Below are 72,089 nucleotides of genomic sequence, written 5' to 3'. Positions count from 1 at the left end.
CAGTGTGTGAGCGTGCAGGATTAACAGTGTGTGAGCGTGCAGGGTGAACATTGTGTGAGTGTGCAGGGTGAGCAGTGTGTGAGCGTGTAGGGTGAGCAGTGTGTGAGCGTGTAGGGTGAGCAGTGTGTGAGTGTGCAGGGTGAGCAGTGTGTGAGTGTGCAGGGTGAGCAGTGTGTGAGTGTTCAGGGTGAGCAGTGTGTGAGCGTGTAGGGTGAGCAGTGTGAGTGAGCAGGGTTAACAGTGTGTGAGTGTGCAGGGTGAACAGTGTGTGAGTGTGCAGGGTGAACAGTGTGTGAGTGTGTAGGGTGAACAGTGTGAGTGTGCAGGGTTAACAGTGTGTTCACCCTGAGTGTGCAGGGTGAACAGTATGTGAGTGTGCAGGGTGAACAGTGTGTGAGTGTGCAGGGTGAACAATTCCAATCCAAACCACATAATTCCATTACACACCACATGCATACACTCCATAACACATGGCTAAAAGACATTGCCATTTACAATGCCATTAGCTCTAACTCAAATAAATCCGAGACCTATTGCATTTCCAATGCTTGTTGGATGTAGCAACTTTACACTCGTAGACAGTGAATAGCCAAAAGCAGTTGTCATGCACTCAAATGGTCTCAACCACAGGGACAACACTGGAGCAGATGCTGTACCTCCTATCCCTCGCAGAGCCACACAAGATCAATGGACCAAGGGCCAGATGTAGGAGAGGAAATACCGGTCGGTAACGGCCGAATTCGGCCGTTACCGACTGGTATTTAGGATTCGGCATGTAGGGGCCAGCATTTTACAGAATCGGTAAAATTACCGATTCTGTAAATTTACCGATTCTGTAAAATACCGAATCGGTAATTTTACCGATTCGGTAATTCCACATGTAGGTGACACTCCTGAGAGTGCCACATGCCCTTAGGAGTCGGTATTTTACCACCCAATCCTATTGGGTGGTAAATGTAGAACTTGACAGTTAGAATTTGGATAACCTTTTGATTAGTAAAAGTAAGAGTTAAGTATAAGTGGGTCGCTCCCAGTCCTTTGTTCTTTGGTTCTTTGAGTCCTTAGTTTTTGGTTCTTTTGTCCTTAGTTTGATTGGTTCTTGGTCCTTAGTTTGGTTCTTAGTTTGTTTGGTTCTTAGTTTTTATTTGAAGATTGCAATTTTCAAAAACCGAGGGTCTTGTATATTTACGAGTGTATCGATAGAGATAGCCCCTTGAAGTTTGAAGCTAGATTAGTGAGCTATAAGATGCCTGATCTTAGCAAATTTGGAGCTTTGCGTTGGCCAACTTTGTATATGTTTGGATTTCCCTAAAGGGAAAATCTAAATAGGTTTAGATTTACAAACATATTTCTTCCTTGGTGATTTTGTATCCCCAGGGAATTAAAATATGTCATAATACAAAACAAGGATCCTTTGTTCTGCGCAGTTTTATGAATGAAGATATGCAGAACGATTTTGTTTGGTGTTCTGCTAGCCAAAGCTAGTGAATTGAGTTTATTTTCGCTTCTTGGACATACATCAGTCTGTTGGGCTGTTTTTGCAGTCTTTTAAAACACAATTGAGAAGCGTTTTTCGTAAATATGACTTACAACTAGTATTTACAAATGGTTTGGTTTAAGTACAGTCTGTGGGCTGTCCTTGGTTTTTGTTCTGAGTATTGGTTTGTGGGTTAAATGTGTGTTTAAATGTCTATGTGGTTTTCCCATTAGTGCAATTTCTGTAAGTGAATAGCGTTGGCGCTATTCATGAAATGCATGGCTAAAAGCGCGCCGTATTGTGTCTCCTGAGTGTTTCACCCCTTTCTGTTTATGTCTGAAATGAGCTCAATGTCTGTTCGTGGTTTTTCTTGATGTTTTCAATCTATTAAGCAACATTTTGTAAGCATATTCTTGGGTCTCTTGCTAAATAAAATTGTCCTTTTTAGAAAGAAAAAATGGCGCAAACATTTTTTCATGTTTCAAGTTAGGCGTCTGTGCTTGGGCTTATAAATGAATGCGTCTAAAAATGAAAGGCAAGGGATGCAGCTTGCTCTTATATGTGAAATTATCAAAAATAATTGGGTTTATTAAAAAAAAGTATTAATTATGAAAAATAATTATTAAAAATAAGTGCTACAAAATTCGTTTTTTACTATTCATGAAGCTTAATGCTCATACTATGACATCCTAGCATTAAAATTTAATTTAAGTTGTGCTATACCGCATGATGAGAACATTAGCATATAGAATTTCACTTAGCGCAGGCGTAAAAAACTCATTTTTCTAAAGATTTACATGGGATATGTCTGGTTAAAAATCTCTGTAATTTGTAAAGAACATTCTGAGGATGATTAATATGTATCACAAGTATAGGATATTTATTTTTAAGTGCCCCAAACATCAAAGTCGAATTTGGGTATTTTTGCCATTTAAAATAGCTTTAAAGTGCTTTAGGCTTCAGTAAATGCATACATTTAGGTATAAAACACAAATTTGCAGGTTGTTCCCATTTGGGGTTGCGTTTAATTGCTCAGTGAGCCAATGTGCCTGGTGCAGAGGTTTGAGTTTAATATCAGGGTTGAAGGTTTTTAACTTTGGCTGGACCTAACTGAGACCTTCATCTATTTAAGGTTAATGAAATGAGTACCATTGCAAACAAGCATTTGTTCTAAAAACTGGTATGTGTGTTTATGTTCTGCGAATTATTCACAGTAAATGTTTTAATAATATAAGTATAGAAATAAATTATAGCCCCTTACAGGAGTAATATATATAACATGTGTTTTAAATAGAGTGAATTATTGCAGGTTAGGAGGAATCCCGAACAGGCTGCTCAAGTTGCGCTAAGATGCTATCTTTAGTTTTCCTGTAAACAATGGAAGGAGGCTGTCATGTTGACATTTGTGACCTTTTAAATTAGGACTTGTCTCTGTGAAATGCAGAATGACCTTGCTAAACAGGCCTCTAAAAGGAAGGGTTTCTGGTTTCTCTACAAAATTAAGGAACTTAATTCCAAAGGGAAAAATATGAAAAAGGTTTCTTTGAAAGTCCCAACACATGCTAAATGCTCTGCAGAAATGATACATTTGTATTTCTGCTCTAAAAAATGATGTCTGCTAGTTGCTTTTATTTGACAGAAAATGAGGCATTGCAGTAAGTTTTAGACAGAAAATAAGAGGAAGCTCTTTATTCAAATGTTGAGGGCTACATGCCCAAGTGAGAACGAATTGTGGGGCAAGGCTAACATGGAGTGTCAGTGAAAGAATTGTACTTTAGGAAAGTTAAAAGGGCTTCATGTTGCAAGGTGACTGACTAGATGATAACAGTTAAGTAATGGAAATTTATTTTTGTGTCTGTTAATGTGTATTATGTTTTGTCTTCTGATTAAAAGTTATAATTGATATTTGTTTGCTATGAAAAATGTCTCTCTTTTGTGTGTTGTGTTTTTTTTCCTGCTTCTGCCCGCAGATCATTCATGGATTGTTCTGGGTGATTTTAAGGCTGACAAGACATGTGAGTTTGGTTGGTTGAAATTAGATGTGTTTTTTGCGTAACTCCTTTGGAAAGAAATGTCCATGCGTTTTTCATGTTTGTGTATTTGGTTCTATCATGAATTGTTCTTGCTGGTTCTGTGTGTCTGAAAGTTGTATTTGACAGCAGATATCCACTAATTGGTGATCTACTGTCAAAAAGGAGGGTAAGGATTTTAAACCTGACACGGTATTATGCGTCACCGCTCATTTATATATGCTATTGTTTTGTCTATGCTTTTTGTTGTGCTCAATATACAGCGAGTATATCTGATGGCTTGACATGTCCGTTTTGTGCGTTTTTTTGCATGTTTTATGTTTTATGTTGCTGCTTATGATACTATTACAAGTTTACCTGTGTTGTGAAGGGATACACATGACAATGTGTATCCTGCAAACAGTTGGGTAGAATTGCTTTGACACTAAATTTCACAGAAAGACAGACAACACTTCATCAGTGTATGTCAAATTTGGCTTTAATGGTATTTGAAGGAAAATAAAAAAAGATATACAGGAAACAAGGTTTCACCTACACTCACATTACTGCCCCCTTTCCTGTAAGGAACAGGCAGCCCTAAAATTATGTATCCTGAATTGGACGTAAGGATAAATTATAGATCTGTGACTTTTGTGCATGGTGACCTAATTTTTATATTACATTAGTCAGTTTTGTTCTGCTTCCTGAATAGTGTATGGCTTTGTACCATAAAGGAAACAAGGCTTAATTTTTCCCCTGATTGATGTTGCATCGTCCCTAGTAATTGGGGATGTTAGCTGTTCCTAGTCCCATTTTCCCTTTTCCATATTCCTTTCACCAGTTAGCCTTCTTTTTGTTATTATTGAATTAGGTTCACACTTCCAGATTGCAGTAATGTACCAGAGACCCCCATATTATGTATAAATCCCTTTTGTATAACAAGACTGGTTCATTGATAGAAAAAATGTGTTTACCCCATTAGACGATGTCACTATGTGTGAGGACATCCATTTAGATAAAATTCTCATATAGTTATCTACCCTTAGATGGTAGGGGATATGCTCTCACATGGAAACCCAATTGAAGAAATTAGAGGCACTGTTTTGCTTATTGCCTTTGTCTTTGTATTCTATGAGAATGACCGTGTATTTTAGATCACAATAGTTCCATGGCGTATAGCCACTCCTTTGAAGATTGCAGGCCACCTGTTTGCAGTCCCTTTGTTAAATGAACTGTTTTTGTACTGAATTGAAGGAAAATAACAACTATGTTGTTTCCTACGTCACTAGGTTCTGCGGGATTAAGTCATTATAACCTGCGGAACTCACCCACAATCCCATTAGCGACAGCTAACAGATGAAAAGTCCCAGCACCCAGACAGTGATCGCCAGCGTGTCATCAGTGATATCTCCAAAGAATCATACTTGCTCCATCAGACGGCATTGGACATCACAGAACCAGTTTTCAGTGCAAAAGAGCAAAAGAGAAGGATCCTTGTTGCTTTGAGGCTTTAGTTTTTCACCTGTCATGTGCTGGTAACCTCTGACAGTAGGCAGTCCATTGAGCCCCTTGGCCTGAGTTATAGCCCCCCCCCCTTTCTCCTTTGCTCCAATGGAAGTGCAGTGCACCGGAGGATCCAAGATTGGCAAAAGGCACTCCATTCTGGTGCCCATGAAAGAGCAGCCCGAGTACCCTCTGACACTGAAAAGCGAGTGTTGGAGTCTGAAAGTGTTGCTGAGTATGAAAGCCTGTTGCTCTTTCCTGATTAATAGTACTTGGGTCTGCATGAGATGATCTGTGCCCTTGATCAATGGAGAGCACACTATCTGTAGTGCCTGCCGCAGAGAAGAGATATTGGTGCACTGCCTTGAGACATTGGGACTTTCAAATAAGCTGCGAGTGTTTGCCAGGAGGGCACTCCAGCGGATACTGAGAAGGACCATTTTTATGAAAGGCCTGAACGAAGAGGCCCATGGGGAAGAAAACAACAGAAGAGGATTTTGATGAACAATAGAAGCCTGCCGGAGAGGCTTGGACGGACTCTGGGTATTTCCCGTGCAATTGCATAAAATGGGTGTTAGAGGAGACTAATTTTTGCTGTTTTGCTGGCATTGTTTTAGGGTGGTATTCTGTTTGGTAAAAGCGGAATAAAGTCCATTCTCTGTGGAAGAGTATCCCTTTTCATCTGAGAGCATTGGTGAGGATCGCCACTGTTTCACCTGAACATGTAGTGAGTTGCTGAGATGCATAGGAACCATAAAAAAGTGTTGCTAGATAGTTTTGGGATTTGCTTTCTGCTTAGAGTTGTGAAAAATGATGCTTTTGTTTGTAATAGTGGTCATTACTTTCTCCTGTTGTCTATATATTCTTAAAATGTGTTTTCTAGTGTTTTTAAGCATGATGTTGTCTCTGATGGGTGGGATTGTTTTTTGCTGCCCATTGACATCTGTACCCACCTCCCAACCTATGTCTCTTCCTACTACTACTTCTTCGCATTCTTTCCATATTTTATCTGAACATGAACTGGTTAGGTGGTCAGAGTTTATTAGGAATTCCCTTTGTACAGCTTCTGCATCAACACCAGTTAGTAGTGAACATCACTAATTGTTGGGTGTGTGGTCTTATGCCACATACTACAGATAGAGGTATTCCCTATTTTGTCCTGCCATATGCGGCCTTTGTGCTACTACATGTGTAAGGAGACCTGTCCCGAAGAGAGTTGCAAGTAATTGGATTATGCTCCAGCAACATCTTGATGATCTGATGAATATAGACCTGGATTCAGATTGACGTGAGTTTAGGTTATTGCCTATGTAAGGGCAAAAGGAGGGTCTGAGGTTCCGTGAATTCTGAACCTGGGTCATAAAGGTCGTAGTTCTGTTACGATTTTGGTAACAGCGAACCGTAAACAGTGAGCTCAGCAAGTATGAGTGTTTTCGTCATGTTACACCGATGGATTCACTGTGTATTTAAAGATTTCGTTCTGAACCCTTGGGTTCCATTTTGTGCATGGCAGCCATTTTGTGGTTGCCCTCACATAGGCCGATGACTTTAGCTGACTTTTAGATGACCTGAGTGAACTGACCCTGTTGCTTGAAGCTGACCTTGTTAGGCCAGTTCCTTGCCCAATAGCTGATCAAGATTAAGGATCAGAGCACAGGAGATTGTAAAGTTTGGTATGCACATACACACCCCTTATCCTACTTCTCATCTGTTTCTGTTCCTTCTTTTATGACCTGTTTACGATATGGGTTGTGGTCTTTTATTATGGGTTTGGCCGGCTTGTGTAAGAAGGAATGTTAGGCATTTTGCATGCTTGCAAAGGCAAGGACTGCCCCTTTCTTTTATGCTGAGTTTTGTATTCCTAAACATATATAAGGACTCTGTTCTCTGTATTCCTCAGACTACCTCATTCAGTGGCTACGGCTTCTGTGTGACGTGGGCTTACTTAATTAAGTTTAATAAAGATGTCTTTTCATATTTCAGCTTCTGTGCCAAGTTCTTTGTTATATTAGTAAGTATTCCCTGAGAATGAAGATTACAGTTCTTCACATGGACCCAGGAGGGAAGGTGGTTGGGAAAAAATAAGAAAATAGAGACTTGCGGAATTGGATCTCCTCAGTGGCTATGCGGCTCTGAACACACCCCATCAGGTTATGGAATAATATCATTATTTAGAGAGCTTTAAGACTTTAGTGAAATACTGATACCATTATTATCCGACTGACATAGTCAATGTTTCCAAGGAAAATGTTTTATTAACACTTAGGGCCCGTATCCGATCTTCTTCGGAAAGCATCCTGACCGAATCAGATCCGGGATGATTTCTGTACCATTCGAGTTGTGGGAGTCTGAACGGTTGAGTGCGATGCATCCATATAGTGAGTGACTCCGTACGCTCAGACTGCCATTGAACTCTATGCCTGTATACCGAATGCGTACACAGGTTCCGATGGCAAAAAGGGGTGGTTGGGGAAAAGCCTGTACCCCATGGCGCACCCCACACTGTGCATGCATGGAAAGGGGGGACCCATGGGTACCCCCACAAGACCGATTTGGAGGGTCCCAGGTGCAGGGGGGCCTGCTACAGGCCCCAAAAGACCGATTCCGGCAGCCTTTCATATCCAGGCAAACCGAATCGTAAAGGCTGTCTGAATCGGTCATCGTACTTGCTAGTTCAGAAAGCGAGTCCATACAGCTGCACGAATCGTTCGGGACGATTCAGTCAGCACAAACTCATTGCAGGTATCCTACTCAGGCGTTCGGAACTGTGTACGATTAGGTCGGAAACAAGGGCTACGAATTTCATTTGCGATGCCCGAATCCGATTCGGAGCCCTTCCTAACGACATCGAAATCAGGCCCTTAGGGATGTCCTGGAGTTGTGGGTGGAAGGACTTGCCATGGTCTTTCTAGTCTTAAACTCCTGGCCCTTCTGGTGGTTCAGCAACCTTACTCCGGAGGTCCTGGTCTTCCTAGTGGTCCTCCTACTCCTTATTCTGGCCTTCTTGGTCCTTATCTTTATCTTTTTTATCCTGGTCATCCTTGTCTTGGTTATGTGTGCCCCCAGATATGTCTGGTCTCTCTGGCTCTCCAGGACCTGGTCCTTGTGGTCATGCGCCTCATGATCCTCTGGTCCTGCTCTTGTGGCCCTTTTCCAGGTCTTCTTCTTTCCCCTGGTCCTCCCCTCCTCTAGTTCCTTTTCTTCTTTCTCAGCTTTAACTTCTAGGGTTTCATTTTTTTGCCTCTGGTCATCTACTTCATCTTCCTTCCCTTCAACGGATGTTAGTCATGTTTGATGTCCAAGTAGGGGCTCACTAGGACACCTCAATTCGAAAGAGGGATACATTGACTGGCTGGCAGAACGTTCTTCTTGTAGCCCTGCTCACTATTAACATGAGAGGTAAAGAGAAGCCTGTGAGTTGCCTATGTTGGTATGCAAAGTTAAAGAGAGGGAGGAGCTGTAGCACAGCACAATTTTAAAAACTCTTTTCACCTTCCAGAGCTACTTTAGAGAAATATAAGCACCTACACACTTCTCAGACAGAGAGGGCACATTTCAGTAAGTGCTAAACCTGAGATTATGCCTCACATGAGCAACAATTCTAAACAGGAAGCAAATGGAAGCCTAGTGGCAGAAGATTCAGTAAGAAGAAAACAACATATTTTTTGTCGAGTAGTATAAGGGCCAGCTATATACTATGAACAAAATCACCATGCCTTCAATCAAACAGGGCAAGATCTGGACCTTGGCCAATGAGTATAACTGCATCGTTATTGCTAAAGTACCTAAAAGAAGGGAGAAATAACCCTCAGCCCCTTACTGTGTAAAAACATTCACTTCCGTAAGGAGATTGTGAGCCACACTTGTATCTGGGCCAGAACCTTATTTTTACAACAAGTATAAGTATTCCTGAATGGGGCAGGGAAACATTGTGTTGGGGTGTTGCAATGTTAACCTGCCTGACTGTAGATGTCAGCTGACAATGCCCTCTTTATTGATAATGAAATTACTTGTGTGATGAAAATTATGGCCCACCACCTCAAAAACTTTAAAATGTCTTTCAGAACCTAAAGGTTAAAGTCAATCTGCAAAATCCCCAACCCTCTTGACCGCCACCTTCCCTTCCTCCGCTTCTCTTGGCTCACCACCTCACAAACTTCAAAATGTCTGCCACGACATAAAGGTTAAAGTCAATTTGCAAATCTCCCCAGGACTGGATTACGTTGTTGCATATTCCATAGGTTTCATGTTGCAAAAGAGTGAATAGAAGTGATGAGAAGCAGCAAAGAGGTAGCACTTGTAACCACTTAGCTACTTTTAAATAATACCTCTGCAGTTTAAGAAACATGTGGCTGGCGGATCATAATTATAAATGCATTCGCTGCTCACAGTTTTTATTTATTTATTTGTGTTTTTATATATGGTGGGAACATCACCCAAGGGCATCAGTGTGTCTTGCAAGAGTATAGTTACTATCAATCATTGTGAGAATATTTTGAGATACAGCAGAGGAGAAGTGAAAGTCAGACATTCAAGAGTGTGTGGGAGATCATAGATTTAGCCTGTGTCTTCCAAAGAGAAGCGACTTAAGTTTCTTTCTAAAACTAGCATGTTGCAATTCATACTAGGGGCATCACTGCAGGTTAGAGTGTAGCAGCATGTACAGGTAGATATACCTAGCAATCTATTGAGGGTTGGAATGAGACACAAAATAGGTCCGTGCACCAAAATAAAAGGGATCCCCAATTAGTGAATTAGATACCTAAAACAGTGGCTCATGTTTGTAAATTGATTTGCAAGGTATGGAAGACTGTATGGATTTATGCTTGCAGCATGCAATGTTTGTTTTAATATCAGGTGTTATACTTGGCCCCTTCTGCAGGACCATCTCCAAACCATTTGCCTTCACCCTACTTTTATCTGAACCTGTTTTTGTTTTCCTTTAGGGCTCTGCACACTTTACCACTGGACACCAGTGCGAAAGTGCTCTCTCATATAAACGTGGTAGAATTGGCTTACACCCAACTGGCATTTTTCATTTACTTGAAAGTCCCTAATAAAGTGGTACTAAATGTACCCTGGGTCTGTAAATTAAATACTAATAGTAGGCCTGCAGCAATGATTGTGCCACCCACTTAATTAGTCCTTTAAGCATGTCTCATGCCTGACATTGCAGCATGGGTGCTTTAAACTGCCATTTTGACCTGGAAAAATAAACCTTTGCAATGCTCAAACCTTCCTTTTTAATACGCATAAGACACCCCAAGGAAAGGCCATGAGCAGCCCAGAGGGCAGGGTGCAATGTATTTAAAAAGTACGACATGTACTTTTAAGTTTTACATGTCCTTGTAGTGAAAAACTCCTACAATCGTTTTTCACTACTGCAAGTCCTACCTCTCCCATATGATAACATTAGCAATACCTTATTTACATTTAGTAAGCTGTTACTTCCAATTGGAAGCAGACAGACAGGATGAATTTGGTGTATAAAGAATTTTAATCAAATGCCCTCTTTTTTGGTAAAATCAGATTTTTAATCACAATTCTGAAAATGCCACTTTTAGAAAGTTGGCATTTTCTTGCCAAAACCATTTTGTGCATGCAGCCTGATCCTGGTCATATGGCTAGGTGTAGCTTGCAGTTGGTCTTTGTGTAATGCTCTCAGACAGTGAGACAAAGTGAAGATAGGTGTTGGCAGGATGGGCCACTCTGAGTTATCGAGGGGGAGGAACTGTAATTTACCACACTTGCAGTGGCGGCTGCTTTGGAACAAGGTTGGCGAGGCGGGGGAATTGGATAAAAATGTTCTTTAAACTTACCTTCATCGCCACCGCCGCATGCCTCTCCTCTGTCCTCACTCTGCAGCACCGAAAGCACCCAGGCTCCCAGCCTCACCTAGCCAATCGTGATTGGTCTGAGCGGCCTGTTTGGCTGCTCAGGCAGTACCTGGGAGCCTGGGCATGTTCTCCATGGGGCTGTGCAACATAGCCTGGTGGAGAACATGCTAAGTGCGCATGATTGTTTGGCCAGTCCAAGAGGGCCGGCCAAACAACCATGCGCACTTTGGGAGTGCAAAAAACACTCTTCACTGTGCTCAGCCCTGCCCTGGTTCTGATCCCTGGCAGAAAAATGAAATTATAATGAAAGCTTGTTATTATTATTTTATTTTTATTTTTTGCACTACTCAAATAGCAGTGAGGCGAAGCTCCTTTGCCTTAGCGGAGGGGCCCGCCACTGCACACTTGCATGCCACACATTCTCTTCCTGAGCACTGTCACAAAGGGGGTGTTCTTAGTCTTTTGTGACCCCAGACAAGCTTGAGTCAGGGTCTGGGGTGGACCTCTGTAAGCTTCCTCTTCTTCAAAGTGGGTACCAGGTATAAATGTTGGACTTCAGACCATCACTCTTCCGTACACTTCTGGACTCTGCCAGGGAGAAGAACTGCGGTGCTTAAGAAAGGACTTCCAATTTGCTAGACAGTTGCTCTGAAGGATTGCTGGCGTGCTGCTCTGTTACCCTCTTGCCTGGGTGAGATAGACTAGGCCTGCTTATCTAAACCCAAGACCCCTGATAGACAACAAGGGCTAGTTAACTGGCTCCTTATAATAAGCCTCAGGGACATAACAGTATTCCAACAACCTTGAACCCAGCACCTGGAGGCTGCCATCTGCGAGTCTTGCCCTCCCAAGTGGTGCCACTGCAGTCCTGTACCCTTGGAAGTGGACCAGAAGGTGTTCTACCAGCCCATCTGTAGATCAGCGGAACCGATGCATCTCTTCCATAGTGCAGTGCATCTGCCATAGAACTGGTGCATCACCTTTGCTGCTTGATGCATTGCCCACAGAACCGAGGCATCACCTGCTGCTCAGACTTCCCTGAAGCAAAGGCTTCCATCCTATCAGAACCACCACTGCGCAACACATCTCCTGACCCCGGCCTCGCATCGCCTCTGCTGCTTGACGAATCCTCAACACAGGGTTCCTCATCTCTTCACAATCAGAATCAAGGTACTGTGTTCAGTGGTCCTAAGTGGGTCCTTGTAGCCGTCCCACACTCCATCGTGGTTGGCCTGAACTTGTGACTTTGTGCCAGTCTGGTGCGACCAGATATCCACAGTTGGCGCTTTGTGCTTTTTGGGGCTATTTTCACTGAAATTTCTAAAGTTGCATATCTCTGGTTCTACTGATTGGATTTTTGTCAATTTGGTCTTGCTTTATTTATTAAAATCTACTCATTTACTATATTTTCCTAATTTAGGGGCCGATTAGGATGGCGGTTTTTCCGCATCCTCCGGGCCGGCGGAAGTGTCCGCCGGCCTGGAGGATGCGGAAAAACCGCTGCGGAGCCTCCAAAGACCCACCGCCAAATTAGGATGGCTGGTGGGTCTGGAATTCCGTCCGCCGCTTTTCCGCCGCGGTCGGCTTCCGACCGCGGCGGAAAAGCTATAACATGGCAGGCGGTGTCTATGAGACACCGTCCGCCATATTAGGATGTTCGTAAATACATGCTTTTCCACGGCGGCTTTTCCGCCATGGAAAAGCATACGGACATTCACTTTGGGGGCCCGTTGCGGGCCCCCTGGGTGAATGGGGGGTGGGGGGTGCACATGGGGGGTACCTATGGTACCCCCCTGCATTTGCGTGCACAAAGCAGCAGGCACCGTGCGGTGCCGGCCGCTTTGTGCATGTAAATGTAAAACATGCTTTTTTAACATTGCGGCGGGTGCAGCTTGAAGCTGCACCCGCCGCAATGTTAAATATAGAGGATGTGACCGCCACCCTGGCGGTCACATCCTAATCAGCACGGAGGGAACGCCGCAGCCCCTGCGGACGTTCCCTCCTCCTCAAGGGTGGCGGACGGACGCAAGTCCGTCCGCCATCCTAATCGGCCCCTTAGTGTGGAATTCTACTTTTGTGGTGTTTTCATGTTATTACTGTTTGAAGTGTTGCACAAATACTTTACACATTGCCTCTAAGTTAAGCCTGAATGCTCTGAGCCAATCTACCAGAATGGTGAGCACAGGGTAATTTGGGGTATGGTTGTAACTTCACCCTGACAAGGACTGTGGTTGCTATTGGAATAGGGTTTCAACCCACTCAACCTGTAACCCAATTGCTAACATCAGGGAAATCAACAATAAAAACAGCCTAGCAGACCATAAAACAGGCCCACAAACAACCCAACACAGGCCCACATATTGACCTATCAGACCAGCCCATAAGGCACTGCCTGATTGCCCTATAGTCCAGTGCGACCCTGAATCTATTGATTCTTCAAGGAGTAAGTTTTCTGTTTGTAGTCAATGGAGGGGAACACAAGTTTAAGAGTTAAATCAGCTATTGCTGTTTAACCCAAGATAACCTATTAATATTAAAATGCCAAAATGAAAGTACATCCCCGGAAGGATAGACACAGTCTTTGGAGGATTTTGTGCCCAAAGTACTGAACTATTCTTTATTGTTTTTAAATTAACTACTGAAGGAAAAACATTTGCATAAATGGGCAGTTTGACTGATTCTTTTGACAGCTGCTCGTATTTTTCTTCCATGACTTGCAAATGAAGTGTGAGTGAACAACAAAGTGACCCAGACAATCCTTTTGTGGTTTTATGAAATGAAATATGACTTTTCCCAGACTGTACAGGCAACATTTATCTTTTGAAAGTAGATAATGTTCGCTTCTTTAGAATCTGAAATACAGGCTTTAGCAGTTGACCAGCAGTGGTAAGTTCTATTGTATGGGATGATAATGATTGACATTTTGCGCCATTATTGGATGCAGACTGTCCCTTTGCACTGAGTGCTGCTAGTGCTGCCATAGTGAAAGCAGTGTGTGTAAGGCAGGCATCTGATGCATGTATGGCCTCATTTGAAAAACTCTATCAAAAACATCTTATTGACTATAAATGCGTCCATTTATTTCATCACCAATCCTTGCTCTATCCTTATCCACACATGTACCCTGTGTCTGGTTTTATTCAGGCGACAACACACTGCACATGGTGCAAAGTAAGTGCATGTGACCACAAAGCAGGACCACCATTCCACCATCATGTGCACAGTTCTGTTTGTTCTGACATTCCTCACACATGCGCAACTTTGTTGGCATCTTACAGGTTGAACAATCTTCCCCAGTCCTAGAGCAGGCAAATGAAATATGCTACACGGGATCCGCAGTCCAAAGCTTCTTTATTCCTCAGCATACACTCACACACTGTGCATTATCACATACTCAACGTTAACCACACCCTAACACCTGCCCGCATATGACGCAGCTCCTGTTCAGAGTGCGCCCCAGAGTCACAAGAGTCCTACTGCATATAACATCAATATGCTACATCTCCCACTTTGTTAAATAAAAAGTGGTGAACATCAAGAAAATCTAATTTCTTCAATCAATCGTTGAGGTGTTTGCACTTGTTGGCAGGACCGGGTGATCCAAGGCGAACGATGACCACTTAAATCAGAAAATGGTGACAAAGGCTCAGTCTCTTGAGCCGGGCCTGCGGGTTAAGCCTCTTCACACATGGTTTCAGGACTCAACAAGTGTTGTGGTAGGTGTCTGAAATGTAACATGTCCCAAGAGATGGACTGTCCAGGTCGATGTGCTGTCATCATATGTCCCTTGCATGCTACTATCTGTAGATGATCAGTGGCAAAGGGAGAGTCTGTTATCTGTTTTTGTCTCTGCATCGTCAGTACCCAGTCTCCTTTGTCAAAGGCTGTCTCTTGGGCGTGAGGACGCCGATCTCAGGCCTCGAAAAATCCACTTGCCTGCTCACAACTGCGAGTGAGATTTTATCAGGTCGAGCTATTTTTAGCACTTACTCGACCTTGCTGGTTTGTAAACCTAAGCTGGAAGAAACATGTGAATGAGCCATTAAGACGCCTTTAAATCTTGTTTTTATCTTGACACATTTGCTGACTGCTCAAGGGCAAAGGTCAAATGTCAGTTTGACTTTTTTACGAATTGTTACCTATCTGTTTCTGGAAAATGGTTTTAACTTTTCTTTCACTTAGGACAGGTAATGGTCTCTGTCAAGTGAGCTGACAAGAATTGTGAAACAAAAAGATGTCAAATGTCAGGTTTTTTCCTCCAACATGTTAACTGCTTGTAAATAAATAGTACAAGTATTTAAAAATATAACAGGAATTATGAAAGAACATTTTTTTTATAATTCAGAAGAGTGATGCAAACAAAGATTTAAATAGGAGCAAAGTAAATCAGAATACTTTAGTTGGTGATGTACAAATGACAGATGTTTGCATATTTGCAGACACTTTATTTCCAAACTTTGTACACTATATAGTTTTAAAACCACATGTCAGTGACACATTCTGTGGTAATTTCATTGTAAAGTCTGCTGATTGCAAATGACAATGTACTGCTACTTTATTCTTTAGGTATATATTTATTAAAAGTGATGGTTTTTAAACAAGATTTGAGAAACATCCCTGCCCCCGCCCTGATGACAATGCAGTTAAAGAACTTGGAGGCAAGTCAGCCATCATGTGTATCCTTTATGCGGCTAGATTTGTATTCTATATGGAGTTAATGTTTAGTTTATTAAATCAAACAAAATAGTTTTCTGTACAGCAGCCATGCTGAACTTGTGTATTTGAAGGTGCTCACATATGTGATAAAGAAGTAAATGCCAACTCAGTGAATTAAAATTCTTGCCCAGGATCAAATAATTTGAAACCAGTTTAGGGGTCAAGAGCATTATAATTAGGTCGAGTAGATTATTTAAGTCACTAGACTTGCAGGTCTAGTAACATTTTAAGTATTTTTCAAGGCTTGCAAGCTGCATAAGTTTTCATATTTCTTTTCTGAGTCACATCGGCGTCTTGAACCTTGTCATCGTTCACTTGTTGATCCGGCGTCCATTTGGCTTGTTTTGTTTTGATAGCTCTCCCAAATAGCATGGTGGCTGAACTCTTACAAGTTGTGGAGTGAAGGGGTTGATTGATAGGCCAGGAGGGCCTGGCACAGGGTTTACTTTAAATAGATTCCCTCTATGGATGCTCATTAAATGACCCTCTTGAGGGTGCCCACAAATTGTTCAACTACAGCATTTGCCTAGAGGGTTACAGTCTTTGGATGTTTGACATTGAGTTGGACTAGAAATTCTTTGAACTCTTTGCTGTTAAAGGGCGGGCTGTTATCATATTTGAGGATTTTGCAAATGCCCCACGTTGCAAAGATGTCATCAAGCCGTTCTTTGACTTTGTCATGGGTTGACGAAGATAGGTCTTCCACCAAAGGAAAACGTGAATACTCATCTATGACTACCATGAGATGATGTCCATTGTCTAAAGGCCCAAAAATGTCAACTCCAACCATCTCCCAGAGATGGGCAGGAAAGGCAGACATTGTCACTGGGTGCTGTGTCACCTTGGGATGCAAACAAATCTCCAAAGGTGATGATTGCAAATGTGGCTTGGTTTCAGTTCCTTTTCAACTTGCCATGGGACCACACTCTCTTAGAGCTCTTTTGGTGGCCAAAATACCACGGCTTCCTTCATGGGCCAGATAGATGACCCACTGTCTTAAACTTCGAGGTATGACGATTCTTGCTCCTCATAGTATTACACCTTCTTGGGTGATTGCTAACTAATCCAGTATATTTTGTAACTTTTGGAATTGAACATATTCGGCAAGTGATTTACTTTTCAGGCAGCTAACCCGACATGTGCATGCCGTTCTTTGGTAGACATCATCAGGGCACACCCATCTTCTTCGCTGATCCCCGATAGTGACATCAAAGAGCCTTTGTACGGTGAGCTTGACAACGCTTGATCTTGCCTGGTTTCTACTTGTTGTAGATGATGTTGCATTTTGGTTCTGTTGGTGTGGCCAGGGTGCTTCCGGAACATTCTCACATCCATCTTTCCCTTCCATTGTGACACACTTAATTTTCTTTAGCTCGGCACACAGTTATGAAATGATTCTTTTTTCCACAACTTTTGCAGACCTGCCTGACGGCTAGACATTCACCTTCATGGGAAAAAGAAAATCCTCATGGGAAGAATAGCTTTGATTTCTTTGATGGCGTCAAATAATGTGCATCTTGATTTTGCTTGTGCTTGCTTTTCACAGCCAAGGCCAATTAATTGTGGTCTGTTCCTGCTTCCATTTCAGCAACTTGTCGGTCTGCTCAGTCGCTGCTCTCGCATCCATCAGTATTTTCTCCAAGCTGTGGGTTTCTCTCAACATGCACCTTCTAAACAAATTTGAAAGTCACCCCCTTTTGTACCACTTTAATGGATCTGAGGCTTATCGCTTCATCATAGGTGATATCACAGAATTTGCAATGTTTAAGGACAAATTTGTCCATTGTCCCATCAACCTCTTGTGGTGCTTAGTTGAAGATATACCTTTCATAGTCAATGTTCGGCATTGGATTGAACTTGGCCTCCAATGCTTTCTTTACTTTAAGGTATGATTTTGCATCAGTCTTTGAATCTTTCTTTGGCACTTCTTTCACTCCATCGTCTGCAAGGTTTTAGAAGTATTTGATGATCTTCTTTTATCTCTTTTGGGTCAAGCCTAGGGACAGCGCGCATGTGCTGCTCGCTCTGCGAGGCATGCTTTATTTGTGTATGGACTGGAAGCCCCGACCACTCTCCGCCCATATTTGTCACTGGCTTGTATCAGTGTCCTTCGAAAATGCTGGCTTCTGATTCGTAGATAGGCTTGTGAGTCCCGCCTTGGTATCGCCTTGTCTGCATTTGTTAACGCCCATAATGACTGAACCTTTTACTTGGCTCCTTAGACGGTCTCCGTAATTTAGTGGGTGAGCACTATTTTCTTTAATGGTCTTTCCTTATTCCAGCATGGTCCGCTTTCTCTTTAGAGGCTGTGCTGCTTTATTTAATTACTTTGCAGCGCGGTCCGCATCAGTTCAGTGTAGCACAGGCAAACAAGCATTTGCAATACAACAGGTCTCACATTTACGTGAGTTTGAGCTATTGGCATTGTAAATAACAATGCCTTTTATTTATGTTTTGGTATTTGAAACATAAATAAAATGCATTGTCATTTACAATGCCAATTGCTTAAACTTGCATAAATGTGAGACTTATTGCATTTCAAATGCTTGTCTTCTAGTGCATATATGAAGTCATCAAATGTTTCAATCCATGCAGCCCACCTGGCAAAATGTTCTACTTTTTAGACGTGTCGAAAGGTGGAGATGGCTTTAGGAATAAGGCTACATTGTATTTCATACTCTCTTTTTCTGCCATGGAGTGCACATGCTGTTTGGACAGCTTTTGCTGTACCCTGCGATTCCTGCTACTTCTGCAAGCACAATCCTGGTGCTTGAGCTTGGGTCACCACGCCTGATCTGAGATTGTGGAATGTTTCACTAGTCTTTGACGGTGAGTAAGTTCCATTTCTCATACCTGGCTGTCGCTGCTGTTATCTTTCTGCTTCATTTGAATAAGTGCTCCGCATTCGGGGCATAATGCAGTGTTTCCATCGACCACTTCACCAGCAGTTTTGGCGGGTGTTTTCAATGTGGTCCTCTGTAGGGCCTTCACTTTCTTCTTTGGCTGTGCATCGATTTGAGGCACACGTCACGTGCACAAGCAGTTTGCCATACTGTTGCAGGTTTATTTTCCTCAGGGCATGCAGCCCGTACTCATCGCCAGATGTAGCATCTTCCCCAACGCTGGAGCATGCAAATCAAGTATGCCACATGGAAGCTGCAGTCAAATGCCTCTATATTACTCAGCATACACTCACACAATGCACATTATCTCATACCTAAACATTAAGTACACCCCAACAGCTCCCACATATGACATAGTTCATGTTCAGAGTCTGCCCCAGAACCACAAGGGTCCTAGTGCATATAATGTCAATATGCTGCACAAGTCACTGTAATGACAGCCCCTCCACAAAAAAAACAGGCTTTGTAATGAAGAAAAAAGTATATCACAGCCGATACTCAGCCGCACAGATTGGTGTGTAATTTCAAGGTCACAACCGTGAAAGTAAATCCATACTAACTTGTGGAGATCTTTGTGCATCCTCAAGCTCATAACTGAATGTGTAGACCCACTATGCCACCGCAAAATCTCAAGCAGGGCTGGATTGGGAACAGCAACCAGCCCTTGCTGCTTGACCGGCCCTGGGAGTGAGAGGGGGGTTAGGGTCTACTAGCAAGAAGCACCGCTCCGCTTATGTTACAGGGTGCCGATATTGCAGCCCTGCGGCAATACCGGCCCCCAGTGACAAAACTGCCCCAATGGGCACAAAATCACCCACCACCCCTCCGGCCTACCGGGGAAATACCCGGTGCCCGCTACGGCCAGTCCCGAGCTGATCTCAAGGTCATAGCTTTAGATTAAGACATGCTACTTAATTGTAGCGATCTGTGTGTAAACCCAAAGTCACAAGTGTAAATGATGATCCGCTACTTAGCTGCAGAGATTAATGTGTAGCCTAAAGTTGATAGATTTACTTGGAGGGCCACTACCAATTGAGTTTGTAGATTTATATAGTGCTGCTTTCACCCATGAGGGTATCCAGATGTGGTCCATGGGCACGGGGAAGTTAAGTGATTTGTCCAGAATCACAGGATGTTGTGCAACGCCGAGACTCCAGCCTGGATCTCCAGCTCCCGAGATGGCACCTCCTGCCGCTGCACCACATCCTCACCCATCTGCTGAGATCTAGGTGTGGCAGCTTTGAATTCAGATCCCCTAATCAGCTAAAGAGCTATGTGCATCATTGCAGCGCCACAGCTTTACATGCACACCCTTTACTCAACTGCAGAGATCCTCAAGTCACCTCAAGGTAATACCTTCATACCTGGGATATTCACTCAATCTTTTCTCATCGGAGGTTTATTACAGGGAAAATATTTACATGTGGGTCATGTTGTCAATACTAGCCATTGAACACGTATGACTGGAAAGTGATGTGATTGCCTTGGTGCCTATAAAAGAAAATGCCTTTCGTTGTGCCGCTGGCACGAGGTCTCTTACATGCTGGAGAACGTGCACATGCTGCCCATCTGTCCTGGAGCTCAATGTGTTACAAGGCGGGAGAACCGTTTTCTGCTGTTCAACAGAAGTTCCTCTGGTGGTTAATACAGAGCATTGTAAAAATCAGTTTTTTGTTAAAAGAGGTTTGAAATTAGACACACAATTAATAGATATCATCCTTAGCGGTGCATTACACGGTAGTATTTGAACATGAATGGCAGCCAGATGGATTTGGCTGTGACACTTGCAGTTTTCATAGAAAATAAGCGTCACATATTGCTTCTCTTTTAATTACAAGTGCACATGGTCATGCAATAGTAGGCACCAAAATATGTCTGGTTTGCCTGGGACCTGCAGCCTTTTTGTACCTGAGCTCCACATATCTATTGAGGTTAGGGAAGACCCTCACTGCTTTCTGAGGTCGAGGGCCCCTGTGATGCTTGTGAAACTAAACAATAATAGCCATGTTTGACAAAATGATACTAAAAAACACGAGTCTCAAAAGGGGCAAATTTACAAGCCCCTTGCGCTGCCAGTACACCACTTTTTGTGATGCACTGGCAGCGCATTTCTCTGCCCCATATTTACAAGGGCAGGAAAAGCCATCCTGCATGGCTTTTCCTGTCCTTGAAAATACTGCCCCTTTACACGCAGCACTTTGCGTGAAAGGGGCATTCCATGGGTATTGCTGTGGGTGTTACCACGCAACACCCATGGAACCAGACACATTTCAAAATGTACGCAAAATTGTAAACCTGGAAATGCATCCGTATGCGACGCACAACGAGGAGAAATGTTTAATTTCTCCTCTTTTATTTCCTCTTTCGATGCGTGCTGCATTCTACAGCACGGATTGATAGAGGAAAATGCCTGTAGTGACTGTTTTTGTGCAGGAAGGTGCCCCTTCCTGCACAGAAACAATCTCCCTTTGATGATGGCATCCTTGCACAATGGTGCCAGGGTGCCTGCGCCGGCGCATGGCAGCCCATTGTGCGCCAGCGCAGGGGGAGCACAGGAATGTCGTATTCATGTGCTCTGAATGTGCCGCAGCATGGCGCAGCCAAAGCGCTGCAGCACTTTATTGTAAATCTGCCCAAAAAAATGTCTTAAATTCTTTGACGCAATGACAGCAGAACAATCACACATCACACAAAAGAATAGATGATGTGTGTGTTTGTCCCTAACAAAGGAAACCCAAAGAACATTTTTTATCACGGCCCTGAAGAGATGTGAACATCGACGAAGGAAGTCAGATACGGACAGGCCCTATGTATTCAACAGGCTTGTCCATCAACCCATAGTTGGCATCTCCAAAGATAACGCACCAGAGATGTTCAGTGATTAGTAAATGTTTGGTTAAAACACTGCTTAATTTTACGAAGTGGGTGTGTCAATAATTTTGTCAATGGGAAGCTTGTGATAGAAGCTACCACCCAGGTGCACGCTCTCTTCCTTTCTACCAATAAATATGGCATGAAGGCTGCCGAAATACCATGGGTCCAGAGGCTGCTAAGCATAGTTTGTGGTCTATGCTGTACCCCAGCTAGGAGTTACTACATCTAACTGGGAGTGTAATTGGTCAGCAAATCTAAGAAATGTCACCACTCTGTGTGTGAAAGTTGCTTAACACTTGATGTACTTGGCTCATTTCTGCCTATTTTATTCTGTAATTACCTGTACGTGTTACTATTGTTGGGTGTGTGGCTTCTGTCTATCTATGTTTGTCGCAAAAATAAAGAAATTATATGCACGGTTCCTAGTATAGATTTCCATATGCTTACAATCCAGTTCAAAAGAAAAGTTTTATTGATAAAAGTAAAGGTGTCAATACAGAGTTCACAACGTTAAATTCATGCCTTTACAATAGAACTTGCTGCATTAAAAATAAATGAATCAGACTTATGAATACAAAATAGAAAGATTAAAACGATAAAAGTGGATCATAAAAAACAGTGGAATAACAAATATTCTAGGAACATATAGGGGATTCAAGGGGGTTTTAAAACTTCTTGCTGAGATGGTTGCAGCTGGGAACACCGTCTGGCACACACATCAAGATATAATGTAACAGTTAACCATAAATCTAAACGTCCTTTTGCCATATGTATGGGATATATAAAGGAGGTGTCCAACCTATGATTATGGCAAACAGCATACCACCATGCCTTATAAGAGATTTTTGTGAAGTCCTTCCAATGTACTGTAATTTTCTAAAATGCAACCGCTAATAACAAATCAATAATTTTAACATTAAGTGTAACATTCTCCCAGCAAGATGAGAGACTTCCCAAGAAAGTATGAGTTCAAGTTCAAGTTCAAGTTAGAGCATTTATATAGCGCACTACTCACCCAGAGGGTCTCAAGGCGCTTGGGGAGGGGGTTCATTATTTGTCGAATAGCCAGGTTTTAAGTTCTTTTCTGAATGAGATGTGGTTTTGAGTAAGGCGGAGGTGAGAGGGGAGTGAGTTCCAGGTCTTGGCAGCCAGGAAGGAGAAGGATCTGCCACCCATGGTGGATTTTCGGATGCGCGGGACTGTGGCGAGGGCTTGATTAGACGATCTTAGTTGGCGGGTGGGTTTGTAGAAGGATAGTCGAGTGTTGAGGCATTCGGGTCCTAGGTTGTAGAGGGCCTTGTGTGCGTGGGTGAGAAGAGGGAACGTAATTCTTTTGTTGACGGGAAGCCAGTGGAGGTCCTTTAGGTGTCCGGTGATGTGATCTCGGCGGGGGATGTCCAATATGAGTCTCGCTGATGAGTTTTGGATGCGTTGGAGTTTTTTCTGTAGTTTTGCTGTGATTCCGGCGTATAGTGTGTTACCATAATCCAGCCGACTCGTGACCAGTGCGTGGGTCACAGTCTTTCTTGTTTCGAGGGGGATCCAGTGGAAGATCTTTTTGAGGATGCGAAGTACGTTGAAGCAGGAGGATGAGACTGCGTTAATTTGTCTGGACATCGAGAGAGAGGAGTCTAGGATGAAGCCAAGGTTACGTGCGTGGTCTGTGGGAGTGGGTGCTGTGCCCAGAGCGGAAGGCCACCAGGAGTCGTCCCAGGCAGAGGGTGAGGATCCTAGGATGAGCACTTCAGTTTTGTCTGAATTGAGTTTTAGGCGACTCTGTTTCATCCATTCGGCTACTTCTTTCATGCCTTCGTGAAGATTTGTTTTGGCGGTGTTCGGGTCTTTGGTGAGGGAAAGGATTAATTGGGTGTCGTCGGCGTAAGAGATGATGTTGAGGTTGTGTTGGCGTGCGATGGATGCGAGTGGGCTCATGTAAACGTTAAAGAGGGTGGGACTGAGTGACGATCCTTGTGGTACTCCGCATATGACTTCTGTGGCTTCTGAGTTGAATGGAGGAAGTCGAACTCTTTGAGTTCTCCCGGCTAGGAACGAGATGATCCAGTCCAAGGCTTTTCCTTGTATGCCGATGTTGTTGAGACGTTGTATAAGGGTACTGTGGCAGACCGTGTCGAAAGCGGCGGAAAGGTCGAGTAGAATGAGGGCCGCAGTTTCTCCGTTATCCAGTAGTGTTCGGATGTCGTCTGTCGCTGCAATGAGGGCCGTTTCGGTGCTGTGTTTGGCTCAAAATCCGGATTGAGATGGATCGAGGGAGTTGTTGGATTCAAGGAAGGCGGCGAGCTGGCTGTTGACGGCTTTCTCAATGACTTTGGCAGGGAATGGGAGGAGGGATATGGGTCGGTAGTTTTTAAGTTCAGAGGGGTCTGCTGTGGGTTTCTTCAAGAGGGCGCTGAGTTCGGCGTGTTTCCAGCTTTCTGGAAAGGTGGCAGTGTTGAACGAGCAGTTGATGACATCACGAAGATGGGGTGCGATGATGGAGTCAGCTTTGTTGAAGATGTGGTGGGGGCAGGGGTCGGTTGGCGAGCCAGAGTGGATTGAGTTCATTAGGCGGATGGTGTCTTCAGTGGTGATTGTGTTCCAGGCGCTAAGGTAGTTAGTTGGCGGAGTGGTATCTGAGGAGTGTGGGGAGGGTTGATCGTTGGGAGTGTTCTCGAAGCTGTTGTGGATGTCGGCGATTTTGTTGTAGAAGAAGGAGGATAACGTGTCGCAGAGGTCTTGGGAGGGGGTGATGTCCTTAGATGCTGTGGTGGGGTTGGTGAATTCTTTGACGATGTTGAAAAGTTCCTTGCTGTTGTGGGTGTTGGTGTCGAGACGATCCTTGAATGCTGATTTCTTGGCGGATCGAATCAGTTGGTGGTGGTTGCGGGTGGCTGCCTTGAGGGTGGCCATGTTGTCGGTGGTTGGGTTTTTTCTCCATGTTTTCTCCAGGGTGCGGCATAGTTTCTTGGATTTTTTGAGATCATCATTGAACCACGAAGCCTTTTTGCTGGCTGATTTGATCTGGAGCTTTTTCAGGGGTGCTAATTCGTCAGCACTGTGGGTGATCCATTGCTTGAGATCGGTGGCCGCTTGGTTAGGGTCCAGTGAGAGGGTGGGAAGATTTTGGTTGAGTGATGATTGGAGTTGGTCGGGGGTGATTTTGTTCCAGTTTCTCCGAGGAATGGGTTGTGGTCTGTTGTGGTTCAGGGTGGTTTGTAGCTGAAGTGAACACAGCTGTGGTCCGTCCAATGGAGAACTGTGGTGCGATCGAAGGAAATGTGCTTGCTGGAGGTGAAGATAGGGTCGAGCGTGTGTCCGGCTACATGAGTGGGGGTGTCAACAAGTTGTTTGAGTCCGAGAAGGTGGAAGTTGAAGTGAAGGAGTGAAGGAAAAAGAAAGTTTAGTTCCAAAAATTAGGTTAATTTGAGACCATACTTGTTTCCAAAAATGATATACAATTGGACAAGAGAATAACATATGAAATAAATCAGTATTGGGAGAGGAACATGTCCAACAAGCATCCAGTAGAGTCACAAATGATTTGCTTAAAGCATTCGGTGTATATAAGAGTCTGTTATAAACAAAAAACAGTGTTTGTATTATGTTAGCTGCTCCAGATGATTTACGTATTTTGGTCCATAAATTATTCCATAAAGCCACTGGCCAGGATAACATAAGATCTCGTTCCCAGGCCTCTTCGATTTTGGATTTCTGCCTAACAGTATCTATACCTTGTAAATATCTGTATATAGTGGACGCTTTGAGTGTAGTTTTTAACAAAGTGTGGAGTTTTGAGGGAGGGTCTAAGATATTGGAAGCAGTGGGTGTGGCAGATAATTGGGTGTATTTATCCATCACAGCTTTCTTAAGTAGATTGTATTTATGAATAAATGAGGCAGGCAGATTAAATAATTGAACAAGTGAGGAAAAAGGTAGAAAATCGAATTGTGAGAATAATTGGTGAATCCATATTAAACCTTTTTGTCGCCATCTTCCAATAGAATGGTTTATTACAAATAGTCAAGTTTTTGTTGTGCCAAATTGTTGAGTTGAGGAAGTAATCAATAGTACTATGTGTAGGGAGGAATGCAGGTTCCAGGAGTTTAGAGGTGAATTTGATTATGGGAGTGGACAGGGCCTGTGGTTCGCATGAGAAGGAAAGATATTCGTAAAAGGAGAAAGGGGATAAAAAGAGACACTCAGTTGTAGTCCATAAAGGACAGTCTTCTGTAGGATCAAGCAAGCAAAGTGATGCTTGACGTAAAAGGAATGCTTTCTGATACGCCTGAAAGTCAGTAAAGTTAACCCCACCTTCTGTTTTAGGGCGAGTTAATTTAAGTAGAGACATTTAGTACTTTTTATTATTCCATAAGAAGGAAGAGAGAGTGGAATTAATCTTCTTAAAAAACTTAGTAGAAATAGGGACTGGGTTGTTGGAAATGGTATATAGAATTATAGGCGACAGCATTATCTTTATAGTATTCAGGCGGCCCCATCAGGATAAATAGAGAGGATGCCACTTAGTGGCAAGGTCCGAAATTCTTTGTATGCATTTATTCATGCATAATGTCACTATGTCTGGTATTGAAGAAGTAACATGTAATCCTAGATATTTAATGTGGTTTGGGCTCCAAGTAAAGTTGGAAGCACTGAAATCCGACTTAAAAGTGTACTTAGTTAAGGGCAAAATCTCACACTTATCGTTATTTAATTTGTAACCAGGAATATTAGAATAAGCTTGTACTTCCGCTGAAAAGGCTGGAATTGAGTCACTGGATTTGACATAAAAAGCAAAATATCATCAGCATAGGCTGCAAGTTAGATGTGGGAGTGTAATGTTTGAAAACCATATACATTTGGGGTTTGACGTAATTTAGAGAGAAAAGGTTCCAAAGCTAAATCAAAAAGGAACGGGGAAAGAGGGCATCCTTGGCGAACTCCCCTCCCCAAATCAAAGAATGGGGAAACCAAACCATTGGCGCAGACAGCCGCACGAGAGTTGGAATAGAGAAGAGAAATTAAGGATGTAAATTTAGGGCCAAAACCAAACCATTTGAGGGTGTAAAACAAGTAAGTCCACTCAACTCTATCAAACGCCTTTTCGGCATCTAATGCTATCGCAGCAAGCGATTGTTTTAGATGAGAAGATTTAGATAAAACATTAAAAAGGAGTCGTGTGTTATCAGTTATGAATCTACCCTTGACGAATCCAGATTGTTCTTTTCCCAACAGATTAGGTCAGTAGGAATCTAATCTTATAGCTAATGCTTTGGAGAATATTTTGTAGTCGATGTTAACCAAGGATATAGGCCTATAATTTTTACAATATTTAGAATCTTTACCTTCTTTGGGGATGAGGCAGATATGTGCTTCTGAAAAAGCACCCGAGGAGCCACCTAACGTGTTAAAGGAATTTATTAGGGAATGTAATTTGGGCATTACGAGTTTAGAGAAGTGCTGATAAAATTCTACAGTAAAACCATCCGTTCCCGGTGCTTTGTCTTTTTTAAGGTTTTGAAGAGCTTTTAATAGTTCTTAGTTATGTTATGTTATGTTAATATATATTTATTAAGCGCTCGTACGCCCTGGGGCTTCATGGCGCTATAGAAAGGAACACAACACAACAGTTAAAAATGAAAGCAATAATGATCTCAGCAATAGGCCTGCGAAAATAACCAGGTTTTAAGGGAGTGTCTAAAATTGAGAAGGTTGTCACTCAATTTCAGCTGCAAGGGAAGGGAGTTCCAGAAGGTGGCCGCCAGATGGTCAAAGCAGCAACCACCTAAGCGCTTCCTTTTATAGGAGGGAACCGTCAGTAGAGATTTTTGAGCGGAACGTAGGTTACGCGAGGGAACATATCTGAGAAACATATCTTTTATAAATTTAGGGCCAGAGTCTTGTAAAGATTTAAAAAGGATACAGCCTGTTTTAAATGCCACACGCAGCGCAACAGGAAGCCAGTGTAAGTGCTTCAACCCAGGTCTAATGGATTGTCTGTTTGAGAGTCCCAGAATCAGTCTAGCAGCTTGATTCTGGACCCTCTGAAGACGTTTTAACTCTCCAATTTGAAGCCCCAAGTAGAGACTATTGGAGAAATCCAACCGGGATAGGACCAGAGCAATTATGACTTGAATAAGGGCAGCCTGTGAAAGAAAGCAGGCAATTTTTCTTATCTTTTTTAACTGAAAAAAACTAGAAGACACCACCGCGCCAACCTGTCTTTTCAAAGAAAGATCTTCGCTAATTAGTACACCCAGACTTTTAACTGAGGACGATCTAACCGGTGGGGCCCCCATGCTGGATGGCCAAAAGCATGGGCTCCAGCTTAACACACTCTGTCCAGGCAAGACCAGTTCGGTCTTGCCTGGATTAAGTTTCAGGTGGTTACAGCTCATCCAAACCTGAATGTGTGCCATGGTGTTTTGGAATTCCACCACCGAATCCCTGGTGTTCAAAGGAAAGATAAGTTGCAGATCGTCCGCATAATTAAAGATGGTAACTTTCGCCTTTCTTAGGGAGTACAATAGCGGGCGGAGATACAAATTAAAAAGTAGAGGTGACAAAGATGAGCCCTGAGGTACTCCACAAGTGGTGGGAGTAGTGGGAGCAGTAAAAGGGCCCAGCCTTACAGATTGGGTGCGGCCCGTAATGAATGAACGGATCCAGCTCAGAGCAGGTCCCCTAAGGCCAGCCTGTTCGACACGGTTGACGAAGATGGTATAGTCAACCGTGTCGAACGCTGCCGAAAGGTCCAGTAAGACCAGGGCCTGATGAGTCCCGTTATCCGCATTCCGCCTCAGGGTATTTTGTACCGCCAGGATAACTGCTTCAGTCGAATGGCAAGAACGGAAGCCAGCTTGATTAAATTCAAGATAATCTGTTTCCTCAATGAATTTGGACATGTTAGCACAGACATGTGCCTCCAATAGCTTCGAACAATACGGCAGCAATGAAATGGGCCTGTAATTTAACGGGTCAAGGGGGTCAGCTCCTACTTTCTTAATAAGGGGAATAAGTAAAGCCTTCTTGAGATTATCAGGGACTTTACCCTGTGAGAGGGAACTATTTAGCAGAGGTAGTACACCTTCAGGAATGACAGTGCCAACCTCTCTCAGGAAGTGCGTTAAATCTAATTCCAGGAAAGATAGGTCCGGCAGATTATGTTGAGGATTTTGGCTACTGGAGAAAAAGGGCAGTAGGGAGTGATCAGAGGGTTGTGTTTCAGAAGTGTATAGTGATTTATAAAAGTGAGAGAATTCATTCAAAAGTTCAGCATCTTTAAACTTTAAATCTGATTGATCATCATAGATAGATTCAATATTTAGCTTGTTGTGCTTAGTTTTTAGATAATTGGCCAATATTTTCCCTGCTTTATTTTTACCCCCATAACATTTTGTGCTGGACTTTAACAAATATAATGAGGCCCCCTCCATTGACTTCTTATTAAATTGCTTTTTGGCATTAATGAGAGCTGTGAGACAATCCTTTGAGTGTGAAGTGCAATAAGAATGCTCCAGCCTCTTAATATCCTGAAGGAGGTCCTTAGTGAATTTACGGGATCTTTTTCGTTTCTTTGTAACAAAGCCTATTATAAAATCTCTCGCCAATGCTTTAAATGCGTCCCATACAGTTGAAAAGGGCATGGGATGTGTCTAATTTATCTAATAAAACACATCAAAAAGGTAGTAAAGGAAGCAGTAAACTTTGGATCTAGGAGGAGGGCATTATTAAAATGCCATCTTCTGAGACATGTAACTTTAGGTATAATGTCAATGCCAATTGAGACAGGGGCATGATCAGATAATAAAATTGGACCTATTTCTGCATTTGTGAGAGTTTGCGAAATGGTATGAGAGACAAATATGTAATCAATTCTTGATTGAGTTTGATGGGATGGGGAATAAAAAATGTACTCTCTAGTGGTCGGATTACAGAGACGCCAAGCATCCAGGAGTTTATGCTGAGTGATATCATGAACAAAAGACTTATGTGGTTTGTTGGGAACGAAGGAGACTCTGGAATTTCAGTCAATAAATGGGTCAAAAGTCTGATTACAGTCACCAGCTAAAATGAAATTGTCTTCTAAGCAATGAGTAATTTGCTTGGCCAGTGTGGGCCAAAAAGAGGGTTCCCCACATGTATGGCATAGACATTTAGGAGAGAGACTAGAACCCCTTTAAAGACAATTTAACATTCAGCCATCTACCATCAACATCTGATTCTTGGGATACAAGTGAGAAAGAAAGGGATTTACGGCAAAGTATCATTACTCCATTTTGTTTGCCATCACCTGGGGAGAAAAGAACCTCCCCCACCCAACCTCTTTTTAACTTTAATGATTCAACATCCGAGAGGTGAGTTTCTTGCAAAAATACAATAACAGCATCTAATTTGGCTAAATGGGTCAAGATTCTTTGCCTTTTGATGGGAGAGTTTAATCCCTTAACGTTCCATGTGATCGATTTTAATGACATGAGTAATTAAAAACAAATTGAACTAAAAATGGAAAACAGAAGTCTAATTCGTTGTAACAACAATATAGAATGTGAAAGACGGAAATTAGGAGATATATGAGTGAGTCGATGTCATAGTAAAGAAAAAAACAAACAGATCAAATGGCCAAAGCGAAGAAAGGAAGTCACATACAAGAATAAGAGAAAGAATAAACCAGGTAGACATATTTGTAATGACCAAAATAGTGGTAAATGTAGAAATATAAGAAGAAGTGAAAGAACAGGAGACACCGGCAAAAGAGAAAATTTGAACAAACAAAACAAGATAAACAAACAAAAAACACTACAAACAACATACCTAAGAAAATGCAGGGGGATAACATGCCTAAAAAAGGAAGACTCAAGGGTACATGAGAGGGGAGATAAAACGACATGGAATAGGCAACACATCCAGGGTCAGCCAAACCGAGGATTGAGGAGAAACCACGATAAGGGGGTAAAAATCTATGAAGACAACAAATAACAAGGATTAAGATAATATTAGAACAATCAATTGGAATATATATTGGGTCAATCGATAACAGGAATACCAACAATAACAATGAGCAACTTGATACAAAAAGTAACTTTGTGATAACAGCAAGTATAACAAAAACCATAAAGAATCATTACATGGGTAACGGGGTACTATGGAAAAGAGAACAGAATCTATGCAACCTGTAAAGAGAATAACATTCAATCAAGTGTTAATAGAAGAAGAAGGCCTAGAAGAATCCATATCATCTGGTTTACAAGAGTTTATGAAGCTTTGTAGACGTGTCGGAACTTCGTACGTTGTTGTTCTGTTGTTATACGTAACTTTGAAGAGACACGGATGAAAAAGGCAATATCGGGCTCCCATGGAACATAGATCAGCTCCATGCTGAGTAAAGTCTTATGTCTATTAGCAGTAGCCTTAGCATAGTCCTGTTTGTAAAAATAAAGACAATCCTGACCATGCAATCTTTGGAGAAGCTTTGACTGCTGAAAGTACTTTCAACAAATTTGTGTACTCCAAGAAGTATAAGATGACTCCTATTGGTCTTTGTGTGGGAGTAACATGAGATGGAGGACGTCCCAACCTGTGAGCTCATTGAATGTTGAGTATAGTTCCTTCTGGCATGTGAATTAGGGAGAAATGATTTAAAGAAGGTGAGTGAGTCTGATCCTTCAAGTCCTTCTTCCAGGCCTTAGTACGTACGTTATTCCGTCTGTTGCGATTTTCAAGATCCTCAACCTGTTTTTGAAGTGTAGAGACCTGAGAATGTAATTAAGAAACATTTACACATGTCTCTTTTATGGAAAAATGGTATTCTTGACTGCAGAGACCTTTGTGTCTAGTTGAGACCAATTATCCGTTAAGATTTGAAGCTTGGTGTTAGTCTCTACCATGAAGGGTTGAAGAGACCTAATTTCCTCGAGCAACAATTCCATAGATACAGGCGAGACTGACTTAGGTGGTGAGGGAGGGTCTTTTTTAAGACGTTTAGTAATGGATTTCCCAGGAGTTCAGAGGGATGATCCATCTTATTTATTGAATGCTGAGGCAAGGACAATAGAGAGTCCTTACACTTAGAAAATTCAGCGAAAATTTTTCGAATTTTTATGAAGATATGCTTCTTGGATGAAGAGGGACGAATTGCCTTTGTTCTGCCCATACAACGCTGACCGAACACTCCCTCTGCCAGCCAGTAATGTGAAAACGAAGAACAGTAATTTCTATGAGGGCTCACTAAAAATCACAGAATGGCCGTCAAACACATTCATCACAAATGCTTCAGTAAACTTCTAACAGCAATATATGACATCGTACCCGAATATTCTGAAGAGAAAACATACAATTTCCAGAAGCTGGAGTATGCTGGTTGCAGCAAAAAACCATTAGTGTAATGATTAATTGACCCTTTATGATTACTTCCAGTCAGCAGTATGAAAATGAAGAGGAGTATTCTCTGTGAAGGCTCACTGGGGAACACAAGTTCCCCATAACACATTCTCCATAAATCTGTCAGTAGTCTTGTAACAGCAGTATATAACCTCATATCTCGATGTTTGGAAGAAGAATGATGCAATGTCTAGAAGCTAGGGTATGCTGGGTACACCAAAAAATGCTATGTATGAAATTCGGCTCCAAATGTCTAATGTCCGCGATCGATGTAAAAATTCAAAATGGCGGCCGCGAAAATACACGACCGACTAGGAGCCCAGTTTGAAAAATAAAGTTACCTACTGGTTTTGAAGATAGGCTCCGAGTGTCACATAGCTTTCACCTGACCTTCATCTGCCCGCAGAGTCGCGGAATGGTCCGGAATCATGGTAACTCCGAGACTCACCGGAGAGCTTCACCCGTGCGCCGCCATCTCAGTTGGGCGCCACGCCACGCCCCCCATGAAATACATTTCTAAAGAATAAACTCCATGGGCCACAAACCTTTCTCTTTAGTAAACATAGCTTAAATGTCGGCAAGTAATATTTATCATAAAGGCATGCTCATTCTTCTCCTAATGTGAATATTTTTGGGGTAATAACAAGGAATAATTTTATGTGTGTAAAAGTCTTCTTGAGTTGCCTGTTCCAAGAACTTCAGATTTGTTCAATATGCCATCATTTTGACATTGTACCAGTTTTGACTAGGTGATGCTCTAACCATTCTTTAAGAGTGGGTATGTTAGTTACTGAGTCTGTGCAAAGAGTACCCTCTGCATGGCTAAAAACTCTATGTAGTACTGTAGATTTGGTTGAAAAGCCAATGAAGGAAGAAGCGTAGTGCTTTATATTTTAAATCCATATTGTGGTTGATTAATATAGCCCTTCGTCACCTATAAAAGGGGACAGTTCATTGTCCCCCAGAGTCAGAGCACTATCAATGATTTTTATTGGAAGATGCAAACCCTACAATTGTAATGAGTGCTCGATCATTTGGTGCAAGGGCAGGTCCATATCAGCAAAGATTAACAAAACTAGAGCTAATAGGAGGTTTAGGGTGTGAAAACTGTAAGCAATCTGTCGTGAAATTTGACTGATGTATAAAATAATACATCCAAAAGTGATCAAAATATTCTCAATTAATATTTTAACAAATCAAAAGATTTATTATTGCAAAAATTAGTTTATAACCATCAGTCAGGACCTATCTATTTTTTATTCCAAGCAGTCAATGGTATTGAAACAAGCATCACTTTATTGAAACCTCAATTAAGGCACAATAGCTCAACGATTGTATGAAATCACCCTATGTAATGAACGGAACATACCGATTTAACATACTTTTGTAATATACACTGTTCACCTTCATTTTGTTGAAAATAAAAGACAGTCATGCCAAGCTGGATCTAGCATCATCCTATTAAAGGAAGAGAACGGTTTTCATGACCTTCCAAAAGCACAGAGATTCTGAGATCTCCTTGGTTTTTGTGGAATCAGCACCAAACATCAAGATCTCTGTCTTTTCTGCATGAAGTAATAGAAAATGTGTGGCACCACTGCTGAATTTCTTCCAGGCCTTCACATAAGCAGTGTTAGAATTGCCAGCATTAGGGTGGTCTTCCCCCAAATATTTTGCCTTCACTCCTCCTGTTTTGCTGAATTCATTTTTGTTGGCATTAGGACCAATGCTAAAGCGCTTGCACTCTCTTCATTAAACATGAATGAATTGGCTTAAACCCAATTGGCATATTTCATTTACTTGTAGGCCCCTAGAAAAGTGGTACTATGTGTAACCAGGGCCTGTAATTTTAATGCTACTAGTGGGGCTGCGTAAAGAACAATTGATGGACGGAATGCTGAACAATGTCAAAAATTCTTTCCCAGTACAGAGATCTGGGCCTACATCCTTAGTTTTTTTGCTAAACATGCCATTTCAGTTTGTGCCCAGCCATATGCAAATCAATCATGACCCTGCTCCCCATGGGAACAGACCAGCCCGAACTGCCAGGCTAGGTCCTCCCTGGACAGGAAACAAGCTTCAAGGGGCTGGTTTCGGGGTATCATCCCTCATCAGCCAGGCTAGCTTGACTCCAGTGGTATGGTGAGCATGGTGCCCACGTCTGGGCATACCGGTCCCACTCCGGGTGACAAATGCAAAAATAACAATTGATGGACAGAATGCTGAATAATGTCAAACATTTAACCCCAGTACAGAGATCTAGGCATAAATCCATCTTTTTTCGCTCACCATGCCATTTCAGTTTGAACCCAGTCATTTGCAAATCAGTGCTCACTGTGCCACTGCATTCAATCTAGCCTTTCTGATGAGGGGTGATAGTCCCAAACCAGTCCCAGGATGTTTGTTTCCGGTCCAGGGAGGGCCTGTCTTGGCAGTTCAGGCTGGATTGTTCCCATGAGGAGCCGGGTCAAGACTGATTTGCATATGGCTGAGTCCAAACTGGGGCGGGCGGGGTGAAAAAAAAATGGTGGATTAAACCCAGATCTGTGACTGGGCGTAAATGTTTGCATTGTTCAGCATTCCAGCCATCATCTGTTCTTTTTGCTTTTGTCTCCCTAAGTGGGAAAGGTATGCCCAGACGTGGGTCCCATGCTCCCCATGCTCACTGTGCCACTGGATTCAAGCCAGTCTGGCTGATGAGGGGTGATGCATTAAAACCGGTACCAAGATGCTTGTTTCCAGCCCAGGGAGGCCCTGGCTTGGCAGTTCAGGATGGACTGTTCCCATGAGGAGCAGGGTCAAGACTGATTTGCATATGGCTGGGTCCAAACTGGGTTGGTGTGGTGAGAAAAAAAATGGATTAAACCCAGATCTGTGACTGGGGATGAATGCTTGCATTGTTCAGCATTCCATCCATTGTGTGTTCTTTTTGCTTTTGTTACCCTAAGTGGGTAATATATGGCCAGACGCTGGTCCCATGCTCACTGTCCCACTGGACTCCAGCTAGCCTGGCTGATGAGGGGTGCTACCCCAAAATTGGTCCCACTGAGGAACAAGAATTCGATCTGGGCCTGGTAGAACATGTAGCTATTGTTTGTAATTAGCGTGATGTAGCTATTATCTCGATATCAAGCTATTAACACTAACACGCCTGCACACCTAGCTGCTTAGGGACTCATGTACACTTTGTTGCATTTTTATTCCATCTCATACGAAATCTTAGCTTGACCCGACAAGCGCCATTTGGTGGCCTAGTCCGGTTTTTAGCACTCAGCACTAACGACGCCTTTCCAAAGTCCCTGCTCGAGATCCATTTCCCTGTAAAATAGTACAACTGTAGCAACCTGCTGTTTCTGCATGTTAGGCCTGTCAAGGTTATAGGTGGGGGTAGATTGGGCAAGCACATTCCAGGGGAGCGCTTTTCGGACTCTCTCGGAGTTAGCAGAAGGGAGTCACACTCTCGACCTTGCTATAATGAGCTGAGCTATACTGAGGAGGGTTTTGTGTTCCATATATGGTCTTTCCTTTGCACCAACCTGTACCAGCCTGTATTTTTCCATCTTAGGTAGGAGCTTGCAAATGTAACAGTATATATGTGAATTACTGATAATGTGCTGGCAGTCTTCTTGGCGGACCTCGTGGGGTTAGGTCGCAAGGAGCTCCTCTTGCAGAGTTTGTTTGTTGTAATAAACGATTGGACCTTCTACACTGCCAACTGACTGATTATTGGTAATTGGTATATGGGCTATTTGTAAGTATGGCTCTATTTGGGTTGTGATTATTTTTTCGTACTTCAGTTGGCGACTCCGCCGGGACTCCGCGTTGGGGTCGTCCCTCTGTAATCAGAAACGGAACATTGAAAAGGGCGATCTTGATCAGGGGGAAGGATCGACCGAAGAATTGGGGTCCGCTCCGCTCTCCCGATCGAGAGAGCTCGGCTGCTAGTGACCCCACGCCGGAGTCCTTCGGGTGTAACCCGAGAACAGACCACGTTGGTCCACAGGAAATTGGCAGTGGAGAACGCCGAGTCGGACCTGAGTGTACCAGGTGAGTGATTCGTCTTGTTTCATGTTGGATATCCTTTGGATTTGGGTTTGGTATTTGGAATTTGGTGGCTTTTTGGTCACGGAGAACTCGAAAAGGGGGTCTGACGGGGCAGTATTGAGACTGCACGGACGGACGCTCCTGTTTTGGATTTTGGAAATAACTAGAGAATAAGACCGGACGCCTCGGTGTGGCTTGTGGAAAAGTCTACACCCGGCCAGACTGCTCTCAGAAAAGCCAGTGGCTGAGATTGGGTAACACTCGGACAGATCTGGAGCGACGCTTGAAAAAGCGGGCTTAGCCGGAATAGTTCGGGAGGTGAACCATGAATGCTGTCGGAAGGTCCGTAGAGCGGTCTGTGGTTTTGAGGAACCTGTATGGCTATCTCTGGGCAGTCTAAGGAGAAGGCTGTTTGATTTCTTTGGGTCTTCTTGAGATTTGGAAAGAGTTCTCCAGAGGTGGGAGTCGACGGGCTCCACCTTTTGTTCGAAAATCTAGTTTGTTGTGTTGTTCTATGTCAATGTGAGACTGTAGTCGTTTTATTTGTGCAAAATTGTGAGAGTGGATTTGAGTACAGAACATGGCCATGTGTATGAGAGTGTTGTAAATAATACCTTTCTTTTTCAGCTACCCGTTTAGGAAAAGAGCAATGCCGTGCTTCAGCAAGCTATGCTTTGGCTGTAATGGCCGAGGAGGTACAAGGCTGGATGAAAGCCAACCAGCCCCTCCGGAGGGAACCCCTAGCCATGATATGTACTGTAAGCATGGTATTGGACCCCTCTTATTTAATACGTTATGGAATAAATACACAAAAGACAATTAGAACTCCAGTGGCCAAAGACGGATCTTTTGATGAGAAAAAGATCCAGTAGCTGCAGGAACGTCTGTTCGCTAAGCGGAGCAAGCAAGCCATGTTTGGTACTCTTAACAAATGGCAAAAAGAGGCAAAACGGAGACGCATACGGTCCGAGAAATTAATGAAGATACAGCAAGGGCAGACTGTAACTCATTAAGCCATTGCTCAATTACAAAAATAAGACCGAACAGAATATCGAGTATGCAGACCGACAGTTTAGGTTACAAGCAGATGGAAGTTTTGTAACTCGAAATGAAGCGGAAGACGAGATAGAGGATTTGTTGAACGCATGGCCCCACCCCCGTATGCGCCTCAACGCGTATATCCCGCTCTGCCTCTTCAACCGGCCACAGCTCCCCCGGCCTCAGCCCCAGAAGCAGACGTGTCTCTCATCTCCCTAGGTACTAACGGTGCCACTGCTACCTCATCGAGAGACATGGCTACTCTTCTCCCGGGCGTACAGCCGCCCGCGGCGGCTTCTCGAGTGGTTTTAGCAGCCCTGAGTCCCATTTGGACCTCTCAATCAGCCAGTACGACACCCGGAGATAGGGTGCGAACACCGTTAGAGGAACATGGTGGTATGAAAGCTAGACGGTTATTTACCAGGGCATCCATGGAATATGGTGAGAAAGAAGCGGTAGCGGATCAGGCAGCTAAGTGGATGCGGAACAATATATACACGGTAGCTGATTTGTGGAATACCATAAAAGATCTCAAACCAGTTATGCAGCAACATGCGCTATACCAAATGTCTTGCTATCTTATCGAGGCCTTTGAATTATGCTTCCGGGATGGGATGGCACCCCAAATACTGTACAACATCCAAGATTGGGCCCATAAATTTAACATGGACCCAGAGGAGGTGTACAAGAATGTCGACACATTAGTGAAATATCGCGGCAGAATGTTTATAAAAAGTCCCAATTGGACTTCCCAGCACCCCATGAGAGAAGTACACCCTATTTATCATCCCGAAATCCCTGAACTACGTGATAATGCTGACCAAGTCATAAGAGCTAGGGTGGACGCCCGCTTTCAGGAACAATGGGTGTACACTCCGTGGAAAAGGAGTGAGGTTCTTGCCCTAAAATCACAATTGCCTGACCCCCGCAAGAATACCACCGCCTACTATAAAGAGCTGACCGAAGCTGCAGCCTCGGCTGTAATGACATTGGCAGATGTCGAATTATTTTTAGGATTATTGGTACCGGTTGACATATGGCGGCAGGTGCATGACACTGATCATGCTGCCGAGCTAGGGGGGACTTGGATTGAGTTGAAATACTGGGACCGAGACCGCAAACCCGGAGATAAGCCTAGGAACGAAATTATCACTTTGCCAGCAAAAATAATAGCTTACATGCATACACTGATTCCCCCCGTAAAGTTTACTGGGATAAATTGACAGCCTGTAGACAGAAGAAGGATGAGAGTGTTTCCGACTTCTTCACTCGGTTTGAGGGAGTTTTCATTGATTTTAGCGGACAGGATCTGGCGACGGAAGGTGGGGTCCGGCTGTTTGTAAATAGGTTTGAAACCAATTTGGCACCCGAAATTTCTGCGCGGTTACAGGCCGCCGAGAGTACCTGGACTACCTCCACTCATTCTGTGATACTAAGCATGGCCCAATATTACAAGCATAGGGAGAACGAGAGTAAGGATAAAGTAGAGAAGAAGGCTAAGGATCTTAAAACTCGAGTATTGTTGCAGCAAGTCGTTCGAGGACAAGGGGGAGGGAGAGGAGTCAGCGGGCCCGTCTCCAGAGGGGAGGGGACAGGCCGAGGTACAGGCAGAGGTACAGGCAGAGGCGCAGGCGCTGGCGTGAGCCAGCCATTAGGGTTAAATCAGTGTGCTTACTGTAAACAGGAAGGACACTGGAAAGTTCAGTGTCCGTTACTACTTGCCCAGAACGGAGCGGTTCGGGGACGAGGCCGTGGATGAAGTGGCCCGGACCGGAGTGATATGCATAGGGAGGAGGCGGTTCAAGGCAAGTCTGAGCAGAACCATTTTGACAACCCTCAGAGCAGACAATACTATAATGAGGATTATGCATTTTGTGAACAGGACAGATACGATCACCCATAGGACAGCCAGGGACAGAGTAGGGGCCAGGTGTCGATCCCAGTCAATCAGCAAGGACCCTATGTGAAGGGGGAGTTAATGGGGACTTCTGAGAATTTTTTAATTGACACAGGAGCAATGAGCAGTTCAGTTGCTCGATCATTGGTTCCAGGGGCGGCTCTGTCCGGGCAAAATAACGTATCTGTGGGATTTTCGGGAGTCCCAGTGGTGAGCCCCATCTCTAAACCTCTCCCCTTCATGATCGACCCTGCCACTATTGACACACCATTCCTGTTGACTTCACATTGTGGTGAGAATTTATTGGGTTTGGATATGCTGAAAAAATTGAATGCGAAAATGTATTGCTCCCCGGATGGTGTTTATTTGACCATACAACCCTATGCTGACAGTATGAAACAATGTTTTGCTAAAAATTACCCTCTCCCGCCTGAATTTGACACCGTCCCTGCCACGTTATGGGCCACAGTGGATGCGGATGTCGGGAAGTTAGACATCCCACCCCATATTACGTTGAAAAGGGGTGCGAAATTACCCCGTATACCCCAGTACAAGATTTCGCCGACGGGCGAGCGAGCCTTGCTCTCGATCATTCAGGACTTAATTGATAAAGGGGTGGTTGAGGAAACAGCTGCAAATGTTTGTAACAGTCCGATTCTCCCGATTTTAAAGAATTCACCTGAGTCAGGATCCCAGGGGAAAGGCGATGTATATCGCTTTGTGATTGATTTGCGGGAGGTTAATAAGATAGTAGTACCACAGTATCCGGTGGTGACTGACATCACCACTATACTTACTATGATCCCACCCACTGCCCAATATTTTTTGGTCATCGATCTGAAGAATGCCTTCTTCAATATCCCTATCCATCCTGATAGCAGGCAGATCTTTGGATTCTCGTTATCTGGCCGAAGATTTAGATTCTGCTGTGCTCCTCAAGGCTATACTGAAAGTCCGAGCATCTATAGTCAAGCCCTTAAGGCTCTGTTGGATGATCTAGTCTTGCCGGATGGTAACGTGCCTTTTACAGTACGTGGGCGACTTGTTGATTGCATCCGACACTGAGGACGGCTGTAAGGACGCCACGGTTAAATTGTTACACCATTTGGCGGCGAAAGGTAATAAGGTATCCGTGTCCAAGTGTCAGTACTGTCGACAGGAGGTGACCTACCTAGGTCATCTACTGTCGAAGGAGGGTAGGCGTTTGACTCCTGAACGTATTACTACTATTTCTAACATGTCTGTCCCTTGCACACAGCGTGAAGTTCGTGCTTTTCTTGGCATCACCTCCTACTGTCGCCAATGGATACCTAATTTTTCTCATCTTGCTAAACCTTTGTTGCATTTAACCACTAAAGATGTGCATGAGCCTCTCCCTTGGACTGATGAATGTCAGCACTCTTTTGACTCTTTGAAATCTGCCCTTTGTTCTGCACTGTCTTGGGTACTCCTGACTACCGTAAACCTTTTGTACTCTACGTGCATGAGGTCGACGGTTGCTCGCTTTCAGTGTTAACTCAGGAATTCGGTGGTAAACAAAGACCTTGCGCCTATTTGTCGGCTACCTGGGTTTTACGTGGCCAGAGAACTTCCTAGCTGTCTGAGGGCCACAGCATCTGTTGCGGTGGCCGTCCGACAATAAGAAGGACTCGTTCTAAATTCTACCTTGGCGGTGATGGTGCCACATGCTGTGGATGTATTGCTAAACAGAGCTAAGACGCAGCATCTTACAAGTGCACGCCTCACTGGTTATGAATTGACACTATTTGCTCCACATATTACGATTACGCGATGTGCTACATTAAATCCTGCAACATTGCTACCGCTCCCTTCGAATGAAAATGTAAATGATGTACATGATTGCCTATTTCGGACCGAAGAAGAAACGAAGGGTAGGATTGACCTCACAGACATTCCTCTATCTGAACCCCAAAGGGAATTGTATGTGGATGGGTCTTGTTTCAAGTTAACAGATGGCACAACAACAGCTGCATATGCAATCACCCTACTGAAAACAGTAGTTGAGACATCTCGAGTTCCCTATCGATCAGCTCAAGCTGCTGAACTAGTGGCATTATTACGAGCCTGTGAATTAAGTGAAGGACTAGAGGTCAACATCTACACAGACAGCCAATACGCCTTCGGCGTGGCCCATAGCTTTGGGCGGCTGTGGAGGGAATGAGGTTTCCTCACTTCTCATGGTCAGAAAATACAAAATGGCCCACTGGTGTTACGATTGTTGGATGCCCTAACCTTGCCTAAAAAGCTAGCCATAATGAAATGTAGTGCCCATAAGGCAGTGGTGGACAAAGTAGGTGAGGGGAACGCTTTTGCAGATCAGATTGCTAAGCAAACAGCGCAGTCCATGATGTCCAATATGTTTGTAACGTCTTCTGCTAGATGGGTGGAGGAGTCCGATCTGTTCGATAATACCATAGAAAGTGTGAAAGAATTACAGAAGGAAGCTACCCCAGCTGAATTGGAAAGATGGGAGAGGAAGTAGGGAGACTGGATGAAAACAACTGTTGGGTTGATTTAACAGAAAAGCAAAGATGGCTGTTGCCCAATGCTCTGGTACAAGCCGTTGTAACTATGGCCCATAGCCCAGCCCATGTAGGAGCTAAAGGAATTTGTGCCTTGTTGGACCCGGTATGGAATAATCCGAACATACAAAGGATGGCTGTCCGTTTGGTCCAATACTGTATGGTTTGTTTGCAACATAACCCAGGGAAAGCAGAAAGTGTTTTGAGTGGAAGTTTTGCACCCCCAACTTTACCGTTTGAAGTACTCCAGATGGATTATATCCACATGGAGCGCGTCAACAACTTAAAATATGTTTTAGTAGTGGTATGTGCCTTTAGTAAATGGGTTGAGGCCTACCCCACTAAAGAGAACACTGCCCTGGCTACAGCAAAGGCCCTTATCAAGGAATTTATCCCAAGATTTGGTTTGCCCCGTTTGATTTAGTCGGACAATAGGGGGCACTTGCATGGGGCCCTTGTTAAATACATCTGTAATGGTTTACAAATACGACAAAAATTCCATGCAGCCCGACACCCCCCAGTCAGCAGGGTTGGTGGAAAAATATAAAGGGATTTTAAAACTTAAAATGGCCAAGATCCAAGAAAGTACTGGTTTGAAGTGGCCTGACACCCTACCCTTAGCTCTCATGTCATTGAGAGTTACCCCTCATTCCCATTCTGGTCTCTCTCCCTATGAGATTATCTTTGGGCGACCAGCTAACGTACCTAGGCCACGATCTTTTTCTGATGTTGAATACCCTATGTTGATCGATTACTTGTATACTTTAACTAAAGACCTCCGTTCTATTCATCAGCAGGTAGCATCTGTACAGCAGCCTCCGCCAGAGGGCCCTGGACATCGATTGGAACCTGGCCAGTGGGTACAGGTTAAGAAGTACGAGCGAGACACCAGCTTGGCCCCGAGGTGGTCTGAGCCACACCAGATACTATTCACAACGCGGACAGCGGTAAAGGTGGATAGGAGGAAGCACTGGATCCATGTCTCCCATCTGAAGAAACTGCCGCTTCCGTTTCCCTGTGATCAGCTGCAATCTGGTGAAATATTGACCCAGGAAGCTGAGAGAGCCACTGCATTTGTCCGTTTTTCCGACGCCTGCGAAACAGAGCAAAGGCAAGAAGAAGGAGTGACGGGATCGGGCAAACCGGTCTCAGCTGAATCCGCAAGTGCCCTTAATCCTGTTGTTGATATTCCTGTGAGTGGAGGCTCCGATGAAAGAAAAGTGCCTACTTTACTATTTTCCGATCAGGAAATTCCGGGTCATGTGCGATACAACCTACGGCCAAGAAAACATCACGGTGCCTCAGACAACACTGTTAGGAGGTAAGGAAAGACTTGAGTAGAAAGGGTTTGCTAGATTCTGAGTCTGAGGTACTGAGCGGGACACTGGACTGAACACGTTGAGAGCTGGAACTTTTGTTATTGTGCTCTGTTCAGAAAAAAAGACTTACACTTGAAACACGGCCAGGTTGTGCATCAAATCCCCTCGGAAACTGTATTTGATTCTTTTGAGATGAACGATAGGAGTCTGCCTGTGAGACTCTGAGGGACACAGGGAGAAGAACCCTCTGGCAGGACGGACTGCTGAGCCCGAGTTTAGGTTTGGACTTTTAGTTAGGAATGTTCCCTTTTGGTCGCATTATACTTGAAGAAAAACGTCCCATTGCACCACGATATTTGCCGTTTTATGAGCCAATGTTTTCCACTTGGACCATGCGTGTGAAAATAGCTTTTGTGTTAGTAATAGCTGTTATATTAGCCATTTTTATGGGAGTGTTTATATATTTAGAGTATAAGTACCCCATGCAAGCTATGATGCCCTCTACCATTGCCCTGCCTGAGCACTTCCCGCTCACCTTAGCACCACATAAGGAAAGACACCGCCAAACTTATGCTAAGAATGTATTTGTAGAGATGCTCCACCAAACCCACAGTACGACCAACCTAACAGATTGCTGGGTTTGTGGGCTCCTGCCATCAGTCATGCATAAGCATGACTTATTTCTTTCTCTGCCATTGTCCTATTTGGGTAGCTGTGAAGCCTGGTTTCAAATGTTCTCTGCTATGTATAACCATTATGTAGAAAACCCGAAGCAATACACGGAGAAGGACTATAATATGATTCTAGCGTACATTGAGACACACCATGGATTCGACCCAGCTGGAAATGGTGGGGAGGGATCACTGGACCCAGATGCTTGCATGAATTTGTATACTGCTAATGAAAACAGTACTTAGTTACAGGATAAATTGTATGATTTTGCTAATTTTAATCATTCTCAGTACTTCCAGCATTTTGTTGCCAGAAATGTCACTAGTGAACGCATTATGCCAGTCCCTACCCTGAATACTTCCTCTGATTTGTGCGTGCTGGGTATGGGACATGTACAGGTTGGGAATAGCATCTGCAATTATACTTATAGAATGAAGATTTTCAGCAGCCCCCCATTGCTGACGCCACCGAATGTGTATTTCCTTTGTGGGGAAAATGCTTATACTTGGTTGCCACGAGGCTGGGCAGGACAGTGTTGCTTGTCCTTCTTGTACCCCCCTGTGTACACAGCACCATCAGATTATCATAAAACACACCAGCTTCACAGCCCACGACAAATTTCCACTAGGCAGCGAAGGCAGCTTGACATGACTGAGGTTGATCAAACTGACACGTCCTTGCAGCAGTTTACAGACTTTACCAAAGGATTGGTCCCGTTCTGGGGGCTGATATTCAATAGTAGGGAAATAAGATGTTTGTCCAGAATTGTGGAAAACGTCATTAACATAACGACTGATATCATGACTAATATCACCGTAGAGCTTCAGGCCACGAGACTCGTTTCGCTCCAGAACCGGATGGTTCTGGACGTTATCTTGGCTGATCGGGGAGGAGCCTGCCAGGTGATCGGCAGTTACTGCTGTGTTTATATTCCAGATTTTGCCCCCACGGTCCATTTGGCTATACAAAATTACATTGCATAGCGGCTGAAATGCACACTGAGAATGGGTCTTGGTCACTCTCTGGTTGGTTCTGGGGGCTCCTGTCAACTTGGGGTTGGAAATTATTAATGATAGTCGCCGGAGCAGCCGGTATCATATTCACCTGTTGCCTCTGTATGCAGTGTGGACCGGCTTGCTGCTCTTACTGTGCCACGAAAGTAACAGCCATGTTCACCCCCTCTTCTGACCCCACTAAAACTCAGATGCTCCAACAGGAGATTGGTGAGTTGATGGCCATTGATGAAGAAGTCTTCCAGGATTAGTACTTCCTATGAGTTAGCTATATCACGCTAAAAGGAGGGTTTGAGGAACCAGAATTCGATCTGGGCCTGGCAGAACATGTAGCTATTGTTAGTAATTAGTGTGATGTAGCTATTATCTCGATATCAAGCTATTAACACTAACACGCCTGCACACCTAGCTGCTTAGGGACTCATGTACACTTTGTTGCATTTTTATTCCATCTCATACGAAATCACAGCTTGACCCGACAAGCGACATTTTGTGGCCTAGTCCGGTTTTTAGCACTCAGCACTAACGAAGCCTTTCCAAAGTCCCTGCTCGAGATCCATTCCCCTCTGAAATAGTACAACTGTAGCAACCTGCTGTTTCTGCACGTTAGGCCTGTCAAGGTTATAGGTGGGGGTAGATTGGGCAAGCACATTCCAGGGGAGCGCTGTTCGGACTCTCTCGGAGTTAGCAGAAGGGAGTCACCCTCTCGACCTTGGTATAATGAGCTGAGCTATACTGAGGAGGGTTTTGTGTTCCATATATGGTCTTTCCTTTGCACCAACCTGTACCAGCCTGTATTTTTCCATCTTAGGTAGCAGCTTGCAAATGTAACAGTATATATGTGAATTACTGATAATGTGCTGGCAGTTTTCTTGGCGGACCTCGTGGGGTTAGGTCGCAAGGAGCTCCTCTGGCAGAGTTTGTTTGTTGTAATAAACAATTGGATCTTCTACACTGCCAACTGACTGATTATTGGTAATTGGTATATGGGCTATTTGTAAGTATGGCTCTATTTGGGTTGTGATTATTTTTTCGGTACTTCACCACGATGTTTGTTTCTGGTCCAGGGATGACCTGGCTTGGCAGACCAGGCAAGACTTTTCCCATGAGGAGCAGCAACAAGACTGATTTGCATATGGCTGGGTCCAAACTGGGGTGATGTGGCGAGCAAAAAAACAATGGATTAAATCAGGATCTGTGACTGGGGGTGAATTTTTGCATTGTTCAGCATTCCTTCCATCATCTGTTTTTTTACCAGTGGGGCTGCAGCATTTATTGTGCCACCTACTGAAGTGGCCTTTTTGAACATATCTTGAACCTGCCATTGTGTGCGGTTTTAAATGACCATTTCGACCTGTCAAAAGAAACCTTTTGTCAGACCTAAACCTTCCTTTTTCATACTGGAAGTCACCCCTAGTTTAACCCTATGCAACCTTTAGGGATGGGTGCATTGTATTTAAAAGGTTGTTCATGTACTTTTACGTTTTACATGTGATGGTAGTGAAAAACTCCGAAAATCAATTGTCACATTGTACAACCTACCTCTCCCATAGGATAACATTAGTGAACTGTGGAGCAAATAAATTAATCATCAGTGTAAGTGACTATTAGAAGTCCAAAGTACTTAAAAAAGGCTTGAGTGGGAGGACTGAATTATTATAGAGTGGACAAGGATGAACCCTGGGGCAATTGACAGGAAATAGATTGTGCAGGCAATTGACAGGGCCGAGGGGGGGTCGAAGGAAGTCTTTAAAAATGAAAAACTTTGATTCACCAATCACCCTCCTGAAGTGGTATTTTGGAACCATTAATATGTATATTTAGACACCAGCGCTGATTGAGAACCATGCACCCATGACCCTGAGATTAAGAATTTCATGCTCTTCCAACTAATCTGGACATTAAAGTATGAGAAAGTATAGCATGTATAAAAAAATTATGAAATAATTAACCCTATGTATTTACAGCAATATGAAACAATGATTGTTGTGACGGGTATGTCCCATGCATGATGCATAGTCACGTCCCCTGCCCTGTGTGTCCAAACTGCAAATATATGTTATTTTGGTTTTTACATTTTGGTGCCAGCCTCACACTAATCCAGTGTGTGGGTGGAGGCCTAGGTGTGCCCTTGACTCAAAGGAGATTTTAGACTTGTCCTGGACCTGAAGGGGCACACCAAGTAAACCCTGCATAGTGACAGCTGTACTATGGCATTGGTCATGGGTTTCACATATGTAGAGCATTGGTGGCAGCACAGTGTATTTTGTAGTGATTAAAATCTTGCCAGGTCTTTTTAACTGTGTTGTGAGGGGGAGTCTACCTGCTCACTCACCCAAAGTTCCGGTGATCACAGTGAAACTAGAACTTCAGCATGATCACTTTTTCTAGTAAAATGATGTGCAGTACATGAGTGTAAGGAAAGGCCTCTTTTTGCATGATCACCCCCAAAGGTTTAGATGCTAATGGATTTTCGCCGAGATTGCACTGAGGGTTGTTAACCAGTCCTCAGTGCCAGTGCTCTTACTCCATATGTTTGACTGGCTAATACCCAATTGGCATATTTTAACTTATTTATATGTCACAAGTATGTGATACTGGGGTACCCAGGCTGTGTTAATTAAAGTGTCCTTCCAGGGCTGCAGCACTCATTGTGCCACTATGAGTGTGACAAAAGAAGACATGTCTCCCAACCTGTCATTGCAGACTGGTAGGGCAGTTTTAATCTGCTAACTCAACTCTGTCATTGAAATTAATGCCATTTTTAATATGATAAGTCATCCATAGAACAGGTCTATCGAGTCCTAAGGCAGGGTGCTGTATATTAAAAAGTAGGATGTCTATATTTATATGTCCTAACAGTAAAAACCCTTATTTGTCATTTTTGTCATTTTTACTGTGGAAAGGTTAGGAGTACCATTGGGGAGTACAGGGTTACACTCTGACAACTTAGTTGTGCTAACCTATGATGGGACTACTAAAGTTGGTACTTCAAGGTAGCAAAATAATTGCTACATTAAAGGTGACTTGATGCCCGAGATACCCCGGTTGAGGTGATTTGTGCATGTTACTAAATTAAATCATTAATTCATGCCAAAGTCGAATTTGATGTAGCTTTTGAATAAAAGTAACATTTAGAAAGTTGCCACTCTGTCGCCCAAGTTTTCCAGTGGCAATTTGTAGATGCTGGCCATAAGATAGCCAGCTGCCCTCATGGGGTGAGGTGGGAACACTTTCAGGAAAAGAGCACAACAAAGGCTTGTCTCTGTCAGGAAGATGCACTGAGTGTTAGCCCAAAAGGCACGCTTCAAAGGGGAAGCTGCCTTTGAAGGGCAAATGGTGGACACACACATGAGGTTTTGCTCTTTTTTTCCAGGTAAACAGGTTGGCGTGCAGGACAGAGAGGAGGAAACTGTTGCCAAACCTGTTTTCTCTTGCTCCAATCAGAGCGGAGTTCTGTCATATTTGGAGTGGGTAAAATATTGCATTCTGAGATATCTAGATGCCACACATTGCAGGAGGTCATCATCAGATGAGAGGGGACCTAGTAGCCCATTAGCTCGTAACTGCCACATCCCCCAAGGGCACTTTCTGGGCATAAATATGTCACCCCTGGCACCCAGACTTCACATCTGTACTTGAGAGAGGACCAAAAAAGGACTTCCCTGCTCTTCCATGACTCTGACAAAGAGAGGTCACAACAAAGAAGAACTGCACCTGCTGCTCCTGGGCTACTAAAGAAAGGATTGTGTCTGTGGTGCCCTGCTCAGGGAATCGTTGACTGCTAAGCCCCAGGAAGAATAGCTAAATGCCAAGAGTCTGTTGGCTGACTTCCTGTTACAGCACGAGGACAAAAACACCTGGGAAAGCCTGCCTTGGCAAATCAGTAGCTACATTTGTTTGACCACCAACGAGCAGCTTGGGAGATCAATTCTCAATAATGTTCAGTCAAGTCAGCAATCGCATTTTTGAAGATGTCAGTATTGCCTGCTCTATCCGGTTTCTGCATCTGATTATAAACTCTTAAACCTTCCGGACCCAAGCTATGTAAAAGCATACGCATTTTTCGTTCAGGAGATAAGGATCCAACATTATCTTCCAAAGTAGCAATATAATTAAGAAAGTATTCTTTCCACTCCAACCATTTTATAATTGGTTCTCCAAGTGATGTCAAAAAGTCTTTAGGTGTGCTTATGTTTATATTAATACACGAAGAAGATGTAGGCGCAGAACTATTAGAAGCACTACCAGTAGAAGCAGGAGTAGTGTTGTCCATTATGCCAGTGGAGAACCAGTGAAGAAAATAAATAATTGAATGAAAAAAAATGGAACAAAATAAATAAAATAGAATAACTTACAAGGCTGCTTCACTTTCTCAAAACAAAACGCTGGAAAAAACAATGAAGATGAAGAAGAAAACGAAGTACTGATGTGCTTGTATGAAGGTGAGCGCAGCGTGACCTTTCAGCAAGTGCCTTTCAATGTGTTAGCATCACGCGTGATACATGCATTAAATATGCGAAGAAACTCGGAGAAGAAATGAAGCCAGACGCACTTTCTCGAAGAAATCCAATATGGCGGCACGTACACGTAACGTAGAGTCACGTTGAATGACCTCTGATGTGGCACAAGTGCGTGGAGAACGTATACCAGAAGCGTTGCTAAGCGCTAGCGCAAAGAAGCACTGAAGCGCGAGGCAGCATGCAGCAACGTTTGAAGGTAAATACCGTAAATGCTATAGTTCCTGAGAAATGTCATAAAATTACTCACAGTTCACGAGTGATATAGCACAGATCCGCCAGTTGTTTTTCTTTCTTTCTTTTTTTTTTTTTTTAATCGTCAAATATTCCCCAAAAAATATTTTGATGGCTTACTGGAGTAGAAGAATGCTTCGTTAGTTAGTTGAAGTAGAAGTACACGATGAAGCGTTTACAGCAATGTAGTTTAACTTAAAGATGTTCTCATGAAGGAATAAAAATGGTAATAATAAATGAAGAGCTGGTATTATGAATCCACAAGGGTTGGTTCTTTTTTTATCCCATCCTCGTCGCCAGTTTGTAGTATTCACTGTCATTCAATAATACCACTAGAAGAATGATTAAATAGTAGCTTTAATCCATGAAGAAAAGCACATCCATGTACCTCGGTGTCAGCTTGTAGAATGACATCATGGTACTTTACAGAACTCTAACAGTGCTCTTTAGAACACAGAACACCAGCATTTAAAAGGATACACAAAGGATGAAGGCATGCAAGCTTGAGACAATTAAAGGAAAATACAAGATACTACAGTCTGCTGGACCTGGGAATGTTATTGGAGTGCAGTTTGGTCACCAAAAAAGGACACTAGCCTTCACCAAAAGAAACCCCTGCAACTGGACATTTGCTGAACTCACTAGGATTTTGAGGGACACCGAGCCCTGTGGTTAGATGTTGCCCCACTAAGACCGTGGACCAAGAAGTAGCCGTAGGAAGCCCTCCTGTTGACCGCAGAGGATTTTTCAGCATCCTATATCCCTTGCATCAGGAACACTCCACTTATGTCTATGGCGGTTCTCCCATAAAGCCTGTAACTGGACTTAAGATTGCTTCGGTAACAAAGTAACTGTTCTACAAATCCTTATTGGCCCTCTTGACCAGCTCACTGCTGGATTTAATTACCAAAAGTGGGCCGCAGTACCCGAACACAGCTTCAGTTTTTCAAAGTTTCTAAAGTTTGTTCAACCTGCAGTAGTTATCAATCCTTGTTTACATTTTGAATAAAAAGCTGTGGTTTACGTTTTACTTAAAAATCTATAGCTCCAGAACCTTGTAGTCGATTTTGTTGTCTAAAAAATCATAAAAATAAGATCTATTATTATAAATTGGTGTCAGATTTCTTTTGTGTTGTGTTAGTTTCTTATTCAGTTGTTTTGGTACTTCTAAATACTTTGTACGTCTTCCTTTGTTTAAGCCTATTTACTCAAAGCCACAGCTGCCCATGGGTTGAGCTAAGGTTTAGCAAAAGATCCTGACTGGACCCAAGATGTTATTGTGTGTATTACATGATGAAGACCCACAACAACACCATATACTACTCCACTTACATCACAATGAGTGAACGAAAGTGACACAGGCCAGCGGGTTCTATTTTGGAAGCCCTTGGCCTCGTCATGTGCACAGGACAGATGTGAGGTTGCTATACTAGTGGAAGTGTATTGCTGACAGTCCAGAGATTGGAGAGAGGGAACCCAGGCAATACAATTGGGAAAAATTAGGCAGACTTCTCTTAAGAAATTTGATTAGGGCTTTACTGATACAGTGAACTGCTAATTAGTCTTTCTGGATTTTCTTTTTAGTGGATGGCAGTGGTAAAGGGTGGGACAGCAGTACATGTTGTCAAGGTGTGAAGGGTCCTTAGAAGGTGAGCACCTCTTTATCTTTTCTCCTGATCACTGTTAGATGTGGCCGAGGTTAAGGACCATCACCTGGGGTCTGATGTGAAAGAAAGTTTGCTGACTTGTCCTGGAACCCAGTGAGCTCTGGCTGAGTGAGAGGGAAGGAAAGCACCAACCCTTTCGGAGGAGTGGACTGTTGGAAGAGGCTTACCAGTTGATGCTGTTGCAGGGATCCGTCCAACAGAGACTCCAAATCTGAGTAGTCAACAGAGTCAAGGGGAGGAGGCATGCCAGTGCCAAAGTGTGTTGGGTGGTCTCTGTGTACTATCCTGATTGTCGACTCCAGGGCACTTAAACTTGTGTGACCAATTGGCTGGCCCAAATGAAGAAGCGATCGGTCTCTGCCTGTGATACTCGCTATGTGCCAGGTAATGTGGAGGAGTGTGGCTCAATGGTTAGAGCGGCAGACCCTGATGCAGAGTTCTGGCCAGGGACCAGGGTTTGATTCCCGCCTCGGCGGGGTCTCGGGCTCAATTTCCTCGGACCTGTTAATTCTCGCCTCGGTGCCTATTCTAATCACGGGCCCCACGCTGCAACTCTGGGCAATAGCTTGCTTAGCCTCCACACTGGCCCCAACAGTGCTAAGGATGCCTGGCTTCACCCTGGGGGTGCCCAGGGGTGGACACTTCACAGGGAAAGCCAGGAGGGGTTTCACAGCGGTATGAGTATCAGCCCCAGGAAGCCGAATAGGCGACACCGCAAGGTGACCGTCTGGTGACAGTGCGCTCTATAAGTACCATGACATTTACATTTACATTAATGTGGAAGGTGTGACCATTTTAAGAAAGTAAAGACTGGGATTCAGATGAGCCTGCCCAGGGTACCACTTTATGAGTAGAAAATCGAGCACTTCCTTTTCAGCCTCCTATGAGTTCTGTGATTTACTTAATGCTTTCTTCATAGATAAGATAAAGGCCATAAAGGCATCCCTACAATAGCCACCTTGCCTTCTGTTAGTAATGAATGATTTCTGGAACTTCTGGCCAAGGCAACATTGGACTCACCCATAGATCCCTCCCCCTCAAAGGTCCTCAAAACTGTCTTTTCAACGCTTCAAGGCCCTCTCTGCCCCTCCTCAATGCCTCCCTTGCTCGAGGCTGGGTACCCAGCTCCTTTAAAGATGTTGTGCACATTCCACTACAGAAGAAATCCAGCGTCGATCCCATTGTACTGAAAAATTATTGACCAATATCCATGTTGCTTTTTCTGTCAAAATTATTGTAGGCTCTGGTGGCACAGTGTCTCTGCTCCTTTCTCAAAGAATATACGTTCTTAGAGCAGTGAAAAGATGGTTTTCACCCAGCATATTCTACTGAATCTGTAATCCTTTCAGTGGTTGATGATATGCATCAGGAGTGTGACACCGACTCATTGCCATTAGTCCTACTGGGCCTATCAGCGATCTTTGACAAGGTGAACTATAATATTTTGGTGGACCATGTTGAGGCCACGGAGCTACGGGGATCGGCATTAGACTGGATTGAATTGTTTCTGAAGGAACTTTCCTAGTCAGTTTGGCTTACCCCCTTTTGGGCAACAGAAGCTCACTTGGACTGTGGAGTTGCTCAAGGTCCGCACCCGAGTACTCCACTGGTCTTTAAAAGACCATTCACTTGTTAATGAGGCTTTGTTGTTTTTTCACTCCTTCATAAAGCTCCTGCATCTCCACTCTGCCTATGGCTGGAAGAATTATCCCCCCCCCGCAATATTTATCAGCCCCACCAAAATTTGGCTCAAGTTGCGCCTCTGTGTAGTTGTATATGTTTACATTACAGAATTACAAGTTGAGGTATGAGAAAATTAAGTAGTTTTCCAGAACAACAATGTTTTTTTGGTCTAGTGTTGGCGTCTAGATTTGGAAGTCTACAAGAAGCCAATAGATCAGATGTTATTTATCTCCAAGGTGTAAAACTGAAGGGGGTACTTGCACATAAACTGAAATCTAATGGTGTGTTTCCTGCACTCTGGCAACAGAAGCCCCAGGCTCGGATTGGCAAGGCGGGCATTTGGGCATGGGCTGAAAAGCCTGCTGCCAAAGCCAGGTGGGGGTCGTTTTTTTGGTGTACTAAGCAGTCCAATCAGCTGGGGTCAACCCTCTCTCCACTGCAGGTGCACAACTTAAAAAGGCTGCCTTCGTGTACATACACTGATCTTGTCCCATCCCAGGGTGACTAATTGACAGAGGCAAGATGACAATGGACTTCTCCATCTGTCACAGCCTGAGGTGTCCCAGCCCCCTGGTCCCCTCCAGGTGTGACAGAGGCCTCAGAGAGCTGCTGATGGGAAGTCAATTCAAGTCAAGTCAAGTCAAAAGGTACTTTATTTGGCAACTAAAGGCCATAAAAGCAAACATGTCAAAAAAAGATACATTTCATCAACATAGATTTGACTTATAAAACCGTGGTCACATAAAAAGATAAAATAGGGACATCATTTATATCAATAAAAAGGCCCAGTTTCAGGTTTTGAGGTTACAAGAGATACATTATGTAAAGTACAGAGTGCTAAAGCCCAAATACAGTAAATAGTATATCATAAAGTGCACATGCTGACATAAAAATGGGCCCTAGGCGCAAGACAAGAAAGAACAGGCTGGCTACCGCAAAGAAATCTTTTTCCTATACCTGGTAGCCCCTGTTAAGAAGCTTGCAACCCCAAAACAGACCGTAGGGGAGGATAACATTTGAAGGTACAGTAAAGCCGCGTAACTTGGGTGAAATGTAAATCACTGAGCAACGGGACTGTAAACCTTCTGTAGAATGACTGATAAAAAACACAGAAAAAAAATGTAAGAGTCTTGCTCTGAGAAACTGTCACAGGGGCAAGGTTTTAGGGTACCAGGTTTTGTTAATCCTTGGGCGAAGCCCAGAAGCCAATGGACCAAATGCAGTCGAAATCTAATCAGCACAAAGCGATGAAAAGCATTACTGATGACGAGTAAATACAGTTGAACTTGTTTGCTCAGGGACAATGTGACATATCTTCTCACCGTGGGCTTTGCTAACTCCTCCTCCCTGAGCCCCTGGCATTTGTCCAGGAACTGTTGTTTAATAATTCTGACAGCTGATTTACCCAAGGGTTTAGAGCTCAGGTACACGTCGGGGCAGCCAAGACATTTTGTCAATTCCATTACATATTTTAAGCAAGGGATGTGCATAGCACCCTCCAGCCCTACACTATCAGTGATTATAACTTTATTTAGGTTAGTAGTGGGACAGGACCATACTCTAAGCCAACGTAGCAGGGAGGCTACCGCAATCAGATCCGAAATGTACCCCACCCCTAGTTCTTCATGTAAAATAAATGCCGTTATGGTGGGTGGAACTACCAGCAGCTTACGCGTGAACTTGTTTTCAGCCCCCTGGATGTCCTTTCCTTCCTTGTTGCCCCAGTTATCACATCCCTAAATTGCCATGTGGATACACTTTTCTTTGTAGATCTTGAACAGGGCAGGGAATGGTTTTGACCCTAATTTTTTCACGAAATTAAGAGTAGCCCCCGCTGCTCTTGTTAAGGTGTTCTTTTTTGTGTGATTTGTGCACACCAAGACCCAAATTCATCAAAAGTATCCCTAAATAAGGGAAGGTAGGGACTTTGATCAGCCCCCTTACAATAAAATGTAGCCTTGGAGTCCTTTCGGGGGCCTATAGACATAGTGTGTGATTTAAAAAAAATTGTGGTCAGGTCTAGAGAGTCCATAAAAGGTATAAAACCATTTAAGAGTTATTGGAGGCCCACGGCGGTGCTAGCAAGCAGGACCGCGTCATCTGCATAGAGGAGTGCAGGGATCATCTTGGCACCAGCCCTTCGGATGTCTTTGCAACTTGAAATTAAAAAATCCCTTAACGTGTTAATGTAAAGCGTGAACAGCAGGGGGGGGGCGCAAGATGCAACCCTGTCGAACCCCTCTCTACACAGACCAGGTATCTGTCAGACAGCCATTCCTATTATATCTGACTGCAGCCGTGGTGCTTTCATGGGCAGTATATAAAAAAGCGACCAGCTCTGCATCAAGGCCCATGTTAATTAAAATCAATCATAGTTTATACGTTAACACAATCAAAAGCTTGGGTCAAATCCATAAAAGCCAGATGTAAAATTCCCTTCTTGGCAATGGTATATTTTCTAATCACTAAGTGCAAGGTAAGGCATTGATCCAGTGTCCCTTTGCCCTGCCTAAAACCGTACTGTAAACCAGAAATAACATTAAAATGATCAAGCCATGCTGTTAGACGATCCAATATCACTTTGCCCATGATTTTAGCAGCAGAATCTAAAAGCTAGATTGGTCTATAACATGCAGGGTCATCCCGTGCACCCTTTTAAAAATGGGAATAATAACTGCAGTTACCCATGAAGGGGGAAAACCACATGAAAATGCTGAATTAAAAACATGAGCTAAACTCTTGGCCCAAACCTTAGAGTCAGCCTTATATAAGTCTGCCAGCACCCCTTCTGAGTCGGGAGCCTTACCCCCAGATGAAGAGATGATTGCATTAGTGCCGAGACGCCTACGGGTATTCGTTCGCGCTTAATAAATATCAATAATAAATAAATAAATAAATTATAAACGTCCTCTAAACTGAAATGTAGGGGCACACTGGTTCACCCACCTTCCATATGAGCCTCAGATTTTCATAAATTGGTACTGCTGTAGATATGACCAAAATGCTGTAGCCATTGGTCAGCCGGAATTATGCAGTCTGTGTTGGAATTTGGCATATCAGAGAAGAAAGGACTATTGACCACCGACCAGAATTTGGAACTATCTATCAAGACATTTGCTTTAGAGCCTTCCAGGCCTGCTCTCCTATCAGCTTCTTCCTCTTCTGCACTATGAGTGTGTATGCCTTTCTTCTACTTCTGACCACAGCTTCATCCCTGGGGTTATGCTTAAGGGCCTGCAAAAGCTCTCTATGGGCCATGGAGCAGGTGCCATCAAACCACCTCTTGGCCTTGGGGCATCTTACTCTGTTCGTGATGGTTAGGTTGGATGATATCTGCTTAGTAGTTTTGTCGAAGGCCTCTAAAGTGACTCTGCCGTGCATGATGGGGTACATACATACTTGAACCGCTGATGCACAGACAGCATACAGATTATCCAGGAAACTCTCCGGGACAATCCTTTCCCACTTCAGCCTGCGAGCTTGTTCTTTGGAGCTGATGTCTTTATTTGTGATGCAGGTAGTCACCTCCCCTGTTAGAAAGGCAGAAAGGGACAGCATGAGTGTGAGGGGGATATGATCGCTTGAGGCCAGACCCAGAAACACTCAGGTTCTCTACAACTGAGACTAATGGTGCAGACAGCATATTATGATCGATGATACTGGACCTACCTCTTCCTACATAGGTTGGAACCGAAGCCAATATGTTTGTTTGCTGTAGGCGGTGTAGATTGTGACTTGAAAGAAGGCCTTCTGAGAATATGCCTGGTGGTGTATGCTCAAAATGATTAGATAACGAAAAAGTATCCCCCTGTTCCGACGTTAAAATACAATTGGAATAACATCGATGAATGTTAAAATCCCCTAGAATTATCAGGTCGTCGTGGACTAATTTGTCGTCCTCATAACATTCCAAGAGTTCTTCTAGGCTACAAATTGCCCACTAGCAGGGTAGGAACATTCTTAAAAGACCACTCTACTGCTAGCACATGAGGTGATCGACATTCAATCATTCTGATCTTACAAGAAAGTTTAATTGAAAACATTAAAAGCATACCCCCTCTGGCTCTTCCCATATTCGAAGGGGTAGCATGTTTACAGAATGAAATGAAACCGTCTAAATAAAAACATTCAGTTGCCTCCCAGGTTTCTTGTAGGGTGATAATGTGATGCGTTGAAAGGAAATTTTCCCAAGATGTATTGCCCTTTTTTGACTTAAGACCCGCTATGTTCCACGAGAGAGCCTTCACACATGGAGCAACAGAAAGGGTTGATAAAAGAATAGTGCTGGGAAACTTATCGCACATTAGTTTGGCGTAGAGGCTGGTGGAACTAAAGTGTTAGAGACCAAGTGAGGTGGTGAGTTGTTACCCTGGATCTTTTCAACCTCCAGGATGGGAAGTCATTACCCCTCGCTTTACAGAGGACTGGGGTAGGGAGGAGAACTGGAAAGTTATGTTGGTGGTGGGCTGTTTAAGGCCAGCAAGGGTTCTCCTCGGGTTATTTGTGTCCTTCTCCCTCATGGAGGGGGGGAGGTGCATAAATGAATCTCTGTTGTTCTCCTTTTCCTGCCAGAGGCCGGGTTCACAGTAAAAAAAAAAAAAAAAAAAAGAACAACAATGGAATGTGGCCACTTTTTGGGGGCGTGTCCGTGTCTAATTGTGGTCCCAATCCGACACTGAGGAGTATGGGAAGCCGTTCACGTCAAAATTACAGATCCCCATATAGGAAACCTTCTGAAATGCATTTTGTGATGCAAAATGATTATGACACACACCAGAATGAATATAATATCTGTCAAGGTAAATGTGATACCTAGCAGAGTGAATCTGACTTGAACCAAAACAAATATGAAACCTGGCAGAGTGAATATACTACTTAGTGATTATTATGAATAACACACACTCTGAATTGAATAAGAGATATATTGAAATATACATCAATGATACTTTAATGAATATGGCCCTCAATATAAACAATATAGCAATCAGTGAAACAAATACAATATGCATCAAAAAGAATGGGACATTTTTTGAAATGACTGACATATGCCAAGAGGAATAGGACATACAGTAAAATGAAAATGACAGATTGAAATGAATATAAGTTACTGAAATGAATATATTATATTCTGAAAAGAATATAATGCATATTGAAATAGCAATAGCATATTCTGAAATGAATGTAACACATGGTGCAATGAATATAAATTGAGTTGAAATAGATATTACCTAGATTGCAATGAATATGAGATATACAAAAATTAATAGGAGAGGATTTCAAATGAATATGGCTTGTGTTGAAATGAATAAAAGCCCCATTGAACTGAATTTGACATGCCTTAAAATGAGTATGAACAAAGCTGACATTCTCATGACCTTTGTCAAAATTAATATGGCATGCAGTGACATTAATATGATACATATTCAAATGAATATGATATATGTTAAAATGGATATGTTTCATCTTAAAATGAATATGACAAGTGGTAATATGAATATGACATCTATTGAAATAAATATAACACATGTTAAACTGAATATGAAATGAGTTGAAATGAATATGAGGTCCATTGAAATTAATTTTACATATTTTAAAATGAATACGAGTAACATCAAAATGAATACAGCTTGCTTTGAAAGTAATTTGATACACATTGACTTGATTATGATACATGTTGAAATGGATGTGATTCATGTTAAAATGAATAAAAGATTTGTTATTTTGAATGAGGCATCTATTGAAAGCAATATGATATATGCTAAGATGAATAGGGCATTTATTGAAATGAATATGAGTCCCATTAAAATTGATTCAAAATGCCTTAAAATGAATATGACCAACACTGAAATTAAAATTAAACTTGTCAAAATGAATATGTTATGCTTTGAAATTAATATGATATACATCAAAATGAATATTTCATGCATTGAAATGAATATGACCTATGTTGACATGGATGTGGGCCATGTTAAAAATATTATGACAGGTGTTAAGGTGAATCTGACATCCATTGAAATGAATATGACATTCATTGAAAGGACTGTGACACATGTTAAGATGAATATGAACCACTTTGAAATGAATATGTCACATGTTGAAATGAATATGTCCACATCAAAGGGAATATGACATTTCTTTAAATGACTATGCCATTTTTTTTAAATGAATATGAAATTATTTGAGATAAATGTAACATGCTTTGAAATTAATAAGCACATATAGAAATGAAAACAAAACATGTTTAAATGAATATGAACCCTGTTCAAATGAATATGGCTTGCAATGAACTTATGTTGATTTGCTTTAAAATGAATATCACATATTGAAATGAATATTACATAGTCTGAAAGGATATGATGAGGACTAAATTGAATTAACTAAAAGTAATATAACACACATTTAACATAATATAAAACAAGGAACCAGCCTTTATCATGCATCCATCATATGCATCTATTTGCAACGCAGGTAAGTATTTCTACATTTGTCACACCGTATTTATCACATAGGTAAATATTTTTGTAAATAACAATTTTTGTATGTGCACGTAGAGATAAAGGGAGGTAAGGATGATTGTAGGGTTTAGAGGTGGTTGAGGTAAAGAGAGGTAAGAATAACTTTTGGTTTTGAGGTGGGTAGAGATAAAGGGAGGTAATGGTGATTTTAGGGTTTAGGAAGGGGGTAGATGTAAAGGGAGGGAAGGAATAAATAAAGAGGTTCTCACGTAAAAAAAATGTAAAAAACCATACACATATAAATCTATATACATGGGTGTGCACACATATGTATATATCTTTATCGTTTCAGGATTAGCCTGATTACAAGTTTGGCAGTCTTGGAGTGGGCTGCCATGCCAGTGCCACACTCCAAGACCGCCAAACCTGTAGTCTAGCCACCCGCCGTATTCCGACTGAAATACAGGTCGGGCAGTCCTGGGGCGGCTAGCTGGACCACATCAGTGCCTATCAAAGACTTATATGTGAGCCTTAGAAAGGCAGCACCATGTAACCACCACAGCATGTTCCAGCACGGCATGAACTGTGAAGTCCATCCCGTGCTGGAACAGGGAGTGCATACTGACAGGGGTGCAAACTATATGCCCCCCTGCATGCATCCCCCGGCCCAGAGGCAACAGAGGACTCTATTGGGCCCCCTTAGTTTCCTCACCACCACACTTTTCATGGTGGGCTTAACGTCATGAAAATTGTAGTGGTAAGGAAACTCGTAATATGCTTGGGGGTGCCCCAGCGGCACCACCAGCATATTGCAGGCCTCAGATCCGATGGGTCTGGTCTGGTATTTGTTGGTTGTGTGGTGGGTGGGGCTATTGTGCGGTGGTAGGTGAAGGTACAGCTGCAGTTTCGGCAGGAAAAAGGTCCTTGGGTGTCATTTGGCGATGCCCGGCGGCAAGCAGTGTGGCATCTGGTGTTGAGGGTGTGAAGGGTGTTGTGTCAAAGCAGTGGATGTTTCGAAGACCAGGGTCTGTGGCGCTGGGCGTGGTTCGGGTGTCTTCGGCGTGCAGCAGCGCGGCAAAGCAGCGGCTGCCATTAAGTAGCGTGAGTCAGAGGGCTGGACAGCTGGGATACAGGAGAAGCAGGTAAGCAGAGTTGGAGAAGGATGGGGCCACGGGGACAAGCAGCGGCAGGGACACAGCGTTGAAAAGGTACAAAAGTGACAAGAGGAAAAAGTGGGAAAATGCAGAAAGTGAAAGAAAGTGACAGAATAGTAGAAAAATGCAGAAAAAAGGGACAAAAAAGTAGAAAATATGGAAGGAGTAAAAATGAGATGGTGGCAGTCCCAATCAGCGTGCCCCAGCAGCGTGTGTCAGCAGTCACTCACAGGCAGTCTCAGGGTGGGACAGCAAGAGGGGGCCACAACAGCATACCAGGGCCCCAAGATGTCGGGCAAGGTGGGTGTGAATGCCATTCAGGGCCACCACCGGCCCCCTTGCAGCGAGAAGAGCTGACCAGCCACGGCGAGAAGTGCTGGCCAGCTGTGGTAACTCCGCACCCAAGAAGGCGGCTGCGTCTGAGGTCATCACCAGGTGCAGAATCTCAACCCACAGAGCCTCACGGGTGAGGCATGGCTGGCACACCACACCCCAGGACACCCCCGGCAGGTAGCCTCTCAGCTACGCTGCCCAGGCTTCACTCAAGCCCAATCAAGGCAGTGTGCAGCCGCAGCAAATCCAGGAGAGAGGTAGGAAAAAATGAAGGGAAGGATTCCCCAGGATGTCTGGCGAAGCAATGGAATAGCTCTTCCGGCTGGCTCAACAAATATTTAGTTCTTATTAGAGCTCTCCAGAGAGATATAGCTTTGTCCAGACACAAGACAGCACCCAGTATATGTGTCACACACACACTCACAAACACATATATTTGTATATATATATAGTTGACATACTGTGTGATCAAAAATACATGTGCTATACATAACAATTAAAAATGAATGTCATTCACTATATAGGACAGACATAGCAGAAAACCAAACATACTGTACAAAAGCAACAGTATATGCAAATAATGGTATCTCAGTCTTGTGCAACCTACTGTGGGCATAACAACCAAATAACATAACTCTGTCACAAAAGGTGAACTGTATAGCATAAAATGAAAAACTACAACTCCCAGAATGCTATGGGGTTATGTAATGTCATGTGATTACTTTAAATACAGATAGAAAAAGTAGTGCCACCTACCGTGAGAAAGGCCGTCAGGCCGAAACGCGTTGGTGTGATAGACTTTGGATCTGTGCCAATAAAAAAAGTCAAACGGAGTTCCTGAGTGCGGCGCATTTTGTATAAAAAAATGAAAATATATATAGCAGAGAACTCTGGGTAGTTCTCACATTTAGGTGGAAAGAAGCTCCTGTATAGAGCACCCTCAACATCAGCAACACTCTAAATTTGCTCACCTCAAATGTCTACTTTTCTATCAAAGTCTTTAACCGCTACCGCGCTACCGCGGTTTCCCGCTGTACGCGGGAATTTCAAAAATGGCTTGATCGTGACAAAGCCAGCTCGTCATCCGCGCACCGCTGGTAACGTTGATGACGAGTTGGCTTTTACATCAGCATCGAAGGGGTTAAGCATAGGATTAGCACAGTGGCATCCACACCGAGATAGAAAGGGATAAAGTCTTTTATGCACAGGACTAGCATAGTGTTATCCAAGCCGAGCTGTAAAATGACAAAAGTCTTTTACCACTCCAGGCACAATATTACAGCTTTGAATTGGTAAAATACCAACCAAGCCAACCTGAAATGAATAAAAGCAACCGCTGACACGTGTTTTGCTCTAATTAGAGCTCTTCAAATAGGTATAGCTTTGTCCAGACACAAGGGAGCACCCAGTATAAGTTAAAACAAAAGCCTTTCAGGCTTAGAGTGACACATAAATTATGCAAAAAAGAAGAAGAGAACTATGAGTAGTTCTCAAATTAAGTTGGAAAGCAGCTCCTTTATTGAGCACCCTTAACACCAGTGACACTCTAAATGTGCTCACCTCAAATGTCAAAGACTTTGATAGAAAAGCAGACATTTGACACTTTAACCCTTTGCGTGTGTCGGCCGACCGCCGGCCATCTGACGTCACGGTGGGCGTGTGCGGCGGACGGCCAGGGGGCATCCAAACCACAGCCACTCATAAATCACCTGCACCGCAGCGGAATTCGCCCCGCGGCCAAAGGGTTAAATACAACATCCAGAGTAAGAACACATGTAACAGGGGAAGTCCTCATGGGAGGAAAGGAGGTACTAAGGAGGGACTTAGAAACAAATTAACCAACGAACAAACAACAATTTAAAAAGACACTCAAAGGAGCTAATTAAGTACATAGCCCAAAAATGGGCAGGACGTCAAGCCCATATTCTAAATACAGCATGTCTCGAAGAGACAGCACAAGCGCTGCCTATGCGAGACCTAGAAATGTTAAAAGGAATACAACACTCAATAATTTATCACAGAACCTATATGCACAGTGTGAGGATGAAATGTTAGGGAAGAGTGGTGAAAGATAAATCAGGGATGATAGAAATGAAAGGGTAATGGATGGAGATAAGGACTGAGGCATGAATAGTAAGTAGTGTGAGATGAGGAGTACTGCATGAGGTATGAGGAGCAAGAGATGAGTAGTGAAAATGGGAAGTGAGGCATGAGTGATTAGGAGTGAAGGCTGAGAAATGAAGACTGAAAAGTAAGAATACAAAACCAAGGATGAAGGATGAAGGGTGAGGGGTGCTGAGTAAGGGATGATAGTTAAAGATTGAGAAATTGTGAGCGAGACATTAAGGCATAGGTGTGTAAGGTTATTGAGGGACAAGGGGTAATCCTTAAGGAGTAAAGGATGAAGAGTAAGAGAGGAGGAATGTAGGACAAGTAGTGAGAGAAGAGAGGTAAAGAATGAGGTGTGAGAGGTGAGAGGTGAGAGGTGAAGGATGATGACTGAGGGTTGAGGACCAAGCAGTGAAAAATGTGAAGAGGGTGGGACAAGGAATCTGGCTCGAGAAATAAGGAGTAAGGCATAAGCAATGAGGTATGAGGAAGAAAAGAAGAGAAGTGAAGGTCTCAGGATGAAGAAAGAGAAGTGAAAATTAGAAATAGAAATTGGGATAAGGAATGAATAGCAATGAGGTCAGACTGAGAATTGAGGAATGGGAGATGAAGATTAAGGGATGAGAAATCTGAAGTAAGGCATAAACAATAAAGAGGTGAAAATGAAAAGAATGTGCAGTGAGAGATGGGGAATGAGAGATAAAGAGTGAGTTATGAGGTGTGAAAGTAGAAGAGCATGGGATAGGGGTGAAGAACTAGGACTACTAAAAATGAATTAAATGGTGACAAGCGGAGAATGGGAATTAAGGTGGGAGGTTTGATGAATATGGGATGATCACTGAGTCATGAGGACAAAGGAAATTGGAGATAGGAATTGTTGGACTTGGCCCATCCTACTTCTAACAGGTATGAGTGATAAGGAATGAGGAATAAGAACGGAGGCATGTGGCGTGAGGTATTAGACTGCCCTACAATAGAGAGGCTAGTGAACTTTTTAGGACATCATCATTTGTCAATTGCACTTATCAGGCAAAGCGAAAAGAAAAGGTGGAATCCAGGAGATACAAAATGAGCAATTAGGGGTAAAAGGTGAGGAAGAATGAAGGAATCAGGAGGGAAGAAGGATGAGGTTCCAAAGCTTCTGAAGCCTTGGATTGTTGTTAAGGACACACTGAATCCCCAAAAGGACCCTTTTGGAAGAAGATTCAGAAGTTTGAGATCATTTGGAGTATTTTTGACAAAAATCTCCATAACTTGACCGACCTGTCGTCGAGAGCTAAGCTGGCAACGTCAAACTGTGACTCGCCCTTGTCATCGTAGTGTGCCCTATCACCTTGGCTAGTTCTCCTGCCCTTCCCCTATGGAGAGCAAAATCACAGAGAACCGTTCTTGTCAGGGGCTAGTCATTCCATCCCATCCATGGCATCAAAACGATTTGAGGTGGGAACTGTAAAATCAACAGGCCAAATCACATGGTTAACGGGACTCCTTATAGGGTCAATGCGAAGACATGACCTATTTTTTGTAAAATTATCACATTCCCTAAAACAAGATTATTTATACAAATATCCCAGCCGGAATAACCCATTCATAGACTCTCCTGAGTCGGGGAAGCAGGCCAAATAACCTCTGCACTACCTGTGGGGATCTGAAGTTTATAATTATACAATCACTACAATGATCCTTGGGTCCCGACCCAACCATACCATTCTCCATGTGAGCAAAATCTCAGCCATGTAATTGGGGATCTTCCTCTGTTGGACCAGCCAAATTAAACATGTATTAGTCAACTCGTCCTGGCCCTCCTTCTGATTCATTGATTCACATTCCACTCCGGAACTCCTACCAAAACAAGTACATAGGAGCAAGATGCTGTGGTGAGATTGGTTGCCTCTGTATGGATACTGGGGTATTTAGCATAGGTGGCTGAATCCCCGCAGCCCCATTGTTAAAGGACAATGAGGCCTTATTAACTCCTAACGATTTTGATTTGTGCAAAGTACCTGCAACCTCAGTCCCTTTACCATTGCTAATTACAGCATCTCTAGGAAAAGTGGCTGTGGGGCTGGTGCTACAGTTGAGGTTCCGTGAATTCTGAATCCGTGTTTTATATGTCATGGTTCCGTTACGATTTTGGTAACAATGAATCGTAACTGATGAGTTCGGCAAGTACGAGTGTTTTCGCCATGTTGCACACAAGGATTCACTGTGTATTTGAGGATTCCATTGCGAATCATAGTTCTCATTCCGTGTAAGGCAGCCATTTTGTGGTTGCCCTCACATAGGCCGATGACTGCGGCTGAATGAGTTTTCTTACGACCTATGCCCTTTAGCTGAGGTTCGTGCTGACTTTTGGATGAACCAAGTGAACTGACCTCGTTGCCTGAAGCTGACCTTGATGAGCTAGTTTCCCTCGCCCGGTAGCTGATCAAGATTAAGGATCAGAGCACAGGACATCGTAAAGTTTTATTGCACACAAATATGCCTTATCCTACTTCTACCTGTTTTCTTCTTCTCTCTTTATGGTCTGTTTATGATATGGGTCGTGGCCTCCTTGTTATGGGTTCGTTTAGAAGAATGTTGGGTTTGACCGATGATTGATCATGGGCTGGGCAACTGAAAAGTGGGTTTTACTGTCATGCGATACCTTTGGTGTGGATACATGTGATTGGACAGTTTGTAAATATCAGGTATTTGTCTGGAATGTGATTTTCGCATAAAAAGGGATGACTTGCTTTGTGAAATTGAGCAGTCTCCTGAGAACTCATACCGTGATGATTTCTAGGATTTCTGTTACTGGCTGCAGTTAATAAATTCGATCTTTGACGTCACCACGAAGAGTCCCGTGTCTCTGTATTCTAAGACAGGTGAACCAGAAGACTGTGGGCGTGCCCCTGGCGCCGCCGGGTCCTAAATAACCCGGTTCTTCACAGTCCTTCACCAGTTTGAGTTGGTAGTTGGAGGTCATAACCTGGGCACCATCCTCTGCTACTGATATTGAACATACATTTTGCTTTTGTTGGGATAAAAAGCAATTGAGACCCCTTTCGATGGCCTCCAACCACACTGTAAATGAGGAAAGTTCTTTATGCAGACAGTCTTTAATTTTTCCAAAACAGGACTCCATGAGGTACACAGCCCAAGGAGGTGTAAGCATGGTCCCCGCTAGGCTGTATTTATAGAGTCAATAATGTTTGAGTCAGCATATGGGCTAGAGGGGACTGAGACGTGTGCTGCTGTTGAGGTCGTTTGATGGCTCAAGAAGGTCGAGATGTATCTTTCAGGCATGCCCCTTTTGGATTAGGGGCCGAATTTGCCTCCTCATCACTGGCTTTGTTGTTACCCAGCCCCTAATGGTCCACTGTACTATTTGTACCAGTTGGGCTGTATGATAAGCAGCTGCCCAAGCTTGAATCATGTCAATGTCCTCTCACTCAGGGCTATTTCTGTGGAAATTATCCCCATAGACCTCTGCAACATTTTATCGATGCTGGTATTCTTAGAGGGAGAAGGTGCTTTCGCCTGAACCTCCTGGGGTTTGCGTTTGCCCATTGTAATTTGCCGTTATCAAAAACTTAAGATCACGAGAGGCAGTATCCACAAAATAGCAACTAGGGTAGAGTTATACCTGAACACGTTAACAGATTGACGCTATACAGCTCTCCAGTGCAATAATAGAGAGCACTCACCTCAGGATCATGATGTCAGAGGGTGGTCCAAGCCTCCTCCGGGCTCTGACGGGCATAGGACATGCCCGACTGTGGCCTGCACTGTTGGAGTTTGGGGATTGCTTTAATTTCTAGATAGACCCCTATCCCTGGCCGCAGATGCAGGTGTGCGCCTTCTGGAGTGATTGCAGCTAGGAAATGGAGTCACCAAACAGTGGTGTAAGTCCAAAGAGTAAAATGGGGGAGGGATGGAGGCATTATGGGAATGTGTATTCTTACTGATTCTAGGACAAAAGCTCTAAATTTAATAGTATCTGAAGCGCCATCTCTGCCCCATTTCAGCTTTGATGAATGCCACTATTCTTTGGAGGTGCCATCCTGATGTGTGAAAAAAAATCTGAGAAAAGAGGGATACTGCTGGACTGGTAATCTTTTAAAATATATGCTGCCCCATGCCTTGAGGTGCTGTCATTTACTGTAGGCAAGGGTACTGTTTTGTTTAAAGTTGCTATAACACAAAAGCTAATTATTATTATTATTTTTTTTTTTTAATTAACATTACAGAATGGTTTAAATATGAGAACTCTTGAAATTGATATAAATAACAGTGAGGCAAATAACACTTTTCCTGAAATTAATATGGGAATCACTGAAATTGGATAAGAATAACATTGTGTAGCATAGAATACTGAATGAAGTGGATAAGCATGTGAATGAATTGGATATGGTGAATTGTGTATAACATATACTGAAAAGCACGTGACACTGACAGCCAATCACAGTGGTATACTCTGACGTCACTTTTTGGCGCATGGAAAGTACTGTTCCAGTGTGCGACGTTGGGCGCTGTGGCTCATGGGGTCATCACACCACGAGCTCCGCTTGCATTTATGAACGGCAGGGAAAGCTTGGAGTGTCCGTACCCATTATCGGCACTCGGTGCGGTTCCTGGAGAAGTGAGGCGGGCCTGGCCAGCATTGCTCCGTATTTGATGCATCTTTGGCCCGTGATCCGGTGGGGTGCCTTTTACTGCCCCTTTGTCCTATGTCATGAGAACTGCTCTTCCCACGGCAGCGCAGCACTGCAGCAGGGGTCGCAGCGCTCTCAGGTGTCCACCAGCGCCACCCACCTGACATCTAGCCGAGTGCATTGCTGCCCCCCAGAGATCTCTATTTTTCGTTGACTGAGGCTGCGGTGCGATGGGACGACGTCCCGGCCATGAGCCCGGATGCACTAGTGGTGAGAACACCGCCCGGATCTCTACTGGCGCCCTGGCTGAACCAGCATCCGTGCCAGCCCTCCCGATTCAGGCGGGAGACCGCCGAGTTCAAGGCTAGCCTCCCGCCTCCTGATTCCTGAACAGAAAGCCCCGATTCCCCCTGTGATACGCTTTACCATCTCATTAAGCATGGTACGAAGCTCATAGAAGCAAGTATCGCTGCACTGCAGGAGGCACTGGATGTTTATACTTCATTTTGTTCCTTCCTTTCATTCATCACCCCTTAATTCGTCACCCCTTACATCTTTTTATTTTCTGGCAAATGAATTTCGCCTTTTGACCTGTGCTTTGCATCCATGAATACAAGTGACCGTCGTCAGTCTTGAGACAGTCACAGTTGGTGTGACTCAAACTGTCCAGTACCTTCTCTTTCTTATTGCGACAATGGCCAGACAATCACAACTGTTACTCGGAGATATGCCATATGAAATACGTGCATTCGCTGCAGTGTGGAAATCTGCAATGACGCCATGTTGGTGCCTGTGCATCATACCTTCCCAGTGGCGCGTGTTTTTGATCAGTCCTCAAAGAACATGCAAGCTTTTTGTTAAGGTGTACTGTAGGTTCCAAAAGCTCATTCAAAAAAATACAGTACTCACGTAATTTATCAAATTCCAACTCAGTTAAATAATGACGAGCCAGCTGTGAAGCCCGCTTGCAATAACTATGCTAATTAATGAACTCAAGAAGTACACACACTCGCCCTTATTGGCTAGTCATGATTGTGATGCCTGTATTCACAGGTACATTATACACTAATCCTTCTGTTATTGGCGCATTTAGTCTTTATCAATGAGGAGACCCCAATCAGACTGCACCAAAGAATACTTTTTTATTTTATACATAAAGGTGTATTCATTGAAAAGAAAACCCTTCTCTTCCTGCAGGCCAGTGCACATTTTTGTCACGCTCTCTGCTTGCCATGGCACTTTATCCGTGCAATGGGCAATGCAAATAGTTCTAGCCTAGTGTGTACAAGTGAATGGATTCTGGAAAAGGGAGCTAAGAATGTAATCAGCCAGGGAGCAGAAAGTCTTGAAGAAACACTGATGAGGGTGAATGTTCCAAAAACAAGTGATTAGCTCTCTGCTGCTCAATAGCAACGAGGGCAAGCAGTTCTTTAAAAAATGCTCACTAGCCCAGCAATTTAGCCCTAGCGATGAGCTGGACAAGTGTAGACCACAACTCCCATTTAATGAGTTCAAAAAGCAGATAATGGTGAGAGGTTGCAAAGTCCTGTAGTGTGCACCTATTCAAATTAGTCAGCAATTTGGAAGCCATTTTTGAGACACTGAAAAAAATAAAAGTAGATGCTTCGGCACCAAAGCTAGTAAAACCTATGTGACACGATGCCTGAGAACTACATTTGTGGTCTTATAGTGGAATCTTGGTAGCCACTTTGTAATGGTCTGTGGAGTGAAAAATGTTCAATGTGATCTTAATCAGCTGTTGTCCTTATTTTAGTTTGTAAAATTTGTACTGCGGCTCTGTGTTGAGAAAAGTGGTCTTTTTAAACCATACTGCTTATGTTCTGTAACGATATAAACAATAGACATTGAAATGGGTCACTTCCAGGCAAAACACAAATTGATTTCTGAATGATCAGTGTAAAAGGGTAAAGGTAACCATGTTGTTCCTGCTTGCATTTCACAAGCTTTACTTAATCTTGCATTCCCTATGTCATTGCTTTTTCCAGGATGATGGTACTTTTCTCCAGGCAGCATATTACTCTTGTCTAGAGCATAATTTGAATTGTGTTGAATCCAGGTGTTTATGGGAAACATCCTTTACATCACGGTGAGTACACCGCGATGCAGCTGCAACGCAGCCATTACAATGCAATTTGTTACATCGACTTGCGCTGGATGGCGCTATAACCTAAGGAATAGTAAGATTTACTATCCAACACCTTCCCAACTGTACGTAGACTGGTGTTAGAATAGTAAATCTTACTATTCCTAAGTCCAGCGCACTCCAGCACAAGTCGTTGTAACAAATTGCGTCGTAAAAGCTGCGATGTAACATTCCGCGATCATTTTGATCGTGTTGTTACATCACATATTCGGTGTTCATAGCGGGCCACAATTGGGTTGTAGCTGAAGGCAGTATGAGTTTCTCTGCGAGGCAGTTCGGTGTTCAGTGGGGGAGAGGATGTGGCACTATGGCCAGAGCTGTTGAATTTGGAACTGTGAACCAGGTTCAGTCTTAATGACCAATCCCCCAGTTCACTCTGATGTGGGAACACATTGCTGTGCTAGACTTTTGAATGCCCCGCTAGACCATAGAAGCCTAGGTGACTTAGCACCAGCAGGTGGAACCTAGCAGTGGCAAGTGTGGGTTAACCTTGAAGGCCTGTCCACCACAACTCACACTGAAGTTCACCGCCAATCTTGTGGGCAGGCCGAAGCAGCACACCCTAGAGCAACAGTGACTCTGTCACTGAGGTCACAGGACCCTTGAGGCCAGTCTGCATCACCCATTGGTACTTCCATTGGCCTTGTTTTATCAGCATTAGTGCAACTCACCAGGGATCGGCAATGCAGGATTTGCATGCGCACCAAACTACAGGGCATATTTACAAGCCCCTTTCGCCAACACAACGTCTTTTTCAGTGATGTTGTGATGACGATAGGAGCCTCACCTTATTTACAAGGCAGCGTTAAGACATTTAAAGTGGCTTAACGCTGCCTTGTAAATAAGGCACACTTTCACGCTGTATTTAGCGTGAACGGGACGGGCAATGGGTGTTGCAGTGGGCGTTCCACCGCAACAACCATTGATTTTGATCCTGCCCCCTATTTACAAGGGTGGCATAAATAGGAGGCAGTGCCAAAATTAAGACCAGGGAAGACCTGGTCTTAAACAGGCGAAACGAGGAGAGATGCCTTATTTCTCCTTGTTTTTGCTGTTTCCATGTGTGCTGCCTTGTGCCGCACACATAGAAACAGCGAATTGCCTATGATTGTTTATGTGCAGGAAGTTCCCGTTTCCTGCATATAAACCATAATAAAAAAAAAATGCATTTTATAACTTTTATGTGCATTAAGCAGCGCACACGGAAGTTACGAAATGGCATTGAACAATCTTTCCTTCAACACAGGCACCCTTGCACTATGGTGCGAGGGTGCCTGCTTTGGTGCCATGATGCAAAAGTTAGAGCCAGGGCAAGGGGAAATGCAGGCCAGCACCATATTCTAATAAATATGGTTCAGCCCTGCGTTTCTAAAGTGATGAAGCATGTCGTTAGCCTTTTTGGCATAACAATATACTTTGCCACTTTATTGTAAATATGCCCCTACGTTCACAAACTTCATGGTCTCTCTGCTTCATGCACAAGCAATGTGAAATGCCAAACAAATACTAAAAAGTTGCGATGTTTTGCTCTTTCTGGCCGCACCTCCGACTCCACAGTTCTACTTTTTCCCCCGACTTCGACCACTGCATAAACCCAGAACTCAGTGGCGGCTCCTCCCTGGCAGTAGTAGTGGGGCTGTAAAAGAAAAAGTCACTTATCTGCCGGCTGCCTCCTCTTCTCCGTCCTCTTCCTTCTGTGTGAACCGGAAGCAGGAAGCATCCAGGCTCCCCTAAGCCAATCGCAATGCTGCTGTCGCCATAACAGCAGCATCAAGATTGGTCAGAGCACCATGGTTTGGTGCTCTGACAGGGACTGGGAGCCCGAGCTTGTTCTCCACCCAGGCTGTACAATACAGCCAGTGGGGAACATGTAAAGTGAGCATGACTGTTTGGCCGGCCCAAGATGGCCAGCCAAACAATCATGCACACATGGAGAGGGCTAACACCCCCCCTCTGCTCATCCCAGCCCAACCCCCTCAAAACTGCCTCAGCAGGGAAGAATAAAATGATAATAACACTGCGCTATCATTTTATTTTTCCTTTTTTGCAGTGCTGAAATGCAGCGGACTGATGCTCCTCCACCAGAGCAGAGGACCATAGGTGGTGGTGCTTTTGGGGAAACACATTTGCTGTGCTGAGTAAGGGCTTTTCAGTCTGTTCATAGTGCATCTTGGATTACGCGGTCAGGTGATCAGCGCACACCTACCCTGAAAAAGAAAAGGACGGAAGCAGATCACAGACATCCTCCTCCTGCCTCCGCAAACAAAAGTTCTGGTGCTGATTTGTCCAGTGTATTAGTACATGAAGCAGAAGTTGTAGGATCACCCTGTTCTATACCTGCATCAGTAAATGAACCGCTTTGAGGTACTAAAGACTCTTCAGCTTCTTTTTTGGAGAAGGAAAAAAACAAGGAAACGCAACAAAGCTCTCTTGATGAACACTCAGTGGCAGCACCTCCATGGGAAACACAACAGTCATATTTAGGATGTTTCACTCTCACCATTAGACAAAGATGAATCCTCTGCTCTGAAAGCGCAGCCAAGAGCTGATAATTAGCATATTCTTGCTGAAGACGACGCTGTGCAGCTAGATGCTCCACGGGCGTCTTCTGTATTTAACAAGTTAACAATCTATAGTCCAACGAGAGCAAGTGGGCAGGAGCCCACAGGCATCCCATGTTATGAGGGGAGAAAATTATACGAGACTGCATACCAAAGCATTGAAGCTGTGAGAAATATACAATCACTCAGAAACATAAAGTGCAAACATGCCAGAGCTCCCTATATTATGCACTATATACAAAATCTCATAGCGCTGTGAAACACCCGGAAATATACAAAGCGGGACGCTAACACACCTCGAATGAGCAAAGAGTATGGAGATCCTTCAAATCCCATGCACTTATTAAGGAAAA

Source organism: Lissotriton helveticus, chromosome 6 (genome assembly GCF_964261635.1).
Source record: "Lissotriton helveticus chromosome 6, aLisHel1.1, whole genome shotgun sequence".
Lineage (NCBI taxonomy): Eukaryota > Metazoa > Chordata > Amphibia > Caudata > Salamandridae > Lissotriton > Lissotriton helveticus.
The sequence above is the reverse complement of the archived record's forward strand: the minus strand, read 5'-3'. Positions refer to the sequence as shown.